This window comes from Larus michahellis, chromosome 6 (assembly GCF_964199755.1).
Source record: "Larus michahellis chromosome 6, bLarMic1.1, whole genome shotgun sequence".
Taxonomy (NCBI): domain Eukaryota; kingdom Metazoa; phylum Chordata; class Aves; order Charadriiformes; family Laridae; genus Larus; species Larus michahellis.
The window spans coordinates 7,994,767-8,065,943 of NC_133901.1; the positions used below are offsets into that span (position 1 = coordinate 7,994,767).

General features: G+C 43.2%; 3 protein-coding genes across 6 annotated transcripts in view; 2 read left to right on the top strand and 1 right to left on the bottom strand.

Annotated features, from left to right (window-relative positions):
- Positions 1-7,682: 7,682 nt before the first annotated feature.
- Positions 7,683-12,703, bottom strand: OTOL1 (otolin 1). The gene is made up of 4 exons (XM_074591509.1): positions 12,352-12,703; positions 10,610-10,699; positions 9,611-9,682; positions 7,683-9,492 (listed from the first exon to the last, which is right to left on the bottom strand). Exons 1-4 carry the CDS (start codon positions 12,701-12,703, stop codon positions 8,597-8,599), a joined length of 1,410 nt encoding a protein of 469 aa, XP_074447610.1. The 3' UTR covers positions 7,683-8,596.
- A 19,183-nt stretch (positions 12,704-31,886) lies between these two features.
- SPTSSB (serine palmitoyltransferase small subunit B) lies at positions 31,887-42,803 on the top strand. 4 transcript variants are annotated; one of them, XM_074592572.1, is made up of 3 exons: positions 31,934-32,025; positions 37,099-37,173; positions 41,290-42,803. In XM_074592572.1, the coding sequence occupies exon 3, from the start codon at positions 41,321-41,323 to the stop codon at positions 41,561-41,563; it is 243 nt and encodes an 80-aa protein (XP_074448673.1). In that variant the 5' UTR covers positions 31,934-32,025; positions 37,099-37,173; positions 41,290-41,320; the 3' UTR covers positions 41,564-42,803. The 4 variants fall into 4 exon arrangements, with proteins under 4 accessions (XP_074448672.1, XP_074448673.1, XP_074448675.1 ...); XM_074592573.1 differs by lacking the exon at positions 31,934-32,025 and adding an exon at positions 32,069-32,109; XM_074592571.1 differs by lacking the exon at positions 37,099-37,173 and having other exon boundaries at positions 31,887-32,025.
- A 17,150-nt stretch (positions 42,804-59,953) lies between these two features.
- NMD3 (NMD3 ribosome export adaptor) overlaps positions 59,954-71,177 on the top strand; it is a 14,736-nt gene continuing 3,512 nt past the window's right edge. Inside the window, exons 1-11 of the mRNA XM_074592182.1 lie at positions 59,954-60,051; positions 60,337-60,471; positions 61,519-61,615; positions 62,654-62,734; positions 63,122-63,250; positions 63,778-63,868; positions 68,545-68,623; positions 68,931-69,027; positions 69,308-69,425; positions 70,043-70,188; positions 70,865-70,977. Of these exons, the coding sequence (XP_074448283.1) occupies positions 60,008-60,051; positions 60,337-60,471; positions 61,519-61,615; positions 62,654-62,734; positions 63,122-63,250; positions 63,778-63,868; positions 68,545-68,623; positions 68,931-69,027; positions 69,308-69,425; positions 70,043-70,188; positions 70,865-70,977 (1,130 nt within the window). The 5' untranslated portion in view covers positions 59,954-60,007. The remainder of the gene's footprint in view (positions 60,052-60,336; positions 60,472-61,518; positions 61,616-62,653; positions 62,735-63,121; positions 63,251-63,777; positions 63,869-68,544; positions 68,624-68,930; positions 69,028-69,307; positions 69,426-70,042; positions 70,189-70,864; positions 70,978-71,177) is intronic.

A 71,177-nucleotide genomic window follows, 5' to 3' on the forward strand; every position in this document is an offset into this window, starting at 1 on the left:
ACTTCACTTGCTAAAGAGAAAAATATTCCGACCAGGCTGATAGCAGTTTTATCCAGCAAGAGAGATGTGCTCTAGGGTCATAACTGCTTTGAATCCAAATTATTACAGTTTGTGTTTATAAAGCTATCCTCCATAACCCCAATCTTACACCTTTAAAGCCAATTTACTGCCCTGTGTTATGCAGCTGAATACCAAAAGAAAAAGGGCAAGAGTCAAAGTGAAAAAAATAACAATTTAGCTCACATAAAGTGATTGTATAATCCTAACACTTTATCGACTCTTTAAAATGAAAGAAACACCAAGATAGATATCTTTATTGACTAGGTTGGTGCCCTTTCAATAGCAAACTGATGAACAATCGTATTAAGCTAGCCACATATTTATGAATACCCTACAGCTTAATAAATTGTTATGGAGCAATGAAAGTTTACGTAGATAACTAGAAATGTCAGAATAATACTACACAGACACCATGAAATGGAGTATTACTCATTTGAATCACAATCCAACTTAAATAAAACCTAGCACTTGTTTTATGACTTTGCCCTCATAACAAACTTCAGTTTTCCAGCCTTTTCTCACTACTTGGTGACTCAGCACAGCAAGACGCTCCACAGGTGTAATTTTTACTTAATGATAATTGATTTTTCATTAGAGAGCAATAGGCTTAAGTTTAAGATACAGAACGAAAAAGTGCAGAGATAAAGGTGGACCAGATGCAACTATAGAGACAGTTTAACAATAAAGCGAGAACAGATGTTTCCTCTGCCAGGGAGGAAAGGTGCGCCAGTGATTTTCCCACTGCCTCATGGCTCCTTCTAAGAGAGAAGCAATTAGGTGTTATGCTGTCTAGAACAGACACATTTACATTGATCTCTTACCAGAAGAGCATAAGAGAAAGAAAAAGCAGCTCTATTTGGTTATCTCCTCTCCCAGACATCTACCTGGCTTCCAAAGAGAGGCAGAGCTGGGCTAAAACAGACCACACACACCAGCCACTTTGCAAAAAAAAAAAAAAAAAAGAAAAAATCTCATTTCAGATTATCCATCTCCCATCAAAACACCTAAACTGAAAGCTCCTTGGAGCAGGAATGGGAGTCTTCAACATTTATATTCTGTTGGAGGGGCTGCCAGAAAAATCAATCATCTGTTTCACACAGCATCCACCAGAAACACAATAAGGGAAACTGAAAATCAGTTTTTGAAAATCAGCTTTCAAGCTACACCCTACCCGTTCTGTGCCCGGCTGCATTACTGCAATCTTGAGTAAGGAGCACTGATCTTTAGGGAAAAGAACTCTTAATTTCCATCCAAAGGAACCCAGGCTTTTCAGCAGCACTAGTGGGGGAAGAAAAAGTTGGTTTCCCCCTAGAAGCAGCTGCTGGCTTGCTGGGCTCCTCTCACACACAGCACGTAAAGAAATGGGCCCAAAACCCTGTACTAAAATATGCAGAGCAAGTATTAGAGCTCGTCTCTGAAACCGTGCCTTGACAAGTAAAACATTTCACTGAGAAACACACCTTTGGAAGCGGATCTGTTACAGAACGTGGCACTTTTGGACTAAAACCTTCTCCAAAAAGCCTACCTGGAAAAAAGAGACAGGGAGAGGTAGGGAAACAGAATTACAGCAGATCACCAAAATATTTTGGTCACACTGTAACACTGAGTTAGATGTACTCGGTTGTTACATACACAGCTCCAGCTGGGGAGGACATAGCAAATGGCCAAGGACAAGCAAGGAGCCAGGAGTAAATGCATTTTGTAGTCACTGCTATAAGTGAACATGTCTACACCAGAGTTGCTCAAAATCTAATCTGTAATCTCTTCAGACACTACGACACTCTTCCCTGTAAATACTCTTAACCCAGCTTTCTTCCTATAGATTATTTCTAGCAACACCAAGGACATCAAAACAACTCAGCCCTTGCCACGATTGCCCTGGATGTGCAGCAGGGATTTGGTGCTCAGCCCTGAACTTCCGTTTGCTGAGCAGAGCTCCCCGGAGCATCCCTTAATGCTGTGCTTTCCTCCAGCTCTCTTTTCCTAACAAACTTCCCCGCATTGCTTTACTGGGACACAACTGCAACCTAAAGGCGTTCAGAAAAAAAGCCCAGCTCAGTTAGCCACGCTCCCTTAAACGCAGCGTGCTGTGGCTCGTAACCAAATTCATTAGCATCAGCCCATTGCCTTCAAGCAGAACCAAACTATAGGTTCCCCAAAAGCTCACCTCTCCTGTCTCCCAGAACACACAGGTCCAGACTCTACAGGGATATAAATCTCAGTAACCTCATTGAATCCAATCAGAAACACCCGTGGGGAACACAGACCACCACCTTGTTTACATCCAGAAAACACAAAGCAATTAGGAAAGAGCTGGCATGTTTAAAAAAATACTACATATATTTTTTAAAATAAGATGTTCCAACCTCTTTTCCTATTCCCTTCCTCTTCTTCTACCTTTACACCTTTCTATCAGACTTGTTATTTTTTTCATGTTTATATAAGAAATATATTTATTATTAATAACTGTGTCGGTCACTATGAAGAACTGAACAGGCAGTGCCGGTAGCCTGGGCAAGCCAGGACACAGAGCAGGCCCAGCACCCAGAGACACCCACTAGCAGGCTTTGTCCTCACATACAGCACAAATTTGGGTGCTGGCATCCACAGCATCATGGACACACAGGAAGGTAAAGAGGGAAACAGGAGCACAACAACAATACTCTCCGAAGTAGGATTCACACAGTGATCTCTGCCAGCCGCAGCCACCACCACTCATGACAACACAGCAAGAGGGTTTCCAGAGGTCGGATGTGTCTACAGGTGTTTGTCACCATTTAGAGTCCCTGGAAACAAGTAGTAAAAGCAATGCCCTCCTCCCACGCATGGTCCCATAGTAAATACAGTCACACCAAAACCTCCACCTGCATTGGCACACGCAAGCACAAGCTGCATACAGGTGCACGCTCAGATGCAAGCATTTAAAGCTTAAGTGAACCAAAACTTTTTTTTTTTAATAAGAAAAAAATACTCTTAAACATAGTTCCATAATTAATTTCGAATCCCTGGACCATAAAAAGGATTTATAGCAGAACGAGATTTAAGTGCTGCGGAGCCAGATGCATAGGGCTTTTTGACCAAATACCAGAAAAATTTTCAATCAAAATGATTTATTAGTTTAATCTCTCAAACAGTGTGCACGTTTTTTGCTTGATTTGATGGCCCTAATGTCACAATTTGATACCACGCCTTTAGCTTGATATCTCACTCCCTCACCCCCCCCATCTCCAACACAAATACCTGTTTCATGAAAAAAATTCAGAGATATCTTAGTTCTAGGATGACTTATTCCCTCTTTTTTTTAAAAAGAAGTTTGAGTCAAAGTCTGGAGAGTCTCAAAACAGATTGGTTTGGAAGTTGCAAAGCTTAAACTGAGAAAGATTAGCTAAAATAAAGCCAGCGCATTTTCTGTCCATCCTCAATTTTATCTTATTGCAATAAGATATTTCCTATAAGGGGAAGAAAGTATTAAAGTTCCGGCTGCAGCGAGTGGAACTTCACCCAGAACGCTTTTTCATCAAGATGGAAAATTCCTGCTTGAAAAAGGATTCATTTACAAAAAAAACCAGAAGCAACTCGAAGCAGTCATTAAAACACACAAAGTTACCCAAATTTACCCCAAAAATTGACTTTGCAACTTTTAATATAGGCATCCAAGTTTAGGCGCCTCTATAGAAGACTCTTGTTAAACCAGACCTTATAACCCCACGCAAGAGCAAGCCCCTTTCTTTTGGAAATTAAATCATGGCATGGTGCAGTGCTCTGCCAGTCTGAAACAGTTTCAAGTCGTATTTCTGAAGCCCCAGCCTCAGAGGTACAGCTTCGCAGGCAGGGCACATAAAACCGTGACAGAGAGCTTACCGTGAATAAATAATGGTGGCTATATCTGGAAAACAATACCAGCCTACACGCCGCTTGATAAATACCCGCTATTAAGAAGCTCCAGCGTTTTACAAGCATACCAGATAACTAGCAGTGATCACGCTGTAATCCATTGTAATTCACATTGAAAAAAAAGTGTCTTTTTTCTCCTTTCAAGGGAGAAAGTCTTTCTGCAGCCAAGTAGTTGTAAGCAAAGTTACAGGTCTCTGAAAAAACAAGGCATATTTCAGCTGAAATACCTGAATCAGGATTAATAAATTGTGTTTTCAAGCCTATTACAAGTTCCTACCTTAAAGTCAGTGTGCCTTCACCAAAACACATCCATTTTCATCCAAACCGGCGTATAACAGTATAACGTTTAGCTTACCTGGCTGCTGCCTGGGACTCAGCGTACTGATCTAGGAGCAAGCCCCCGCTGAGGAGAGCTGCCTTCCACCAGCCAAGGTCACCAAGACACGATCTCTGCTCCCAAAGAGCAGCTAGGGGGATATTACCCCCTTTAATAACCGACACAGCAGCCCTCAGGCTTTGCAGGTGGGCTTCGTTCTGGGGCAAATTCAGCTCAGCTGGTGAGCAAGGGGAGGTGCCTGAAAGCAAGCGGTGGCTCTCAGGAGTGCAGGGCACCTGGAAAGCCCCAAAACAAGAGGACGAAGCACAGAAGAAGGGAGATCCAAGCTACGTCCTGTGTAGGACAGAGCCTCCGATGCTCCTCTGGGCAAAAACCACAGCCCTGCCAGCAAAATTATGAAAATAAGTGCTAATATTATGGCATCTGTGTAACACCTGAGACAGGGATGAAAAGACATGAAAAATACCAAGAGAGGTGTGTTTTCCTCTGGAAATCAGAACGGCTTTGTAATCTTGTTAGAACTGATTGCGGCATGATTTGTGCCAGTTCAGCGCTGCCCTGACACCACTCCAGGTACTTTATTTACTTTGAAATGAAAGCGACGGCATAAAGCAAAGCTGTATTAGATAGGGGCTTTGTCAAAGTATGAAGAAGGATTTTTCTTCCCACCAGCCTACTCTGTTTTCTGAGGTTAGGAAGTGTCCTTGCAGGAAGGAGTCGTGACTCCTCAGGATCCATCCATCTGATATCCCTCATTCCCCACTGATTTTATACAAAGGACTTAGTTGCCTAACTCTGGGCTCCAGTACATTTTTTGCCAGCAAGGCACCCAAATCCTCCTGTAGATTCAGCCCTCACCATCCTAATTAAAGAAGCAGCTGCTTTTTATGGCCTTATGTCAACTTGGAATAATTTTTCTTAGCTATTGAAAACAGCTGCTCTTCTGATTAGTACACTGAGCATTTATTTTCTCTTACACCGGTGTCAAACTGCTTCGTTGCAGCACAGAGAGGAGACACTTCGTTTTACAAAATAAATCTGTGCTAAGTAGAAGTAGAAACGAAATGGAACAAATATTTTGGCAGCTTTTTAATCGGTGCTACGTAATGAGACAAAGCACATCCTCAATCAATTAATTCACTGTTATTCTGACACGACGTGAAAAATGAGGAAAGCCATATAAAAATGAGGGCTTTTTTAATGCTTCAAAACTTCCCACGGAACAGTTTGCTTTAGTTAAAAGTTGTTGGGGCAGCTTGCTTCACCAAAGCACCCCACAGCAGTGAGACTGCAGATGCTGTCGTGAAAAAAAAAAAAAAAATGACCTTTTAAAATGGAAAATGGCTTGGATTAAAGTTTTCTAGCCAGTTTTCTAGTCTTGGGGAGGCTACCTGGGAGGAAAGGGTAAAGCAGGCGAAAGCAGAGCTGGCCAGACCTGCGACCCACAGCACGTCCTACCCAGCTGGGCGGCAGCCCTGCCCCAATCCTTCACATCAGCCCCCCTGCAGACCGGCTGTGTTTAAAGCTCCAAAAGCCTTTGAGCAGGGAGGCTTCATACGGCCTTTAAAAGACAGAAAACCCCACCGAGGCATCGTCGGTCTCTGCTTGTAAAAGAGGAGCTGTATGCATTTGTTTGTGTTGAAAATTTCAACTAATTTGGGACAATTTTTGAGCCCAGCTGTGGACTGACCTGATTAAAGGTATTTTGTTAACAAACAACACACGGTTTGGCAGTAGAAAAAAAAATAATGTAGAGAAACAATATTTTCCAGGCATTATTGTTAATTCAATATGATATTAGATAAAGATAACTCCCTCTCTGCAAAGACCCGTATTTATCCAAACCGCCCCTCACTGTGCTTAACATGCTCAACTTTGTGAAATGCTTGTTTAATGTGTTTTAATTCAATTTAAAAAAAAAAAAAGCTTTCAAAATAAACATCGATACTTAAAATTAAACTAAAGGTATCACTGGCAAGTCTGTAGACTCTAAGAAACTTAAGAATATGAAGGAGCTGTGTGTTATATCAGTAACTTGCATGCATGCTTCTTGCCCTCCCAGTCAGGGTTCCAGGCAGAAATCCCTTCCACTGGTGTTAAGTTAATGATAAAATATGTCCTTAGCACAGGAGCCAGCACAGACTGCTGTCACAGCCCCCCTGTATCCTTTATGGGGGTTCAGAAATCAGTGGGATTGTGCCATGTGCATCCTGTGTCCTTCCCCAGGCTCTGCGAGTCCAGACCTTTGCACAGCCTGAGTTGTCTCCAGCTGCTCCCATTAACCTGCTCTCGGAGCACCTTTGCAGGATTTAAGCAGCGCGAAGTCTCCTAATCCTAAAATATATTTTACGCAGATATTTTTGTAAGGAAGCAGGAGCTCTTCCAGTTTGCATGGTGTTGACAGATCTTTTTTCTCTAGAGGACCAGGCAATTAATTTATGGAGAGGATTAGATCTGAGCAGATTCTTGAGAGACCCTGAATTTTTGCATTGCTTTCTCAAGAGTGTTCGTAGAGGTTATTTTTACAAAAAGTGTAAAAAACTTCAGTGGGAGAAGAGAAGATTGCTAGTCAGATGTCCACATACCACCATCTGTTACAGGAGCCGTATGGGAAGCAGCATGAAGGCACAACAAAAGAATTGAGGGTGTTGTGGCAGCAGGAATCCAAAATTATTATTATTATAACTTCTTCGTTTTCTTCAATAGTTAACAGCTGCCAGAGAATCTAAAATCTGCATCATTTATACACTTAGTACTCTGGACTTGAACTACATAGGAACTAACTCAGATTATGCACCAAATTAAGCACTAACTTTTTGTCAAAGCCAGTACACCTCACATTGGAATTGCTGATATTGAAAGACGGCTGTAAAGCTGATGAGTTGAAGGACCCTCTACATTTACCGGAGAGATAGGATCAGCCTTTTAAAATTGCCTTGTTTTTATCTTAAAATTTAACAGCAGTTCTCTGGTGTTAATTTTCTCACTGAGTAAAAAAATCTCTCAGGAGCTCTTCATCTTGGTGCCATGTAAAAAGAAGACGTTAGGGACAGGGACGTGATTTATGATGGTATTTAAATACGGCGTGGAAAGCACGACGGAATTTAAGCAAGGAAACGGAGAGCAATGGGAATAGTAGCCTAATTCACCTCGTCTGCATTGGAGTCAGACCCAGCATTTATCAAATCACTGGGAAAATGTCCCAGAGTTGTGACTGCCTGAGAAGACAACTAAATCCCAGCACCACTGAAGGCTAATTACGAGACGTAAGTTTTATTTCTAAAAAAAAAGAGCGATTGGAACAATTTTGTGTGCCATAGTTAATATGCCAAAGGTGGCGTAAAGTTACTGCGATGAGAGAAGGTGCATTAGTAAGGAAATATACCCAATCTGACATCCAGAGATTATTTAATGTCATACTTTTATTTCACAAGATTCAGTTCCATTTTGGTAAACGAGCTTTTTAGAAACGTGCTCACACGTCCACTGGGCCGTCACGATGCCTTAGGATTCGTGCGAGTGCCAAAGCCTGCTCCCGACTGCCTCCTCCTCCTCCCCGCAGCCCAGGGCTGACCCTGCAGCATCAGCTGAATTGGTGGCAGCTCAGAAACCGGGGGCTTCTGAGTAGCCTAATAAAGTGGATTATGCATCTTTTACTTACTTTTGAAAGTTTCAGATATATTTTTGCCTAAGGATAATATTTAGGGTGGTTTTTTTTACACTGATCAAATAGTTGTAATACTCTTTTAGACAAACCTTCATATAATTAATTCATGACCAAGTCTGAAGTACTAGATAATACTGATTCAAGGATAAAATAACTTCAAATCTTTTCATTTGATTTCAAGAAACCTACTGCTTATGTTCACATCTGATTAAGCTCTACAAATCAAACTGCAATCTTTACCAAAATTAATGGCTATCAGTACTGATTTCCAGAGGAGTTTTGACCATGCAGGGATCGCAGGAGCTGGCCTGATTAAAATTGCAGTCAGACGATGAGTTTCATTACATAATTTGAATAAGCTAATTATAAACCTGAAGTCTGTGATATGAAATCCCCTCCCCATGCCGGTCCTGCTGGCGTTTGGACAATGGTTTCTCTTAGCCATCACCCACCTGCGTAAAGGACATGCCACTTCTTGGGGCTCTTAGTTAAAACTAATCCGTATTTTGCAAATATACATATTTTAGTTAAAAAATCACAAAACTTAGCAACTAAACCAATATGCTAAACTGATGCTCACTTCTCCTCACAGGCTGAAAGAAAGGCATGTTTCTCGGTAACATCTTTGCCCTCTAAATCTATAGCAGGATCTCAAAAACATCCGGATACAGAAGAAACCCCGTAAAGACGCTGTCATCCTCAGCGCTGACGTACACCCCGTTCCAGTCCCGTGCAACCTCCAGCCACACTTGGTCACCCGCACTCAGCTTCAGGACGGTCAGGAAGGATGCCTGGTCGATCTCCTGGCCATAGAGTGTCTCACGGGCTTTGGCCACCTTCCTGCTGCGGGCAACGAGGCTGACACGGGCCGGACGCCCTCTCACCGTTAGGTGGTAGGCGAAGACGTACGCCCCAGGCACGCTGCAGTTGAATTTCCCGGTGGAAGGGTTGTAATCTTCTTGGTCGTTGTACAAGATCTTGTCAAATCTAATGGGGACGTTGGGCGGAGGGAAGGGCTTGGACAAGCCGGCGCTGAATGCCGATCGCAGGACCTTTGTGGTGTCCCCTCGGGCGCCTTTCGCCCCGCGGGAACCTTTCTTTCCCGGGGCCCCTCGGCCCCCCTTGCTGCCAGCAACCCCCTTGGGCCCAGTAGGTCCCATCACACCAGCAGGTCCCAGGTCCCCTTTTTCACCCTTACTTCCTTGCTCACCCTTTTCTCCCTGTTTTCCATCCATTCCCTGAATACCTTCAGCCCCCATCTCCCCTTTGCTCCCTTTTTCTCCCTTTGTCCCCCCTTCCCCTCTCTCCCCCTTTGCACCTCTCCCCCCTGGCTCCCCGCAGTACCCCTTCTCCCCTGTGTCTCCCTTTTCCCCTTTGTCACCCTGTTCTCCATCCACTCCTGGGTCTCCAGCATCCCCCCTGTCTCCCTTGTCTCCTTTGGTCCCGTTCTCACAAGTGTCCCCTTTGGACCCCTTTTGTCCCTTCAGTCCAGGGAAGCCGTAGTTGCCCTTATTGCCTTTTACTCCAGCTTCACCTGGGGGAAAAAAGATTTAAAACAGTATTGGATTGCTTTGGAGATGGAGGGGCCTCATCAACAGCAAAGGGAAAGGGCAGCGCAATATTCCTGGGTTTCCCAGCCTGTGTTAACATACCTTGCAGCCCAGGTTTGCCTGGATAACCGGGGTTTCCACTGACTCCTCGCTCGCCTTGCTCCCCTTTGCCTCCTAGAACATTTCACCATTAATATACTGTTGGTGATGATGTCTGCGGCGCAGCAATCATTACACAGAAGACGACTGGTACCATTTTGCATGTGTCCCTCACTTCATTAATAAAACAGGTATGAGCAATGCGTGTTTTCAAGAAATGCCTTCGGAAACCTCAGCTGAATCTCACAGCACCAAGCACCATCATGCAGGCAACTGCATCTGACGTGAATGTTGGATTTCTGACTCTAATCAGTGCCTCATTGGGAGGCAGTTGCCGCTGTTTAATGGCAAGATGGAGAAGATGAGAGTTCTGCATTTCTTGCTCCAAGATTTCCAAAAGTCTTGTTCAAAAAGGGAATCAAAGCCTAAAAGACTGCACTGACTGAACTGTGCAGCACAGTGCTGCCGGTATACCTCCGTTATCAGCTTCGCTGTGTATTTGTCCACGACTAAAGGCAGCTGCAAGGTCCTACCAGTGGTGTGTGGCAGCAAAACAGAGCTGCTCCAAGCCAGAAATGAAGGGCAGGATCTCCTTTCAGTTACTACTGATGGATAATAATTGCTCTTCATCTTAGCTGAAATCATTTTGCCTGAGATACTTAAACTGAAATCCAGCTTCGACTCCTACACGTAGCTTCCGTGGTGTGTTTTTTTCCTACTTATGTCCTTAATCCAAAGCAAATTGAACTCAGTTTTTAAACTCCCATTCAGAACAAGGAGTTTCAAGTGAGAACTTTATGAGCAGCTGTTCCTATACCTCCTGCACATACCCTACCACCATCTGAGTTATTGTCCCTGCCCTAATGCCAGCTAAAACTTGCAAGGTGTCAATCCATATGAGCATACTCCCTTTCCTTTGAAAAATATTTTTTCCTATAACTTCATGGTATTCAATGAGGACAACAGCATCTGTTTTTGAAATGAGCAGTTAGTCTACTTTACCTCTTTCTCCTTTAGAACCTTTTGGGCCTTGAGGACCTGGAGTTCCTGGCAGACCTTGCAAACCGGCATCTCCCTTCTCCCCCTTGGGACCTGTAATGTAATCACATGAACAAAATTATCTTATTAACTCAAAGGTTTAACTTTATAAAGAAATTTCACAATAATAGCTAAGCAACAGGGCATGGAGGAATATCAGGTAGGGGAAACTCTGTTTCCATCACCCTGGGAAGAGTTGGATATTTTATTTGGCATCATACAACCAATGCAAAGAAGAGGTGAGACAGACGAGTGTGGCCTGGGCCCTTGCTCCCCTACTTCTTGCAGACATCACAGCTGAAACCGTATGTCAGAGCAAAAGGTGAGAGATGGCAGGGGCAATGCCGCACTGATCATGCTGAGATTAGTGGGGTGCATGCTCGCAGGTCCCCTGGTCAGGCACACAGCTCCCCAGCCTTTGCCTTTCAGCTACTGCGGTCCCCAAATCTTATAGTTTTGCAGTTCGCTCTTGGCTGTAGTTAAAGACTTATTAAAACTAACTTCCAGCTGCCTCAGAGCCACAAGAGCTCAGACATTCATAAAACATCAGAAGTAATCTGCCTGTAATATTTGAGCGCACCTAAGGAGCTCCCATAGCTTCGTAATTGCCCCTCTCCTTAAAAAGAATTAAGTCTGCAAATACAGAAGTGGAACCTGGCAAACAGCTCCATGCTGCATAAGGGACGGGTTGAAAGGCATGCAAGCTGCCTTCAATCTTTTTTTTTCCTTTTTCATCCACTTGGGAATCTAGAGACTCCCAGTGCATGTCTGGGAGCAGACTATGGCAGTTTCAATCACCACAACACAACCTGTTTGACATAAGGACTTTTCCATCAACGCTCAAGAGACACAGGAGTGCAAACTCCCTCTGCAGCCACTGTAATTTCCATTAGCTGATCCCTCCCGAGCCACGGGAAGTGAAAATCCCTCGAGTACATTGTATTAAAAGAAAATTATTTCATTATTTTACCACCTTTTCTCAGATGAATAGTTTCTATCTCCAATATTACTGCTAATAAAGTGAACATTTGCAGACTAATGCACTATTCATTATAGCGGTATTAGAATTAGGTGCTCTATAGATATGTATTTTAGCAGTAGAAAAAAGAGACAAAGTGTGTCTTATAAAATATTTAGGTGCTCTATACAGAGCTGCCTCTTGTGAGATCAAATAATTATTTTAAAATTTCAACCCAAAACTATTTTTGTATTTAACGCCCTCTTTTCCAAGGGGAAAAAAAAAATCAAAGAAAAGAGGCTTTTATTATAAGCCTTCAGCAAAGACACAAAACTGCTTGCAGGTAGTTTTGAGGGTAATAGTTGAAATAAATGTGAAAGTAAATCTGTGACTCCCAGGGGATCAGACCTAGGGACAGAGAATTGAAGAGTGTGGCCATGTGGGACATCCACCAGCTGCAATGTGGTATGGGGCCACCTCTGCAAGCGCTCCCATGCCAGCGTGGTCCCCAAAGTGAGTGCCATGGGAAGGAAGCTCCTTTTGGGGGCTTTCCCACTCATATTGGTGTTTCATAACTTCTTGCATGTAGCTAGCATGCACTTTTTTGCTCTGGCTTTACACGAGGTATAATCACACCGAGCATTTGCTGCACAAGTCCTGACAACCCATCTCTTGAAGAAAAAGCAGGAGACTCCTTAATATGGTTTAGACACTTTAGCCAAGAGTGGCGAGAGAGACATCAGCGTACCTGGGGGTCCCTGCTCCCCTGGCTGTCCCCGGGGCCCCACAGAGGGTGGACAGCAGTCACAGCAGTTGTAGAAGAAATCTGCTGTGTCAAGTGTGTAGTTCTCAAAGGGGAAAAGTGTGGTGGCCCCTTGGGGCGCAGGTCTCAGGGTGGCTAACTCAGCTCTGCCTGGGGCTGCTGAGAACGGGCTTTTTCCCACGAGGGCAGCGAGGGGGGTGTGAGAGGCACCATCGCCCACCAGCTGTAAGGGCTTCATCTTCGTGTACTTCACAGCTGGGGTCACCTTCACTCCCGCGTGCACAGCAGTTACAACCAGCACCACGAACACCAAGGCAGACCCCGGTGAGCTCCACATGTTGGCAGCTGTAGGAAAAGATGAATGCAATTACAAACAGTTGCACAACACCCTTTGCATTTGCATGTTCCCCGCCAAGACCATTTACTCTGCATCCACCATCTCTTTCCTTGCACTTTTCTCTGCATCCCTTTTCCTATACTTGTGTCTTTTAATCCAGATAATCACTTGGTTTAGCATGAGAAACATCTGGCCATGCTCATCACAGCTGACCCATACACAGAGACCCTTCAGCCCGGGCACAAGCCAGAAGACCTGCAGGAGTAGTGTCAGGCACATTTGGGCATCTGCCTGGAGGACTACATTACAAAGCCTCACTTTTTATGTGAAAAATAAAGCAAAATTAGCAAAACCTCCTGCCTGCTCACTCCTATTGACCGTCATCCTACAGAGCACTTGCTGTTCGGCTGCTCCTGTTAGCTGTGGTTGGAAGTGCTCCCACAGGTTCCCACAGAAGTTCAAGGCACTGACTGAGAGCTTCACGATCACCAAGACACATGATGTCACCCTTCTGAGTATAGGATTAGGAATAATTCAATAATGATTTCAGAATCCAACACAACTGCACATTATAAAAAGCTCTGCTCTAAAAGAATAAATGCAAACAAAATGAAACATCAAGTATTCATAAATTATGTCGATTTTCTCTTTGTTACCAAATGATTTTCTGGACTTGCATATTCTTTTAGCGTGAACTTCCACGTCCATTCTTTTTATTTTTAAATCGTTGATTCAGCTCAATCAGGAAGAAAGAACAAAGTAAGAAGCACACATTTTTTCCTATAGGACAAATGACGCCTCTCAGATGACTTGTCATATAAAGCATCTTTGTTTCCTTTCTAAACCAGTGTACCAACCTGTAAATACAAGTGGAACAGACTCCCTTTCTTGCTGAACCTGTAATCTAACCTTCCTTAGAAGCTAAGGCACTTAATTACATGAAAAAGTCAACAAGATAAACGCTGGCTATCCTTGCCATCCAGAGGGCAAAAGGAGGTCCAACCCAAAGTCACCTGTTTGGGGGCTGGATTATAATCTTTCCATCTTTAAGAATTCAGTTTTAGAGGACAGGGTCATGATTTTTTCCGCTTTCACATAAAACCAAATCATTTAGGGGAAAATTGATTATCCACACAAAATCCCCAGTGATCACTGTTGCTCATTGCTGCTGTTCAACCCATTCTTCACCCCATCAGCTCCAGTAAGGGATAAATTATCCCTTCTCCATGTGTGTGTCACATCAGGACCGGATACTGGGCACTGATTTTTGTCATAGACTCATGTTTGCTCCTGACCAGCCCCTGCCAACCTGACCATGAAGAGTTTAACTCCGGGGCGGTTGGTGGGTGAGGGCAGGTCTCAGCACTGGCAGGCAGAGAGGAGCCGGACCTTACAGCCAGCAGCAGGGAAGCAGCCGCAGTTGTGGAGAAGGAGGGTCATCTGCTGTCTCGGAAAAGAAAAAAAAAGCATCAAATTCTCCTTTTGAAGAATGTACTCATGCAGGAGTGTTTTGCCACTGCTGGAAATAACTAAACAGACTCATGACTTCTGCACACTGAAAGCCAGCAGAAGAAAGAAATTGCAGCTTTAGAGACCTTGTAACTTTATGAGGAAATGGTAAATCAGTTTTCAAATCAAAACTGTTACCATGTTGTACTGTAACAAACAATTCCTGCAACAAGCTCTAAATCCAGACACTTTCTAATTCCATAGCTGGATTCATGGATTGCCGTCAAATACTGGAAAAACATAATTAATAAAAAAATTATACCTTGCCAGTCTGCTTAGAAAATAAATTTCTCATAGCTAAGTATCATTAATCAGATTTTCATTATAATGGGCGAGACTGTTCCTAAAATAAGCATTCCTAAATATACAAATGCATTTTAATAAAACTGAAATTTTTGACTTTTTCATTACATTAGCTCACCACCACTGATTCTAAAGTCATTCGTTTGAATGCCCCCACTAGGAAAGATTATGATTCACAGTGGACACAAAATATGAAGAATTAAACTTTGCCGCAGTGACATCTTGTTCAGCACATCTATTTAATTGGATTAAATATCCACTAATTGTTAGTACGTGTCCCCATAATAACATTGTAATAAAACAGTTGTTCTTTGGTTTAGTCCCTAAAATAATAGAATTTCGGTATTGCAGTTCACAACAGGTATTTAATCCCAATCTCCCAGGTTTAAATATCAGGGAGATGATTGCACTTTGTCATTTAGTTGTTTCAAATTCTTATACAGGGGAGGAAAAACACTAGTCCTCCTGCAGCTGTACATTCATGACAGACTAACTTTTTGAGATAAATCATATTGTCACTATGTCTTAAATTCTACAACTTCATTGCAAATATCCCGCCTGAAGACTAAACGATCAGTGCGTGCTATCTCCTACCTTATAAACGGTCCTGCTCCCAGGACGACCCCCCCTCAATGGCACTTTGAAAAAGACAATCTTATTTTCGGAGAGAATCAGTTTTATTTGTGTATCGGCTGCTCCTGTGGCCAATGAGAGCCTGCACGGTGCGGGGAGAAGCGGGGATTGGCAAAGTCCCCTGAAAGGAGCAAGGTGACATTGAAATTTGAGGAAATTCAAACGCTTTCCCTGACTGGGATGCTGCTCTTCACATGGGACTTTTACGGCTCTTCCCGCAATATCAGTTTGGGGGGCTTTGGGGATGCTCCTTTTTCAACTCACAGCATCATATGTTGGTACCATCAGACTCAGCATGAATTTGCCCATTTGCTTCAGCAGGGTCCAGGTTTCTCTGTGGGTATTTAATGTGCAGAGTTTGGCATCGCACTCCCCTCCCTGCAGTGGGAGTTTAGAAAGGGTAAGAGAGAAATTACAGAAATAGCTGTATGGGATCACGGGTGCATGTGTGCATGTGTCTGCATGGAAATGCACCCAAAGGGGAATTCAGTCTCAAATCCGGGCTGTCCCAGGTAAATGCGGAGATGGAGTAAGCAAATGCTGCCTCGTTGTCCCTCCACCTGCGGTGCAGGGCAGGGTACCTGCAGGAGGCTGTGCAGCACGTCGGGGCAGCAGAACAAAACTCCGCTGGGAAAAGGGACAAATCCACCCCAGGAGGGTTGCTGCAAAGTTGTTCTTATTGGAACTGATAACCCCTCTGGATTTCACAGGCTAATTGATTTTCCTCAGTCTTTCCCAGCAATCACAGCACTCGTTTCCTTCCCCAGTGACCTTAAAATGGGCCAGCGTTTATTCTTAGATTTCCCAACCCGGTTCAGAGTCCGGTACGAAACGCAGGAATGTGAGGCTGCCTTTCATTGCCTTGTCTTGGTGAAATATGAGCAAGGAAACCATCTCATTCAATCAGTCTGAATTTACTACACACCAGTACACTCCAAGCTCAGCTGACGGCCAAGAAAGGCTGCTTGTTTCAGGCAGGCTACAGAAAACAATCAATTCTCCCTTAATGTAAGGGGAGAGAATTGTAATCCTCCATGATTTATTTGCGACCACCTTCTCCTGCACAACAGTCTAGAGCTTTCAGCAATAACAAGTTGATTAAGGAAAGTCTATTACTAAACATACCAGGCTAGATCGATTCCCCAGCTTTTCAGGCTATTCCAAAGAAATCAATTAGGAGTTTTGCAGCGAGATGCTCTAGCCCCATGTAGGACACGGGCTTGTCACTGCTCCTGCAATGGAACCTCCACCAGCACTCACTGCTCCTCGTTCTCACTGCTGGAAACAGCGCTGGATCCTGAATTCAACCAGTTCTTTTTAAAAAATTAGTAACCCTTTTCAGGACTGTAATTGGACACAGTGTTTCCAAGTGAAGTTAAAAATACTTGCATCTTCAGCAGTTATATTTCTGACAAGACCACAGACACATAAATTGAAGACAAAAGGCAATCAAACCAATTATAATAAAATCCTTATTTTGATCTTAACTCGGGACTTTTCTTCAGCAACAGAAGTTATTCCACAGGGGAATATTAACCATTTTTAAGCAAGATTACTGCATTTTATAGTGTTGCCTCCATATTCACCAAAGCTACTCTTTCACAGACTTCAATTTAATGCCATATTTGCTGCACACTAAAGCTAAAGCCAGCTTTAATCCTGGGTTAGTGTATTTTCCTGAATAGCTTGAATAGTAGCAGTCTGCAATAGTATTATTAGATTATGGGACAACTGCAGGTTTTTTAATTATACAGTGCTTATTGAGTTACCGAAGCAGTTTGGAAAACTCATGGGTTGAGAGTGTAACTTAAGATTTAGCACTAGATTAACCACTCTGTTTATTTGGGGGATCTGCATCTACGTTTTACTGGTATAAATGATGCATGTGGGACATTAAAATTCCTTCAAAGTACATTTCAAACACACTCCTAGCCTTGCGTATTTGCAGATAACTGGTTTTGAATGAGATTTGCAAAGTTAAGTGAAAAAAAAAAGCTGTGTCCATGCTACCGATTTCCACCAGTACATCCACCAGCCATGGGTAGGAAGGGCTGCGATCTTCTCATAAGTGCTGGGTCACTAAAAGCTCCTGCCGGAGCTTGGCAAAAGCAAACACATGAAAGCCAGCGCATCCCGGAAAGCCAGAGGAAGCTTTAACCAGCATAAAGCAATTCCCCGAGGAAGAAGCATCCTTGCAACCAATAATCCTTGCAACCCTAATGCCAGTTCCCCATCATTATCAGAGATGGGGAGGAAAGGAAGGATTTCGTCAGAGACCCTCACCTCTCCCCTCCTCTGCAGCCTGAGGCTCCTCCTGGGGCACAGGGCAATCCTGAACCTGGATGATGTGGCCAGAGCAACCTTGTACTTGCGGGATCCTCTCCTTGGCTACCTTTCTGAAACACAGGCGGACACAGCAAGCTGTGTAAATATATTTTGCATTAAATTAATGGAGTATTTCATAATGAGATCAGCAAAGGAGATTCAAAAAGCACCTCCTGGAGGGTTCCACTTCAAAATGTTTGCAAATGAAAATAGAAAATTTAGACCTGCAGATAAAAAAAAAAAAAAAATCTGTTTTGGAAATACAATTAAGGAGGAAACAGTGAAAACTGAAGCAGCATAGAAAATAAGGCAGGTTTGTAATAACAGGTAATTTAAAATCTTAATGCTCAAGTATCAAGAAGGCAAACTGGAAAAAAGAATATTCACATAGAATAGGAAGTAGGCAAAAATGGAATTAAATTACACTCGAGCTGGGTAAAAAGCATTAAAAGGGAATTAATATTTCTGTGTGAAAAAACAATTAACACTTCTCACAAGATTTCCCACAACACTTTAGCAGACCTCCTGGAAGAGGCCCTCCTCTCCCCACCCAAATAATTTTATTTCCTGAAAAACTGAAATGTGTTCTGGTCTCCTTTATTCATTATCACAAAACAATTGAGCTAAACAGAAAACAGACAGAAATGAAAATTTTCTGCCATGTTGTTAATTAGGGGAGGGAATATTTCCATACGAGATGGTACAACAGATAAATTAATCAAGTCAAGATACAACCTTTTTTCTCCTCTCTTATGTACTCAGTATGCCGCAGCCTCCTAAATGTCCCTTAGAGGCAGCACTACATGGAGAGCAGGAATTCACCCTTGCTGGGTGAAAAAAAAGCAGAAGGCTGCTTTTTTTATTTTTAAGATGCACTGAAAAGCTACAGTTTCATTTTCTCCCCCGTTTTCCTTCTGTCCTTTCTGTCTTTTTCGACGTGGAAATTCAGCCAGCCCATGTTTTCCAGGCTGACCCCTTTTTCCAGGGACTTCAGGGTCTCCTTTGGGCCCCAACAATCCTCAGACATCAAGTGACCCCATGTGTCCCTTCCAGCCCTTCCCACCCATTTTTCCTCTGTCCCCCTTGGACCACTTTTCTCCCCAGTTACCTCTTGGTCCTGTGTCACCTCTGGGATCCAGTTGCTCCTTGTAGGCTGCAATTCCTGGAGGTCTTCCAGGACCAGTTTGTCCCCTCCAAGAAGGAAGTCCTGCTTCACCACTGAGCACCTCATTACTCTTCTCCCTTTGGTCCTCACTGTCCATGTCCTCCTGGAGATCCTTGTATTCCCCTCTTCCCAATGTATCCTAGTTTATCCGCAAAAGGGAAAAAATTGTTAAATTCCCTTTACTAAGAACAACATCTCAGAATAGACAGAACACAGCTCTGTGGGAGAACCTTCACTGGTTATCAAATTACATGTTGACCTACATAATGTCAACTTTGTTCACCTAAAGCAGGCAACATACGACTACTGAGAACTAAGCTGTAAGTGGTGTAAAAACAACAAACCAAGCAAGATACAAAAGATCAAAATCTTCTTCCATCTGGAGATGCTGCTCTTCAGATGCCATGGAGAACAGCCCACTCTGGGGACACCGCAGCCATCCTGGAGCCCATGTGCGGTGTGCCCATCTGCGCAGCATTTGGGATGCTAGTTTGCAGTTTTTTGGTTTGGTTTTTTTTGCAAAAGAAAGAATTATGAAATAAATGCTTGAGCCAAACAAAACCTAAGATGCAAAAAAAAAAAAAAAATCTTTGTAATTTATCTCTACAGTTGTTCTAATTTCAGATTAAAATTTTGGGGGTCTTTCATTTGTGATGAGAATTTTAAATACTGTGTGGGGTAAATATTAAACAAGTCATTTATGTAGAAAAAGGAGCTGCTACACATGTAGGCTTTTAAAATGCTTGACTTGAAAAAAATACTGCCATAGGGATTTTCATTGGATGCAAAAGAATAAAATAATCTCCCTGATAAATCAGTAGAATTGTATTTAGTGTTATTAAGATTCAGATATCAAGGGGAAAATAAGATCAGAAAAAAAAACCCTGCATCAGTCTGTGCCCGTATATCTCACAAACCCTATACTATATGTTGTTTTAAATTTCCTAAGCGTGCAGGATGGCAGTGCAGTCACACCTAAATAGAGATTTATGGCACTTCAAAGTATAATGGCTAGAAGGATCCAAAAGCTACCGTTGCACATAAATAAGCATTTAGGGAGTTATTTAAGGACTATAAGAACTTCATGGTACCTATTACGTTCTATCGAGTCAATCACTCTAAGAGTCCCTAAATGCATATTTAAAATACCAGTAACACGTCCTTATTTATATGAGAGACCAGAATTAGAGCGCACGAGCTGTTGTAGCTCGTTGGGCTGAACTCCTACACCGGTGCTGATTTTTTAAGCCCTTTTAGGAGTGTAAATTGGCCCTGCAAACACCGCTGCAGTGGGGAGCAGAGCGCGGCCCCGCTCCAAGCCCTGCTCCGGGGCACGGATCTCCTTTGTCAGGACCTACAGATGCCTCTGGTCTTGACTAAGAAACACGTCCATTGTGCTCGCCTGGAAACTGTAGACGGCCAAAGGTAAAAAGTGATAAAATTACCTGGCTCCCCTTTTTCACCCTGGTCTCCCTTTGTGTGTCAGGCTCGGGGATGTCACAGAAACCTTGCTTCTCTGGTGTACTGCTGTTTTCCTTCAGTGTGTTTAAGAAACAAAATAGTCCTCAATAGCCATGCCTTTGCTAATAGCAAGCGGTGGGATTGTTTTTCTCCTTGTCTCCAGTACCAACTTTCAGGGAAGATGATATTTGCTGGAGAGGGGTCTGAAATGCCAGCCTGGCTGGTGATAGTGGCTTGTCCCTTTGGGGTGAGGGCTGTCAGCCCCTCCGCCAGCCGCATGCTGCAGCTGAGGATGGCAAAGCAGCCCGGGAGCCCCCCGAAGTGCCACCCTCTGGGACCACTTCGGTGGCAAGTGTGCAAGCCTGGGTCAGTGGGGACAGTGGGTGCCCATGGCAGGTCCCCTATTCCTGGTCTCTGTCCCCTGCCGCCCCTGGTATCAAGGGGAATCAGCTGAATGCACCTCAAGAAAGGGCTTTCCCAGCAAAACGATTACTACTAAAAGAAGCAGAGAAGTGACACGCAGTCGTAATGCAGTGCAAGTACCACACCTGAAGAATATCTACCAATGCAGAAACTTCTTTCCCATCCGCAAAGACGGAGACTGTTGTATTCACAGGATTAGATGCTAAAATAAAGAAGAAAAACTGCATATGTTGTACAGTCCTTAAAGAAGCACAGAAAGATCTCCACTCTGACTATTCACAGGACACACAGAGCACCAGCTGCTTTATTGCAGCTTCCTGGAATATATTTTTTCTGGTTGAAATCTCCTTTTTCATGTTTAATATATGAAACCCATGAGATAGATCCAATACCTAATACCTATGAGGTAATGTGCTGCCTTTGCATTCCTTCATGAGCTAATTCTGCAGCTTAAAGTGGCCACTCGACACTTCATGATGTATATCCCAGCATTTAATTATTCTGAGATCAAAATAATCCCAGAGAAAGTACATCATGCCTATAGCATATTGCAAACTAGCAGTTTTATGTATCCAAATTTATAATTGATTATGTTTAAATAGACACCTAACATTCAAAATATTTACTTCCCTCAGGCTAAATATTTGCCTGTGAATAACTGGTAGAAATCACAGTGACCTCTATAAACAGTCCTGAGCTGTAATTTACCTTTTAAAACTACTCACACTGGGGACTATAAAATTGTATTTTGGATAGTATCATGGCGAGGAGATGAACTGTCAGAGTGATTTTATACGAACATCCAACTTTAATTGGATTTTCTGAAAAATTTAACGAGGAGAGGGTCCTTTCTGGCTTCTGGTGGGTGCAATTCAGAAACCAAAGTGCCTTTATGGAGCCAAAGTAAGAAGGAGAGAGGATCGGTGAGTTGGCAAAAGCCCACCCGGAGAAAGATGCACTGGAGGAGTCAACAGGCTGCTTGGACCACTCTGAGCTCAGGAGTTTCTACATCTAAACGCTGTAGTGGAGGGCGTGAGTTATATACATATATACATATTCCTTCCATTTCTAGGAAATTTACCTATTGCCTATTGTTGAACTCGAGGAATAAAAAGCACACCATAAAGTTTTATATTGTCTCTAATTTTTTGTACCCGTGGTTGTACTGCCCCATCTCACTCATCCCACATACCTGCCTTCCCCAAAGTTTTTAGGGGTACATCCCATCATGTCAACGCCACCTTCTTCCAGCGCTCACCCGTGTATCACCCTCACTCCAACGCCAGACTTGGCAGCTCTACTGATGCGGGACAGGCATTAGTCTTTGAGGGTCACTCAAAGGAAATAGGCCGTTTCTCCCTTTTTCTTTGCAAAGACGCTACAAGCCCATAGAGGCCAAATACCTAAAGTTCAAAACTTGGTCAAAAATTGTGAACCACCATTGTTCAAAAATTCATACTCTAATTTTCAAAATTTTAATATTTTTTTTTTTATAAAAATTGGGAAAGATTTGGCCACACAGCTGCTGTTGTACTTGGATCAGGTGCAATTATTCTCATACATGTAAAGTTCCCATAAAGTTCCACAAACAAAGAAAATTGGCTTGGCTGGCTGCTGAGTTTCAGGAAGTTTTTTTACTATTAGAACAGGCGACATTTACCAAAGGTGTATGCCGGGATCACTAATACAGCAGCAGCCTATTAATCAGCAAAGGGCAGGTGTTGTTTTCTAAGAACCTTTATGCCAGCACTGTGGATTAAGCCAAATATTATCAGTTTTCATCTAATTATTTCACAGAGGGTCTCTCTAGCTCCATACACCTGCCACTTTCCCTTCTGAAAGACAAAATTTAATTAAAATCAGGAGATTATGCCTACGCACCTTCTTTTTAAAAAGGGAGATATAGTATCAGGAAGCAAGTCAGGCACCAATACTGCAAACCTCATAGTTTTGCTGCGAGACTTGGGATATTTAGGACTCTTAACGCTTAAGCTCTTAAAACCCTGCGATTGCAGAAAATTGCAGATTTCATTTTAAAAAGTCAGTTCTGAGCCCTGTGTTAAAAAGGCTCAGACTCTAGGAAGTAAATGACAATAATCCCAAATGTAATTATATTTAAACATTTCCAGGCTCATAATTTGAGAGGAAATAAGTCACAGCTTGGAATACTTAAGGGATATCAACCTGGTAACTACAACCAGCTTTACAGAGAGATAACAAGCTGTGTTTCTGATTTCTGATTGTGCCCTTGCCAGTACTAAGGTGTATACGTACAAACAGCATCAACTAAAATACAAGGAAACAGGACTCAGTGACAGACTCAGCCCTTTCCTAGTCCTCAGCTACGCTACCAGGCTTTTAATTATTGTAGCTCTTAAACAAAGTCTACGTTCTAGCCGCACCTGCCCAAGAGATGGCAATGTCTCCCTGTCAGACACAGCTTGTCCACGGCAAAGCACTTTGCATTAGCAAAAGCTTTTGTCCTAAGCTTATTATTCCATAATAAACACTGCAATCATTATCTATTTTAATACTGTGAAATCCAGTCAGCCCGAAACTACCCAAGTTAATAAGCATCTTATGAGACAAAGGGCTTATAGACCTCCACAATGGCAAATTTTATTCAGCAGAGAATCTTGTCCTGCTCCTCTGTGGCACTGTGTCGACACACAGTGACGCAGACTCCTTTGCAGGTAATTTTACATCGGGAGGTATTGCAACACCCGTTGGTAATAAGGAAATGGAAATGACTATTTTCCTTTAACCCAAATTCTTCTTTGCTTTGGCAAATACATGACTTGTAATTAAGCAGTGCTACAGAACAAAGTTGCAGTGTTTTAAAGAGTCACATGCTGCAACCTTAAAATCCCGATAGGAAGCAAAAAATCTGGGAACAAAACTGCCTGTGTGTTTGCTAGACTCAAAACTTGTTGGGAGTGTATAGTATTTACAAAATTAAACAGCACAGAGAGAGAGAGAATTATTTTTTCTGACACACAAACTAGATGCAAGGGACTTTGGATCAACACTAAAGTCAGAGGAAAGATTCCCACTGATTTCTTTGGAACAGACACCTAATACTCACACAAGGTGCAAATTAACTCTCCTAGAAACACAACTCCCCATTTAAGAAGAGGCGAGAGGCTGTGTGAGAAGAACATGGTGGTTTGGGGCTCATTTCACACCTCAGCATGCTCAGAGATGAGCTGCAGAGGCAGTGAGATGCACATCAGGTTTGCATCTCCCAAAAAACGTAGCCATCCAGGGTCTCCTGTGGGGTGGCTGCAGTTGCCAACATTGGGCTGTAAAAGCATCTTCTGTCTCCGCCACAGGTGTGTTACGGGACTTTCATAAGTGAGAGTTTATCATGCTCTGCAGGGTTACTTTCCCACCCACCAAACCACCATCCGTCTTTCTCCCGCACTCATTTATCCTGATTTCCTCTGAAGGTCCCCTGAGAGGAGCCACTGCACAAACCTCTCCACCTCCTCTGCACCTCATCCAGCAGCGGGAACGATACAAGGGAATGTAGAATAACACTAAATTATAATTATAAATAAACACACGGTATTTTTTAGATCTTCTGATAGAGCAGGAGCAGAGCAACTTCCTTTCCATCTCTCATAGCAGGCCTTGAAAAGGAAGAAAGAACCAAACACGCCTCAGTGGGAAGAATTTCTACGGCAGTAGCTGCTGTTTGCAAGGAGGTGACAGAGTCTGGTTTGGACTCCAAATGTAGTGACAAGCTTTGCCATATGCCAGACATCGTGGTGAAATGTAGCATATTTTTACAAGAACTGAGAGACAAAGAAGAGGGTTTCCACGTTGGCAGGTGCAGCTGTGAAGAAACAGGGATGATGGGGCAGAAGGTGGGATGGAGAAGGATAAAGAGGTTTCAGAAAATGTGGAGAACTGCTGCTTCAGCCAGAGGCTCATCACAAGAGGGCACTCCAAGTGCTCCCAACAGCCCTGCCAAGGATGCTCTCACAGCCCGCACCATTCAAAGAAGTACAAACATCCCGGCCCTAAGCCTTAATCACCCCCACAGACCCCTGTGCATCCTGAGCATCCTGCTCCAGCCAGGACAAGCACAACAGGAAACAACAAACGTCTTCCTGGAATAATTTACCAACAGCCTCCACATAAAAAGGGAATTACTGAACACTGAGTACATGTGATTAATAGATAAAACATGAAAAATCAGGTATCTGAGAGACCTACACTTTTCAAACTTGTTTCCATTGGGAGCAATAATAAAGGCTGAATCTGTACGGTCAATGTATATAGGGGAAAACAAACAAATAAAAAAGAAAGGAACAAAAAAAACCCACCTACTGGTAAAAATTGCTCATTTTAAGAAAATTTCCCATGGCAAACTGGTATCAGAATGAGTAAGATTAATCACAAGGCTGGGTATACTCATGCAGCATTGTGAAAGAGCATAAAGAGATGAAACAGATAGTGGATGAAATTGCATGTTTTTAAAATGAAGGTTAAAGCCTTCTCCAACAACTGGGTGCAACCCAGAGCTGCCGCAAAACTGGCTGGCAGTGCCGTTCAGTGGGCGATTCCTTCCAGACCACCACAGCCGCCTTCTCTAGAGGGAAACTTTAAACTCCCAGAGCAACTTCATTGTTCTCTAAAACACCCAGGAAGCGGTTATAGGAGCAAACCACGCATCCACTACCACAGCCGTAGGTCACTGTCTACCCACTGGATGAAGTTAGGTAATAGTACAATCATCCAGCAGATGTGGGAAGAGAAATGGATTGTGTCTTGGACGTATGAACATCCCTGGCTGAAGCTTACAGCAGCTTTGCCTATCAGAAATCAAGATCTCATAGATGAGCCACTCTGCTAAGAAGAAATAAATAATTTTGCAATAACTAGACCTACTTGGGAATATTCATCCAAAAATGATACTGATTTGATTCACATTCACTCCTCCTTCTGTTTTGTCCTTATCATTATTCAAATGAATAAGCTCTGTAGCAAGTAGGTATGTCAATGAAACAAATTTTCCAGTAACACCGAAAAAGGCATTTTTAATCCATAAGCACAAATATTCACACCTGATATCTGAATGAGGATGTGAGTATGTTCAGGTCTTCCACAGGCCAAAAACAATATTACAATTATAACAAGAAATCACACACTTGCTTATACAGACCATTAAACTGGCTGTAGCAATTTAATATCGTCAAAGGGACACATCAGGAGCAGAGAGCAACGTGAAGATCTGACTCACGCAGGATAATAGATCCCGCCCAGCCCTTGTACTCAAAGTTGATTAATCCTTCACCTTCTAATTACTTGTTGTACCTGATCTCAGAATGCCACCCACCTCCTGCTCTAGCTGGGGTACAGGCAGATTTACCCCAACTGGAATTTACCCAGAACACCAGTTGATAGGCTGCATATAAATAATCACGAATTTGCTTTACGCAATGTATAAGCAGTTTCTCACTGAATACCATTTCCGACATCAGATCACAGGTCCAACCTTGCACAAAATCGAAAAGGAACTGCACCATGAGGCAGGATCAGACCTGACCACTGCTGCCACCACTGCCCCACCAGCCAGCGTCTGCCCAGCCTTTCCTGCCTTACAGGCACCTTTGCGCTAACACTAATTCCCAAAACAGAAGCTATAGACCCTACCTGCTGTTCAGCTAAGGCAAGTGGAGAGTTAATCACTGCCAAATAGTTGCCACACAACACCCCTGAAGAGGTGATTACTTTATCCAGTCTGCCCTATAATTAGATAAAACGTTGTTCTCTAATTTGACAGGTTGACTTTAAAGGCAGTTTTGTCAGGAGATCAGTCTGTGACTTCCAACAGGACCACAGAAGAGTTACACCAGATTAGGATAATAATCAAAGGTTTAGCCAGAGCGTCAGCCCAGCCCAGCATCCCAGCTTAAGGATGTTTTACAGGAATATTCTGCAAACTCAGACAAACCAAGCCTTACGCTTACTCTGGAAGTTTTTCTTCCATCAGTCAAGACAGCCTGACTAGCTAGACAAGATCTGAAAAAAAATGTCCAGATATCTTACTATTGCAAAAAGAAAAGAGTTTGGGCCTGTTGTTTTTTTCGTTTTAGAAGAACATCCTTAGGTTTGCTCAGGTAACCAGGCCTTCAGAGGACCCCGCAGTTATTTTCCTCCTGCACTTAAAGTTAAAATATACTTATCCAAAGTAAGACTACCTGACAGAAAGTGAAATTTCAGACCTTGCTCGAGAGACGGAAGATCTACCATCTGCAGAAGACAGGTGCAGACTACGTAGTGGAGTTAATAAAAGCAGCACAGTGGGACTTTGACATGACTTAGTAAATATTTGACATTCAAAGCTTGCAAATACCCAACGCACACACTGACTATGACACAAACACAGACAGCTAACAAATTAAGGTCTTTATTTTTAGAACATTCATCCTTTTCTGCCCTCAAAGAGTCGCCTTAATCTCTAATGAGCAGCCTCACAGCCCGCTGGTTTACCTTCCAGGATGGATGAAGCCTTCACATGTGAGTGAAATAATCAGCAGAAGACAAGGGGCACGGGCACTGCAGAAAGCTCTGTGCCCGCAGGCAGCAGCAATGCAGCAGGAATGCAGCGGGAATGCGCAGCCATGGGGTCAGGTCACAGAACGGTGCTCCCTGGGGAGAACGCAACTGCTACGGAAGACACCAAAGCACCTGCACAAATTCAACATCCACGTGTTGAATCCAAGTCACGTGGGCAAAGGCAAGCTGCAGGAGCTAGCAGAAGGACACGGGATGGAAACGCACCTGGACAGCAAAGCCTGCTCTGGTGTGCAATCTAGCCACCCGCTGACCCCAGCTGGAAAGAAAACTTGCCTGTTGGCAAGTGTTTCCGCAGCAGGGTGTGACAGAGCCTAAAGACTCATGAAATATTCAAAGACTATAGTTTTGACTTTACAAATGTTATGTTAGCCTTTATGGCAGGTAAGTGATTTTATTCCTGTCTCAAGGGGGTAATCTGGATGTTTCCTGCAGGAGTGAAAGCCAGCACTGAAATCCTCAGTAATAATTAACACAAATCCCCAGCGGTGAAAGAAGGAAGGGAACAGATCTTCCAGAGCACCAACCCCTGGGGAGACAAGGAAACAAACTGCCATATTTTTAAACACTTTATAGAAGTAACAACTTTGGTATGACTTTTACCATGACAAGCACAAGACTCTTGGAGAAGCCTGAGGTTCGAGCAGGTCTGGAGCAAGGGGATGGCAACCCCAAGGAACGTGATGGCTGAGCCTCGCTTATCACTGTTACACATCTATTCTATAGGCCTGTTTTTAAGGCATTGGGAGAGTTTTCGGCTCCTTGGCTCAGGAACAGAAGGGCCTCCATGGCCCTAATGCCATCCTGCAGCAGCGGCTGTGCTGGTAACTGCGAGGGATGAGGGCGGGGGGACGCACATCGCAGCCAGGCCAAGCAAACCCACCCACGTCCCAACACGGCTCTGCAGCCATTGCACTGACACCGGCATCTCCTGCAGAGAGGGGCAAACACGGAAGAGGGAGCACCCGAACCTGGTGCATCAGCACCTCACACTGCTGGCAAGGGGTTTAGCTTCTTTTTAAAATGTATTTATTTGACCACATGAGCTCTCTCCCTTTCAAACCCTGGCTGTTCCAGCTAGTCTAGTAGAAAAGTTAACTTTTCGTTTCCTTTTTTTTCCCCTCACTTTCTTTTTGTTCCTGTTTCATTGCTTTGCTTTTCATTTCTTCCAAGGTGCAAGCCAGCAGGCTTCTCCTGGGTCAGTGAGGGGAGGAGACGGACAGGAGCGGGCAGCTCAGGGAGAAACAGCGGGTGAAGGGAAAAAGCCTTTCCTCTTTCAGCAGCAACGCTTGATAAATCAAACCACTGCCTCCTTTAGATTAAATCCTGTCCTACTTCTCACGCAAGAGTTATTAATCCTGAATTCAATCAGGAGGCAGTTCTAACCATCCTCCTTGGTGAGGTTTCTCCCTCTGGAAACACCAGCCCTTGAAACACCCTGCAGCCCTGTCTTGTCTTAAGGAAAACAACACTTGATTATCAGCAAATCTGTAATCCATTGTAAGGCAAATCCTTCTCCATCCGATTAGATAGTGTGTTCAAAAGACAAGTGTGAACCATTCATATACGCCTTCATCTTCTATAAATTGGCAAGTCCACCTAATTCCAACCGGAGTGAAGCAAGAGAGTAACAGATCATCGGGGTGATAATGAGGCTGTGGGAAAGTTATTTGTAAACTCCTTTTGGAGAAATACTCTATCAATAGCTAAAGCTAAAGCTGTTGTGTGGAGCAAGCGCTCTGATAACCAGAATGCTTTTGCAAGTGTTTTTACAGGATTGGTGTGATACCCACCCACTGCCAGATCACTGGCAAAAGCACTCTTACCATTTCACGCACCTGACGCTCGGGCACCAAGTATTTTACCAAGCTAAGCTGCACACACAGACCCAATGCAGGCTCATGCAGTACTCCAGGACCGATGAGAGATCTGCTTCAAGCTAGAAAGGGGTGCAACTACTTGTAAATTTAAAACAAAGCCTCTGCATAAGTATATTTTAACATCAAAGACCAAGCAAGCATCAGTTCTGCAGTCAACATCTATAAAAACAGCAGCAGAAGAAAGAGGCACTGTTCTCGCTGTGTGAGCTGGGGACGAAAGTGTCACATCCTGATTGCCTCTGTGCCGCCGGTGTAGCTTTGCTTGTGTAACTGCCTTTTAAAGACATTAATTGAGGAAAGAGCATTTTTAAAGCAGCATTAAAATGTGTTCAAATATTAAAAGAACAACCTTAATTCCAGCAGTTACATCTGGCCCTTGAAACACTTCGCATTCCTTTATGGCCTTCTGTGGTTCCGAAGACACCAGCCGGTGCCAGAACAGTGACACAGTGGCCCCAGGTCCCGCTGCTGCGTGCTGAGGACGAGCCACCCCTCTGTGCAGGGAGGTCCCCATTGACCCAGCAGCTTCAGGCAGACACAGCCATGACCAGCTTTGCAGGCAGAGCTGTGGTGACAGTCACCTCTGGCAGAGTGAAGCAATGAGCTGAAAAAACCACTGCACAGCTGCAGAGAATGTGCAAACTTCAGTTCCCCCACAAAGGCACATCTTTAAGAGGCAGCTTGTTGTACAGAAAAGTCGGCAATTTACCAACACAAGCTCTTTGTCTCACAGCTCACACCTACTTCTAAAAATCAGCTCTACTCATAAATGTGAGAACACCACCACGTGGCTGGCTCCAGCCTCCAGGTTCGCTGTGGTACCCACTGCCTTTGGGGTGTGTGTGCTTCTGGCTTCTTCTGCCATGTGAGCACAGCCACGAGCCAAACAGACCTCGGTGCCTACAGCCAAACAGGCTGTGGTCAAACCCTCATAGCGCTGCTTCATCAGCCACATTCCCGTACCACCCCTTGTCATTTGCTCTCGCCTCTGTGGTACGGAGAGTCACTGGCAAAATAAACTTATTTTTTATCTGATGACTCCCTCAGCCCAGCTTATCCCTCTGCCACGAAAGGGGACGTGGACCCAAGAGGGGCAGGCAGGGAGAGGGACAGGTCCCCAGGTGGCTCAGTGCCATGGCTGAGGACAGGCACACCATGCTACACCCATGGGCTCCCAAGCTCTTTGGGGATGGTCCCTCCTAATGGTACTTGGGCAACTTCAGCCAACCTTCGGCTGTGGGAGGTGCCCGTTGCCACACAGGGCAAGGACGTGGCACCAGCGACAGCCCTGCTCCCACCTGCACCTGGACAACATTTGCAACACCCTAATTTTCAAACCCAGGAGGCTGAAGTTAAGGATTTTTGCCCCCAAAGGCAATGGGAGTTTCTCTGTATCTCCTGCTGCACATAAAAGTTGCAGCATGTCCCAATGGCCTGGTGGGCCTGACTTAGGCCGTTCTTACAGCAGGGTTTTGTGCAACAGCTGCTTCCATGCTCCTTCAACAGCTCAGGGCAGAGCACAACAACCAGCCATGCCCAGCTCTGCAGAAATTCGGATCTAGGCTGGCAGCACATCCAAACGATACGCAGGAGGCCCACATGGCAGTGCCTGGAGCCACCCAGCTCCACTGAAAAGCACAGATGTTTCACGGAGTCTGTCACACTGCGCTCAGAGCCAGCACACCCTATAAGCTTCATTTGATGTGTCCATGCAAACGGGATGCTGGCTCATGCCGAGGTACCCGGCAAGGAACTTGCTCATTCTTCACGAGCTGTTCATTTTGCTGCTGTCCCAGTGCGAGGTTTTGGGTCCAGACGCTACACTGACACAACTCATTTTGGAGAGGTCACCAGGAGGGATCCAGGGATGCCTCATCTCAAGAAGTGCTACCCTGCTGGCCCCAAAGCAAAAGCCGCCACCTTTTGGCCATGTCCCAGAGCAAAACCCATAACCTTTAATGAAAGAACACAAGACAAAACCCACCCTTTCTTAATGCCACTTGTTTACCACTTAATTAGTGGCGCATAGTAACTGTTTTGAATGCTGAGAAATAGGATCAGCCTGTCAAGACCAGGTCTCTGCGATTGCTTTGCTTAGTGAATGAGATTGCACCTGGCATCGTGTGGCCTGAGGGTAAAACAGTGAACAAGGCATTTCTGTTACTTTTAGTTCTCACACTGCAAAGTTAACTTCTTAAGTAGCTCTTTAGTTGCGAGCAGGACACTAAATCATGTTTTTTTTATATCGGGGCAGAATAAACTAAGGAAACCTAAGCCTCGTGGTTAGCAGTGTGACGTAGTATTTCATGGGATTTCAGATAAAGTCTTGTAAGTACTTGTCCATCCATATCTTTCTTTTCTGGAAACACCTCATCTGATACGTTATCACCATTTCCCTCTCTACACACCCATAACACTGGTTTCTCACCGCCGTGCTGCAGCACATCGCAGTGTGTAGGTCTTTCCCACTCAGCCCCTTCGACCTGGGGAGCTCCCAGGCACCTGCCAGCGCCCCCGGGCACCCCTTCGTGCACCCAGCCTCCCCCAGCTACGTTATAAACTCTATTACAAGCTTATATATTACAAAGTATGGGTAGAACATAAAGCATTAACTAAGTAAAAGCCGGTTCAGTGCCAGATGTCCAGGGGAGGGTTGGCAGAGGTTCACCGGAGCGCCGCTGCTCCCTGCAGAGAGGAGACGAAGTGCATTACGCAAGTGCGTTAAACCGATGCCGCCTATAGACGCAGGATCGCAGGGAAACCTTAAACGTCGCGGTGATGTTTAGCGGGATGTCACCGTCCCGGCGGTGACACCCCGCTAAATCCCACGGGTTTCCCCGAGCCTGGCGCCGCTCTCCCCTTCCTCCCCCCGCCAGCTCCCCGCCGCGGGACCGCGCTGCAAACCCGAGCAGAGCAGCCGGAGGCGCGCAGCGGCTGCGGCAACGGGGCGGGGCGGGGCGGGACGGCGCGGAGGGGCGCGGAGCGGCGCGGACCGGCCCCCGGCGCGGCCGCGGCCGGTGGGGCGCGGAGCAGGGCGGGTAGGTATTTAAGCTCGGCGGCGGCGGGCTGGGAGAACGGCGGTGCGCGGCGCGGTGCGGTGCGCGGCATCCCGCGGAGCGGAGGTGAGGGAGGCGCCGTGCCGGGGAGCGCGGGGTCCGGTTTTGCTGTGGCGGCGGGGCCACCCCCCCACCCCCTGCACGGCCCGGTACCGGGGGTCAGCCCCTGCTCCGCTCGGCCAAGGGCATCGCGGCGGAAGCGCCGTCCCGCGGCTCCCCCGAACCAACGGACCGGTGACCTTGGCCGAGCGGAGCCGCGTACTCTGCGCTGCCATCGGCGGGTCGGGAAGGAGCCGCGGAGCGAAGGCCTTGGAGCAGGGACGGCAGCGGTAAAGCCTCCAGGATTTGCTCTGCGTGTCTTCCTCAGGGTGGCTGGTGGTGTTGCAGAAGGACCTACAGCCTTCAGCAAGGTCTCTCTGGACTTGTTGCTGCTGTAGACCCGCAGTCAGGGATTTCCAGGTGGTGTTGCTGGTGCAGCTGTTGGGAAGATAGCCTGCCTAAGGGCTTCAGACTGGAAGAGGGGAGACCTAGATTAGATATCATGAAGAAATTCTTGACTGTGAGGGTGGTGAGCCCCTGGTCCATGTTGCCCAGAGAAGCTGTGGCTGCCCCATCCCTGGAGGGGTTCAAGGCCAGGCTGGATGGGGCTTGGAGCAACCTGGTCTGGTGGGAGGTGGCCCTGCCCAGGGCAGGGGCTTGGAACTAGATGGTCTTTAAGGCCTCTTCCAACCCAGACCATTCTATGATTCCATAAGTAAAAAAGTTGAAGTAGATGGGTAGGGGTGGAGGAGAGAAGGTGAAGGTGCTACTCATACCATTGTGGTGGCAATGTTCATTGTTTGCAGGTTTTGGCTCTTTGGCTTTCTTAGAGTTGCTGGTTGCTTCCAGTAGTCCTTCAGCATGGAGTACCTCCCTGCTGTATAAGTGGAGATGGGATAGTGTACAGGAGAATCCCTGTAACAAATGCTACTACCCCACTTAATCAGCACACGTGGTACTTCTTGGACTGTGTATTTTAAAATGCTGTAGGATTTGGGGTCCTTGTTTATCTTTTGCTTATGAACATCGTGAGTATGGCAAAAATAACTATGTCTTGAGCGTGATTCTGCATGTCCTTGGAGTGACTTCTAGGTGGTATGGTTTTGACAGAGAAATGTCGGGAAGCTCTGCACAGAGTGTGTATGTTGTTCATCCAGGAGCAATGGGAGATATGGTGAAAGGATGCCTGGAGAGCAGCTCAGGGCTGTGGGAATACTTACTCCATCACCCCTGTGCCCAAAAAGTGTCCAGGACATGTGATGTAGTGAATGGCACCAAGACTCAGGTGTTCCACCTGGCTGATGGAGGGGGGAAGAAGCCAACACAACATAACCCAGCCCCTACCACTTTTCAGGGGAAACTGGCACAGTGGCTTGTTGCAACTTTGAAGAGCCTTGTCTTGCCCAGCTGAACAGGAGTATTTCTTGTGTTCTCCCCACCAAAAATCGAGTGTGGCTTTGCTCTCCCCACATTTGAGGGATATCCTCCTATATCAATAGTTTTCTGTGTTCAAAACTGATCATAGGGATGAAGTGGTCTGCGAAGGAAGTTGTTCCTTACTGCATCTGTGGGGTTAAATCTGTTTCTGTGAAAAATGTGAATTTCCCTTTCTATTTCTTATCTGTTGCAAATGTCTCACTTAATTTTTCTTTTCCCCTTTTAGACCGATAACCCGTCATGGTGCAACACTGCTTCCTTTCATTAGATCTCAAAGGAGATGCACTTGCACAAGAGTTTGGTACCTGTTTTCCACTAATACCTGTCATGACTATGACAGTATTCACCTTCTCATATTACATATAATCCAAGACTAGCTATTATTTCCAGCTGCTTCAGAAATGACTCAGAGCAAAACAAAGAAGTCTGAATAAAATAACAACTACATTTGAAAGTAAATCTTTTCATAGAGCCCAAACATCTTAGCTATTTTGTTTATAGCATGATGTGTTTACACAACCTTCTGAACTTTAAAGTCCCCTTGAAGGACCTAGCTGATGTCCCAAATCTGAAAAGTCTTAGAGAACTAAGGCTTGTAACCAAGAGCAAAGACAAAACCCCTCGAAGATACCTCCTGGAACAGTTCAAGACCTCTCAATTTTTAAGTACTTGCAATATAAACCTGGTGCTGGTCTCTAGTGATGGGTTTGATGTCTTGCTTGGGAATCAGCTCTGTTCAAAACCACGTGCATAAACTATGCTTACACTGAAAATACAGGGAAAGCTTGCCCTGAGATTTCAACTTGCCAATTTACCAGTCTTCTCTGGCAGAGCTTATCACCAAAGGCCAGTTCTGCTCCAATGTGCAAGTCCCATCACAGGGGCAGGACTTAGAGCTCAGAACATGCTCAGCCCAGAGAAAGCTGGAAAGGAAGGGGTTTGTACATAAACTATAAGAAGAATCTAGTTATATAAGAACACGACTGAGGAAGCTTCAGAGGAGGGAAGAACAGAAAATTCTTTGAAAAATTAATTTGGCCTTGGAAGAAAATGGGACAGAGCTGCTCTAAGAATGTTTTTGTTATAGGGAAGCTGCATCATCTTCTTCCTCTGTGCTTGAGTGCAGAGAAAGGAGAGTGTGCCAATAAATCAGCCAGGCTTCAAAGCCAGGAGGAGCTGATTTATTTTTAAGTGTGTTTTGCTAGGAGCAGCCTATAGTTTTCAGGGAGTAGTTAAGGCATGAAATCAGTCCAAACATTAACTGCTGCACTGTCACTTGAATGGTTGGGACCCTCTCTCCAAATGAGATCCCTATGGGATCTGCAGATCATCCTCCCCTCTCTTGAGGGTCAGCAGCTTATATATCGCATTTAAAATTACTTCCCGCAGTGTTGCAGGCCATGATGCACTCCATCTGTGTACTGAACTTGACTGAAGGAGCAAATAGTATTTCAGAAATCATCTGGGTATACTGCAGTCCAGGTGGAAAGATAGCCTGACAAGAATCCATTTGCTCCAGTTACAGATGTGTCCATGCAGCTAAACTGTAGCACCAAACCAATGCTTGGGAGCAAGGTATTATTGAAGAGCTGGTGAAGGAGTACATGAGGACTAGGTTTGTATTCAGAGCTAGAGATGAGGAAGTCTGGGTTGGATTTCATGTAGCCGTGGCACTGCCACTCAGTGAGCATTTTGCTGTCGCCTTTGAATCTACTGTAGGTAGAAGTAAGTCTTTTTGTCAACTGCGAAAGGTGTTTGTTAGATTCCTAGGTCTCGTATGCATTATGGAACTTTTTCCATTTAAAAGAAAGAAAACAGCACCTATGTGCTACCACTAAGGTCGGCAGGAAAGGAGGGTTAGTGTGGACAGATTTAGAAGATGCTGGAATTCCTTCTTCTGAGCATGGTAAAGCATAAACCTGGCTGAAAATGCCATTGCCTTTTCTGCCTTACTGTTCCCATGCCTGAAGTATTTTTCCACTCCTGGAAGATTTATTTTTTTTTCCAAACAAACCTATAGGTGCAGTGGGAGCATCTTCACCTGCATGCAAAACATCCGAGTCATTTACAGCAATAAAATTTTACCATCTCTGAACTTCGTTCTGGTGTTGCATGGATGTTGGCGGGAACATGTATATAAGAAGAGTTTACAATTCCTGTAGCACAGTAGCTGGCAGTAATGTATGGCCAAGCATGCAATGAGATGCTGATTCAGGAAGACGAATGCTGAGGAAGAGAAAACAGAGATGGCCTCGCTGCTGCTGTGCATTTTTACTCCAGAATTAGAGGAGGGGGGTTCTTGATTGAAATCTATATGTAAAGACATTTTTAATGGTGCATAATTGTCCGTAGTGGGAGCTATGCTGGGATTATTGCTGCTGTACTCATTCACGTTCTTTGTCTGGCATTATCTCCCTGTGAAAACAAGCTTTAGGGTACGTTTAAACATCCATGTGTAAGTACTACAGTAACCTGAGGGTTCTGCTTGTCGGTAGGTAATAGGCAGCTTTCTAGGCTGAGCCGATGCTATATCGCCACGGGTCACGCTGCGTATGGGGAACTGAGCAGAACAAATGCAATAGAGGAACAGACTGAGATGGTGTCCCCGGGAAATGCTGGCATTCAGATTCCCTGCACAATTTTAACTGCTGCGTCATCTAAATTTCTTCCTGATTTCTTCCTAACTACTGGTCCACTGGACCTGTATCTCATACCTTATACACTGTGCTTGGTGCTCACTGAATAAAACATATTAAAGCAAACGCATGATGGACTGGGAACGTGACTCCCTTTGTTCTAGTTTGCATTTTCAGAAATGTCAGTCTACATAAAATCAGTGGTTTCATCCCAGAGTTATGTTACATTAACAGGGACAAGACTGGTGCCTTGGATAAGTCAGGATATTCTGAGTAACAGCAGAACAAACCCATCTAACACAGTAAAACTACAAATAAGTAAGAACAATTACAGATAAGTAACTTGTGGAAAGGACTTCTATTGCAATACCCAAGGGGAATGACTACCCATTCCTCTTCTAATAGCTAAAATTATTTGCATATCAGACAACTTTAAAATAATTATTGCACTTTGCCTTGTGACACCTGCCATTTGGAGCCTACATGTTGCATGTGAGACCAAATAGGGGTCAGGGGCCCGTGGCAGGATTTTACTTAAGCTTCAGCATGACTGCAATCCCTTAGGATTCTGCAAAACCAACTCACTCTTGCTTCTGTGCTATCACAGCCATTATTTAGCAAATGGCCAATTTTTAGCCAATTAAATATTTGCATTTTGGGGATGGTTTGATTGCTTGCTTGCTTTTCCTCCCTACCTTGTTTGTAACACATGGCCCTACTTTACATTCAAAGCCTGAGATACCACCTGTTCAATGACTATGGGGCTATCTACAGCCAGGGTTTGTTTTTCCCCACTCTAGATAAATTTATGGTGGAAACCCTTTTTCTCTGTATGTGTAACTCAGCCAAACTCTCCTGCTGAGGGTGTAAGGTGTTCTTCAAGCATTCTTTGGAAACCAGTCTATCCGAGTTCCCCTACAAGAATGTTTGTTTCTTTCCACAGGAATTTCGCAGCAGGTGCATTTTGCCAGGTGCTGTCCAGCCACCCTGTTGCTCAAAGCAGAAACTATATAGTAATGTACGTAACACTCACATCTTCAGATTACAACTCCAAACACTAGCTCCGACACTGGGAACTAAGTTGTTTGGGTTTGTGTTGGGGTTTGGGTTTTTTTTTTATATTAGGCATGCTCTTAAATGAAACCTGGGATTATTTTTTATTTGATGATGATTTATCTTTTCAGCTGCCCTAATCAGAGACATCTGTTAACAAGCAAGAAAATCAGGTTGCCACTTAAAACAATAAAAGCTGCTTTACAGGTTTCTCTTCTTGCTATTTTTGCTTGGAGGTGAAATTGCTGAAAATAATTTGAATATTGCTTAATGGCTTTAGAAACTGAATTCTATTCATTTTATTCATAGCTGGTTGTAACAGTCTTATGGCCTCCAAACAGGAAGGCATTTCCACAACACAATCAAATACTTAAATTGAAATTTGTAGATAAATGAGCTCCAAGTTAAAATTGCATAATAGCAAATTATGTCCTACTATAATATTGGGAACTGATGAGCTAATAATGTAGGGCCCTGTCAACTCAGAGTGCCAGCTGATTGGTTTTTATTACATTAATGCCACAGTAATGCTTAAAATACAAGTGGAAGCCTCTCTAGGACAAGTCCTGTCTAAAATACAGAATTTTTAGCCTCAAGAGTTCCTGTTTGTTTAGTGATCAGCTGTTCCCTTTGATTATTGCTACAAGGTAATTGGCCTGGTGGTAAGGAGGCCGCCTGAGACCTCCAGAGGTGTGGAACTTTGGGCAATTTCTAATGCTTAAAACTAGCCCTGAATTAATGTAAATGGGGTACATTCAGAAAAGGTATCCATGTCACAGTAACACAGTGGATTCTTGTATCTCATTGACTGAGCAGATGGTTTAAGATGGCTTTTTTTTCCTTCCCGCCTATGTTTTCCTTTTATAAATTATGCATCTAGAATTGCATTATCCCAAGATGCCCTTCATGTTGGCTGCATTTCCAAGACAATCCTGCTAGCGGAGAAAGTCTCTGGGTAGATTAAATGCAGTGGAAGTGTGTTAGCGGTGAGGACAGAGACTGTAATTTGACTGTTTGTCTTTTACTTATCTCAACCTCTATCATTCATTTGGAGACCGCGCAGCTTGTGCATTAAGATAGCTTGCATTCTTGCTGGTAGCCCAGGGAGTCCCACTGCAGGTGTGTCTCAGTGCCTGGGGATGGGGTTATTCCCCTCTGCTGTGAACTGGAAGACCTGAAGAAGCACAGGCTGGCTGCTAGGACTTGGTGACCAAGCTGAATGAAAACACAGTCCCCAGGCTGGAGAAAGTGCAACAGGGTCTTTGGTATAAATCACAGGTCTGCTCCTTATTTTAATTACTTCATACTTTATTTATGTATCCCTCCAAGACAGCAATGTCTAGTAAGTGACAGTGGTGAGTCTGCAGCCTGGTAGACTGGTCTAATATCACTAAAATCAGCCTGGGGATTTTTTTTTCCCTGTTTCTGGCTTTTCCTTATAGCAGCTCTGTATTGAGATATGCGAGTGTATGTGCTGCTGTGGGCAGAAAGCTCCAGTAGCCTGGGATTTCTCCCCTCAAAACCACTGCAGCACCACTCTCATAACCTCATGAACACCCACAGCAAGCACTCCAGCCTCGCAGTTTCTCCGTGCAGCAGTCAGACTTAACAGATATTTACCCAAGAAAGGTATGAGTTTAACTAGCACGGGCATAACCCCAGTGTAAATACCATAATCCTAGATACTATGAGAGGGCCCTTATCATTTTCTTTTCAAATGTATAGGAAAGGGCTTAACCTCTTCATTCAAAAATGCTGCCCTTCTTGCAGAAGGTATAAATAGAGACACTTTTGGCTCCCACTGAGTCACAGTTTGCCAGCTGTGCCATTTTTATGACAGGCTTTGCAATATTTACAAGGCTTTAAGGCCTCTCTTGAGTTCTGCCTTAAAATAATTTATCTGAAAGGAATCATCTTCCATTCATACCAGGACAGAAACCAGGGGTGGCCTTTCTCTCCAGCCTGCACCCATGCAAGTAAAGCTGTTAACAGCAAAGACAATCACTGCTAGACTTAAAATGGAAGTGATCTGCCCCCCCAAAGCATCGTAGGCGGCCTCAGTCTAGGAAATGTAGTCTAGGCGATACAGGGAAGATGGAACTGAAGGAAAAAGACTGCTTTGGGAGGAGGAGGGAAAAATATGTTGTGGAAAGTACTGATGGTTGGAGGATGCAGAAGAAGAGGGGCTGGTGGAAAGTAAAGGCTGGGTGGGTGATGGGTCAAGTACAGAAATTTTTCTGCATAAAAATCTGTTAACGCAAAGAAGCCTCCCTCCCTTTTTTAATGTACAGTGTCTACAGTTTCACTGCACTTGTTGCCACCAAAGAGGTTGCATTCATGGGGGTGTTGAGAGTTGAGGGGCAACTGGGGAACAGATGCAAGGAGGTCTGGACAGGAAGCTGAGGGATGGGAGGAGAAACACCAGGAGAGAAACCAGCACATGGATGAAGGAGGGGGAGCAAAGACAGTCAGGTTCCTTATCAACAGCATTGGACAGGCATCTGGAGTGACAGTTCAACCAAACAGTCTGTCATGCTTGAGGTAAGCCTACAGTTGTTGCCTTCCCAAAGAAGAAGGGATAAAAATCTACCTTAGAGCATCTCCAGATGGCAAGGTGTAAGCTGGTCTGGCAGGATGCTCCATTTTCAACTTAATACAGGAATGTTGAACCTTAACAACAGGCAGTACCGGTGACCTCAGGGAAGAAAGATGGAGAAATACGATCCGTCAAGGTGTGTGCATTTTAACAGTGCATCCACCAGACAAAAATTTTACACATCAGTAACCAAAGTAAAGCTGTTACAAAACAAACCAGGAATCCTTTTCCTTGGTAATTTGTCTTCCCTTCAGTAAATACCCACATACCACCAGAATTTACTGTACAGCCTCCAGAGGCAGTAAACCACTGAATATTGTAATATATTTGGCCTATACCAGTGGCCCATCATTATTTTAATCACAGGCTATAAATTTTCCAGTCCTACCTTAGTATTTGTTGCCTTGAGGGACAGAAAATTTCTGTTGCCCCAAACACAACACTGGAGGGATGTGACATGTCCAAGCATCTCCATTCCAGGCATTTTAGGCGACAGCAGTATAGAATAAAATGATACATTGGAAGGTTTTCCTGCAGGACTAAAATCTGCTATATTCCCTTTTACTGTGAGCTGAGCTGGTCCTTAAACTCAACACCCAAAACAAAGGAGTCCCTCCGTGAAGCCTCGTACAGTTGCTTATCATTCTGTCTCTGTGTTTTCTCTAAGTAGATGTTTTTAGCCTGAATTTAAAGATTATTTAAAATACTGAAAAGCAATTTTAACAAAAAACAGGGGAAGGCAAAACCCATTTCTTAGTCAATACTTGCTCAGCCATTCTCCTTTCTGTGTGGAGACGGGAACAATGAATGCATAAAGGTATTACCTGCGAGGAAAATCTTTCCCAGACTTGTAACTTCTATTAAATATCCTTTTAATCTGTAATGTATCTTATTTCTTTGGAACGAGCTGAAAAAACTTCTTATGCTATTTGAGATTACTTTTTTCCCTCCCTTTCATAGCTTGTCTTTTCTTTATTCCCAACAATTGCAGGCTAATAAAAATTATTATCAGAAGTAAGCAGAGGAGTTTGTACAGAGCAGTTCTTTTAATCTCATCTTTATTCCAGAGCATACGAGTCTGCCATCCACATTCATGGAAGCTGGCCCAAAGCCTTCCCTTTTAAATGCATATCTCCCTGACTTCCACGTGAACCCTGTGCGTTTGTAAGCTAATGTGGTTTTAATTCCTAATGCAGAATGAACAGCAAAACAGATTCACAATCAGAACGTAGGAATTGAGAGTGCCCAACCGATACAGCCTCAATAACTGCAAGCAGCAGTTGATAGAGCTAAAGATTGTTTTCCGCTGCTCCAGGGCAGCAGAGGCTGGTGATGGCACTGGCGCTTTAATTTCTGATTGAACTTTATTTTATAAAATACAATTATATGTGGTATCAAACTTGAAATGATGGCCACCGCATCATGTTTTAGTTCCAGGTCTTTCTTTCCACTGCAGCTGTAATCCAGGCTTCTCTATCATTACAGGTCATCTTCTCGAAATCACTGAAAGCTGAAGATGGATATTAAGCGCGTGAAGGACTATATCTATTGGCTGTACTACCAGTACCTACTGATCACTTGCAGCTATGTGCTGGAGCCCTGGGAGCAGTCCATGTTCCACACCATCACTGTGACTGTTTTCGCTATGGTGGTGTACACGGCTTACGTCTTCGTCCCCATCCATGTCCGCCTGGCTTTTGAGTTTTTCTCCCAGATATTTGGAGGCCACCCTGAAAGCACAGTTTCCATTGTGAACTGAACTTGCCCGGGTAGTGATTAGAAGCTCTTGCAACTCATGACATGCAATGTCTTCTTCAATTTTGTGTATTTATTCTGAAGTAGTTTTGCGGTTATGAAAATACCATTTTCTCTTACAAAACACGGCTTGCTCGATTACCATAGCTGAAAACCAGAATAATGCACTGACTCCTGGCTGCACAGTCCCCGTTATATAAAACACAGGCCAGCTTTTGCTGTGTGATAATGAAACACATCACCTGGAATGCCACGTTTCCCTAATATTCAACAGGCTCCCACTTTTCAGCACCTTAATTTCATCACACGGGCATGTATGAAACAGCAAGGACTGTTTATGATGGCTGTGAAGAGGGGTACTACGCTCATTATACACAAAGAAGGTCTGCCAACAGCGTGCAGTGGCAAAACATACCATGCCTGCTTTGAGCCAGGTTAGAGAATATCCGGAGATGAGTGTAACACAGCGTGATTTGAGTACTGACTAGTATCCATCTGGTTACTGACTTTTTAATGGCCAGAAAAGTAAATTACCAGAGAAAGTAGCAGGAGTATGAACTTGAATCCAGCCTTTTGCATCTAAGTTGCTGCCTCTGAGTTTAGATGGTCTAAGATAGTAAAAAAAAACATACTATGGGTAATCTTGTAGTTTACTGAAAATGACAGAAAGAGAGAGAACTAGCTCTGTTTCAGTGCTGTTTCCTGCCGCCTTTGATAAAAACTGAGACATCGTTTCTTTCTGCTCCCATTCACCAAAGCAAGGAAAGTGCACGTCTGCACCAGAGGAAGATGATCCAGAAAATAGAGTGGAAGTAATATTTTAATAACTGCAGGGAAGTCTGAGTGCTTAAAGAGATCTCCTTTATAATGAATAAATGAGATTTATTGTAATTGCCTGTGAGGAGTTTCTTGAACAATGGAAGGTTTGTTTGGTTTTCACTCTATACCTAAATCAAATGTCAATGCCAAACCGTAAGTTATAGCTATACAGTGCATGTATCTAAGAGCTGATGCTACTGTTATTAGAAGTGAGAGATGCAAAATGTAAATAGCTTTCAAATGATGTTTGCACAGTTATAGGATTAAAACTCTCTCTTCTTTATCAAGCTGCAGTGGGGTCCTGCATGCTTAAAAGAACACTGTTTGTTTGGAAACTAAGACATGTTTTGAAGGTTGAACAGATCTGAACATGTGTATGTAGTTTTTTTCAGAAAAAAATAAAATTTTATTCTTCATAATCAACATTTCAGTGCATGACTCGGCTCTTCAGGTGTTTTCTATTTGTTCGTAAATATCCTGGATGTGTGTGGGCCAGGCTGACACCATGTCAGACAGACTATTTTGTTGCGAATGTTTTGGGGCAAGGTTTCAGAGCCATGTAGATGGATCCATGTGCGGACTGCCGTGTCCATCATCATTAGTGCCCCGGCCCAAAATCCCTCCTCTCTCTGGTTACAGGGGAGGGAAAAAAAAAAAAAAAAAAAGAAGAAAAAAACCCGGAAACTTCATTGAAGATCCTGCTCTGCCTAGCAAGTTGGTGCTTGAACCAAAAATACTTCCCAATATCCTATACTCAAAAGATTCTACTTTTTAACTGATAGTGTGATGATGTAAATGCCGTGGCATCTCCTCATCAATGCTGTTTCCAATAACATCTTATTTTTTAATTTCTCAGAAAGGTTATTCATTCCCAATGGCATCACACACAAATGACTTGCTTCTAGGAGTACGAGGAAAGACACTCTTGTAGGTATGCAAAGGCTGGGTCTCGTATCTCAAGGAACACACACCCAGATGTAATGTTGCTATTTAAACATTTAACTTAAAGCAAACAGAACAAGCAAACAGCTTTGTTCAGGAAGAGGGAATTTCCACTGGCTTCTCATGGTGGGATTCTTGTAAAGCATTTCTCTTCCTTATTATTCCTGTTATCTTTGTTTAGCTCTGCGGGAGGTGCTCAGAAGATGGAGGAAAACAGCAGTTTCTCTTTGGGAGGGTCCCTGCAGCCTCACTTAAGTGAAAACACTTTTTTTGTGTGTGTTCTTCAGCTTCGTTAATAAATTTAAAGTTTTTGAGCAAGAGGTATTCACCAGAAAGGAGGCAGCTGAAAGTAACCTCTCTGTGCTAAAACCACTTTTGAGATTTTTCCAATCCTTTTCACTTCTCCTTTCTACTAGAAAAGCTGAAATAACTCTAGCTACTTAATATTCAAAATTAGTGGGTTCCAGCAGGAGATTTCAAAGCATTTTTGGCACATAGCAGTGAAGAGAATTTTTTTTCCCCAGCTGAAAGAAAAAAGAGGTGGGACACCACTTTCCACAGCTTGAGACCATACCACACAGCTCAGGAAACCCCGCTCCAGTTTTGAAATCCTCTTGCCTGTAGATGAAGCCATTCATACACAATGGAAAGAGGTTTTAATTGGATTACATCTGCATATTAACATGGAAGCACCATTTGCTGCAACAGCTACAAGCCACAGGAGGAGGGTCACATTTCAGAGAGCTGCCAGTAACACCAGCATACGGCTCGGTACGTACAGCATATGGGCAACAACTCCGTTGTGAAGAGTATAGTGTTGGGCTCTTTATAAAACACCTTGGCAGGGCACTCATTCCTCCTGCTTCATTATTACTCCATGTTAATTGTAGTTAATTGCTCCATTATTACCCTACGCTAATTGTAGTTCAGGCTGAGCACAGCAGCTGGAAGGTTTTACACCAAAAAAATCAAATGAAAGGACTATGTTAAGAGTAAACAGAACCAACAATGCAACAGTGATAAATGAAACAAAAGCAGAAAAGGAGATGAACCAGTTCCAGTTGCATTCACCCTGAAAGTTCAAATACATCATTAAATTAAGCGCTGAAAAATTTTTGGACGCAGCTGGCCAGCACCATACTTCCCTTGTTTAAAATTCATTTTCTTAATTTCATTTAATCAAAGCTAGCATTTATCCTGCTGTAAAGATTTCCTGGCCAATTTCATGGATCACCTCCCAAATCCATTACCAAGGGCGACTACACATGCACATGTCCAGACCATGAACCCCCAGAAGCTTCTTCCTGAAGCCCCTCCAGGCAGCCTTCACCCAAGACTATTAAAAAAAGCTTTGCAGGGACCTTTTCCTTAGTGGTGGTCTTGCACAGGGAACACAGGGATCAGCATCGCGACCAGTGACTGTGCCCAACTAGCAGTCTTATTTCTAAGTTATTTTGGTGCACTCCTTTTATCACATGAATTAAAATGCAGAGCTTGAAATAGGGGAGCAGCAGTTTATGGCTCGGCGGGCCATCAGTGGGATACAGACGTCTCTGATGATCGGCTGCCAGCTAAACTCACACGAGCAGTGACTAAACGTAGCGCTAATTTATTTGAAGTGTGATATTCCCAGTCTTTTTCATATCCCCACAGTCTTACAGTGGCTCCTGCCTGACTGCTTACTCAATAGAAGAAAGAGAAACCTCTATTTCCATCACTTCTTTTGATCTTTCCAGAAAAGACCAGCAAAACAGTCCAAGGTGGTTGGTGGGGAAGCGCTGACATTGCCTATCCTACACATCTTTAGGGCACGTGGGTTCACACCAGTCACTTGTAGAGACGGGTCATCATCTGAGTGCCCGACTTCATCTACATGGAATTCCCTGAAAGCTGAGACCCCATGTTTATGAATTTTTGAAATCTGAAGGATGTTCAAGTATAAATTTTTTTCTGAAGTTTTATTATTGCTGTTATTTGGCCATAATTTAAGATTCTTGCTTTGCATGCAAATTCTGTGAAAAAAATTAAGTTATTGTTTTCACTTACAATGATTCATACAGTTATGGTTAAAGGGGAAAAGGCCCTAAAGTTTTTATCAAGTGAAAGATAGTCTTTAACATATTTTAAATAATCTTTTTTTATAAAAGCCCTCTTTTAGATAAACCTTCCAAAACAGCAAACTGATATCATCCATCAATAACATGCAAAAACCACAATGCATGAGAAATGTGCCTCCACAGAGACACCTCTTTGAAACTAGCCTACAAATAAAAATGGTGTGTAAAGGCAAATCATTCTAATCCCTGTGGTAGGAAGTTTCTGCTGCACTACTGCAACGGCCAGGTGTTGTCCTGGTCTTCTTGCACATGCAGAATTAGCCCTGCCCAGCATGCACATACCAAGGAGCACTGTGAATACAATACGCTGTGTCCGTCTCCCTTCACCTCTTACCAAGACAATGCTCCGTTTCTAGAGTTTAATTTCCCTAATTACTTAGTAGCTAGGGAAAACAAAAACCCAAAACTATTTAAGACATCATAAAAGAAGTACAGCAGGGTGTAGTAACAGCCAGCAGAACCATACAAACTGCAAATCACACTTGCGTAGCACCAGAATGCGTCTGCCAAAATTGGGCCGACTCTCGCAGATGGATTACTGCACCCTGGGGCAGAGACGTGGACAAGCGGCGGCGTGCCAAGCTGAGCATTTGAAAATTAAAGCAGAAAAGGCTAATTTTCAAATCAGATATTACTGAACTTATAAGAACTTTCTCATAATCACACAAAATGACCAACATCCAACGTTGCGCCAAAAGCGGTGCTGCCTTCACGCAGTGCACGAGTCAGGCCCTACCCAAGTAATTTCAATTATTTACTCCTAAAATACCAAACCGCAGCTATATCAGCATGTTACTGATATCCTACCACAAACTGCTTTTTGCATGGAGCCCATTTCTCTCTATTTGGTAACTCCAGATAGCTTCCTAGCCAAGATAAGATAACAATTCATTTATCTGGACTCCCTGTGTGCCTCTAGGTATTGCCAACAGCAGAATTTAGTGATAAACCCTGACAAAGATAGCCACTTTTCTCCCTTCTGGAGTATTGGTTACCTTCTTCAGGGAAAAGAGAGCATGAGACACCAGCTTCTTGCTTCTCCCTGCCCCACAGCCCCACCAGCAGCAATGGCCATTGCCCATGGAGCTGCGGCTGTACCTGATTCACCCTCTTTGGAAAGTGACTTTCACTGCTGTTGCCTCAGGTGGGATCAAGGGTTGGATGAGCAGTGAGTGACCGTTGTTTCACACCCCTCCTGCTTTGAAGAAGTTTCTGCTGCAGACATTGATCCTCAGAGGTGGAGGAAAGCAAAGCCCCAAGATGCAGCACACTGCATGAAAAAGGATGCACCACTTTGTCCTGCCGGCCCAGTGAGATTCCCACACCCTCTCCTACTAAACTTCCAAAACCAGGTGGGTTCCTCATAATTTCCAGAAAGATACTGGGATGGTCTGTCAGACAAAGAGGATACAAAATCATGATGAAAAAAAACCAAATCACTCTTTTGCCAGCTAAATTATGTGGTGTTTCTCAGCTTGCATGAAGTTCTCCAGCTACCTGGAGAATTTTCCAGTACAAGCCCTGAAGTGCCTCAATTGGATCACATCAGCACTTCCCTCCAAGCCAAGCCTGATCAGAAACTGAAAAACTGGGGAGTCAGCAGAAAAGCTAGACTCCTACAGATCATCAGCAAACTTCGCTCAACGTGCAGTCCCACTACCAACTTGTTGCAGTCAAGGAAATCAAGGGACTTGAAACTACCAAAATGTTCCTTAAACCTCAGGAAACTGAAAATTCAGTGTAGTATCAGTGTTTGTCTGCTGACAAAGGAGGTCAGATGCCTGTGACATTCCTGAGGTTCTCTGAAGGCTGGATCCGAGCGCACAGCAACAGCACAGAGCTCGTCCCACGACTCCAGCAGCGACTGCCGGGATGAAATGGGCTCCTCTTTACTCTCTTTCTTTAAACACAGGAAGGAAAACTCAGCCTGAACTAAATGAAGACACCTTCATTCAATTTTGAATTCAGTGATCAATTTTGTCCTTAAGATATTTATTCCTTACCGTAAGCAATATTTTGCCTGAATTTGAGGAGCCGAGGTTATGAAAATATCTCCAGGCAACTTACATGGAAACTCCCTAGCTGTAAGGCTATGATTCACAGGTGAGGTAAGAATTAACTCCGAGAGTTCCCACTTGTCATCACTGGTGTCTGCTCCACCCTTGTTTCAGAGGCTGCTTTCAGTAGTTGCTACATCAGGACAGCTAAGAGCTGATAAACTGCTGATTCTTGTGTTTCAGTACAGTCAGCCCCAAAGTGGGGCTGTCCTAGAGTTGTCACCAGGATAACTGATCCCTCCTCTACACCCGGATAATAAGGTCCGAGATAGAAATAGGCTGTAGAATTTACTTCATGTGGCCTAATATAAGCTATAGCCCCCCCAATTACCAAAAGCTAGGTTTAGTCTAGGTTTTAAAGTGAAATTTAAAAGATGCATGTGTACCCTTTGCATCAAAATATGTATCCTACTGCTGAGACATGCTCAGGCAAGAGAAAAAAAGCCAAGAACCAGGACAGAGAGAAGAGTAGGAATATCTACATGATGGAGAATAGGGTAAATCTGGCAAATCTGTATGAAAAAAAAAATCAGATTCTACTTCGCTTACAATGACTGAGCAGAGAGGGAGGAGGGAAGGAAACGAAGGTAAATTATGGCAGCGTCAGGAACAGACGTATTGTCAGCTAGGGTGCTGTTTCAGTTATTTTTTCTGACAGCTCCTATCTTTGCTTCATAATCATGGAGCAGATCAGAAATATCTCCTTATTTCAAGGTCATATTCAAGGATGAGTTACATGCCATGAATCTTTATGAGCCTTAGATATTTTTTAAAAAAATGAACAGGAAGAGAAAATGCAGGTAAAATGTACCTCAAGGAGTATTTCACACAAAACAACTGAGGCCAAGCTTGGAATAAAGCACCCTAACATCAGAGAGGGCTGGAATTGCAGCAATGCTGGATTGCAGCAATGTAATTAAAAGACAGGGTGACAAGGCACAGCAAACAGCCTCACCCATCAGGCTGGCAGAGGGAAGGGCTGGTACCAGTTCTTTGCATTCTCCACAGCCTCAAATTGCACAACGGGAGAAGCCTGGTAGCTCATATACGCTAATTATCGCCAAATGCAAATGCACAGAGACTGAGTGATTTATGAAGTAACAGCTGGAAAAAAGATGGCGCAAACTGAGTAGACGCATCCAAGTCCATACATCCTGGTGCCTTGCCCAGAGGAAGTACAGGACATGGCAGATGTTTCACTCAAGGTAAATAATACTCAGATTCCAAGTCCTCTCCACATCACAGATGAATACTTTTTACTTCCCCTTCCAATATTTCTCCTCACATGAGAATAAAAAGCACAACTTGATGAAATTAGACCACTATCGAGGTGCTCATACCTACATCGAGCGTTGCGTTCAGCTCTCTGTGCTGTCTCACACTTGTTGTGGAAAAACACCAAGAAATGCTAAGTGCTTCCTGTATTAAAGCCTTTCACATCTGGCTAGACGTTACTCATTTGCTATCCGATAATTTTGAGTATTTTGGTATTCAAAAGCTCTTCCTTATCACAGATATATTTTGGTGGCACCAAAATACCTCAGAGCCCCGTACCTAGATCAATATCAGCCTTCTATTCAGAATTACTGTGCCCTCTAAAATCTTGCCCATCCAAATGTTGTTACAAGAACACAAGGCTTTGGTACTGAAATAAGCTTTTCATTGCAGCAGCCTGCAGAGGCCTCTTTTTCCCAGGAAATCTTCAACAACAACACTGGCATCACTGAGGTTGTCTTTTATAGAAATGCATATGCTCCTAAATAAATCATGAGCTGCAACCGTTCATATCAGCTTTGGAAGTTTCCACTGACAAAGAGCAGTCCACAGTCAGTGCCTTTACATTAAAAGTCTATCATATAATAAGTTCCGGTTTTGTGATTTTATAGCTGAGCAATACCTGCACAGACATCTTTTAATAGCGATGTGTCAGATCCCGATGTCGTGCATGTGCCAGCAAGATGGGAGCGGTGGAAAGAAAAAAATCAACCCATGAAAATTGCAACACTTCTTCCTGAGAATTTATCTTGATGAATAATTATAAAATGCCTATACTATCATAGAGGACTGTCGCAAGACAAAAAAAATCTAAAAAGAAGAAAAAGAAAGAGCTAACTGCCAGTACATTTATCAAACCTGCTATTTCAGCAATGTCCTAGGTTACCACTGGTAAGATGCTTAATGCTAAAATGTTCGAGTGATCTGGCAGAGCCCTGGGTGGGCAGGATGTCCCTGTCCTCCTCCTTCTGTGTTTTCCTTTCCTGACTGTTTATGCAATTTTCATTTATCGGTCCAGACTCTCTGGCACAAATTACCTACAATCACGCAGATTAGTTCTCAGGTTCTTTCTGCCCTGGGCCCCTTTGAATTGGACTATTTTGCAGTCCAGCCCTGCCTCAGAGGATTATTCCAGCGATAAAGGGTTGGCATAGTGACTGCTGGAACATTACCATTGCTTACTGAAGAAAGCATCAAGTCTGGACAAAAGCAAAGCCACTGAACACCTCTGCTATGCTGGGCTCCGGAGCAGGCATGCCTTACGGCAGACCTCAGGCTGCTCCAGTCCGGTGCAAGGCAACTCATCCAGTGCTGTAGTTTTTTATCACCTTCCTTCCTACCCTTTCCAGTTGGCTCCACATGGCCCCCTTTCAAAGCTGGATCATTGTTTCCATTTGGTTTACCTCCCATTTTGACCGACAAAGTCTCCTTTCCATACTCCTCCTTCTTCCCTATAAGCTATTGATCTTTGGCTCTTTGATCCATGTCAAAACATGTAACTTCTGCCTCCAGCATACTCCTGTCCTGTTTCTACCCTCAAAAGCAGGGGAGGGAGGAGGAGCAGTACGCATCCCAACCAAAGGACAAGGGATACAGGTTTGTTCACAGAGCAGGTTCATTGAACCGTTTTTTAGCTTTTTCTCTGCTTGGTTTTGTCTCCAGCCAGCTAGTGAGGCAAGTCGAGGAAATGTCAACACCATCCATAATTTTTATGTACGGGTTTTTAACAGACACAATATGCAAAATATTGTTACCTGCATACCGCTATTCTCATATTCTCTCATAAGAGAACTCAAAGTGCCAATATCTGAAAACATAAATTCTACAAAAATATACTCCTTGTACTGATGCCCATGTCCAGACTTCACACTGGGGTGGACCCCCTCCTGGCAGCTCCACACCTCCCAGCGCAACCCACCCTCTCACCTGGTTTCCTTTAGCAGGCTCATGGGATGAGATGTTTTCAGCTGAGACACGGAAGATTACAAAAGGCAAGTGGAAAGCAAACAGCTACTGTACAATAGTCTCCAAGATTCCTATCGTGTTCTGATGAGCAAATATTTACCTTTTTAAAACAATTACTTCTTAGTCTGAGGTTCAAGTCTAGTGCATCCTGGTACAGGTAACAAACATACCAGTACTAAAGCAACACTTCCTGGCTCCTGCCCATGCTTTTGCTTAAAATTAAATCTTTGCCATGGCTGTTCCAGGTAAAGAAGGCTGAACTGAGTAACAAGACCCGTCACAATCTTTTACGCTAAAAAAGAAAAATTGTAATAAAAGGAATTGCTACTTTGAACGTATCTGTGGGAATGGGCTGTACTTTCTGCACAGGTTCTCATGGATAGAGAGGCAGGTACCAGTGCCACACTAAAACTGCCACCCCTCTTTAAAAGGGGAACACTTGGCAATCTCGGGAGAATAGCTAAGTATTAGAAAGCAATGGAGAATTAATTACTGAAGAGAGTTTCTCAGACTATATAGCATGTTGATAAGACAGTGTAAAGTCTGAGTTGCTGAAATTGTCCTGATGACAAACTAAAAGCTTTGGGTTTTGTGATTATTAAGAAACAATAAGCTGTGATGTTTGATAAACACAAAATGGATGACAGGAGCTGCGGAAGAACGGACGTTAGCACGAGAAGGATTTTCCCTTGTAATAACCAGAAGAAGATCCTATTTCACGAATCTAGGATGTCTCCTTGTTCAAGTAGGTCAATTCAAGTAACTTTATGGTTTGTGTTATTCTGGTTTTTACAGGCTGCTAAGAAAAATTCATCTGTTGGTAACCCCATGATAGGCCTAGCACTGATCCTAAAAAGGAATTTAGCAAGCAGAGGATGCCTTTCAGTGCAAAATTGCTGCTTGCATCCACTGTGCCTCTGACTGCAGGAGCAGGACAGGGTTTGCACAAAGCCAACGCCTGTGCCTCTGGCACGCTGAGCATCCAGCTGCTGCAACACACAGCAAGGCTGAGAATTAGCCCCCTCTGCTGACAAACGGCAGCATTTACCCGTTACTCTGTGGTACCCCTTGCACAGCCTGCGTGGAAACTGCTGCTCTTTCAAACATTAAGTTAGAGGTATGCCCTGCACTGCATCAAGTATGCCTTATATGCAAGTTTCATGCCACACATCATCTAGTTAAAAGAAAACTAAACCACATATCTGTGCTGCGATGAAGCTCATTAAAGCTTGATGATGCAACACACAGGTTTTATCTACTGATCAGCTGAAAGTGGAGTGTCACAATATGCTGATCTCTGTTGCAAAGCTATTTTAGAGAAGTTTATTTTCAGCTCACTTTGTTCCTGCCTCTTACGTTCAGCAGTAATAATGTTTGTGGCTCATACTATAAATTGGATTGCTAATTGGATTCCTCACAAGGAATTGAAGAAACAGGCAAGAACTGGAAAATAATTGGAGCATTATCCCAGTAAATTTAGTGCAGATTATCTCACAGAAAGCAGTCCCTGGAAGTGTCATGTCCCAATAGAATTAGCTAATGTTATTCCTCCCATTCGTATTGCTCCTTGAGACCACAGAAGACAAGTTGAAACAACAGTACCTCTGCCAAAGCACAGCTCTGCATGCACTTTGTTGTTGAAATTATCAGTTTGCAACTTACAGCTGCAATCAATAAAAGGCAACAAGAACCTTTCTTTCCTAAAGGAACAGGCCACTTGGCAATGCCTGATTAAAACCTTAACTGGGGTGGGGGAGTTAGATGAACCTCTGGCTGCAAATGTAAAGCTGCAGGAGAAACAGCAGAGAAAAGCAGCCATGCATGGAGGTGATGTGAGGCCATTCCCTCCTGGGGCTCATGGCCCAGGAGTAGCGGTGCTCACAGAGGCAAGGAGATGCCTCAGCTGCACGCGGAGGGTAAGATACCCGGTCCCTGCTGGGAGCTAGATCCTGGCTCATACTAAATTTGGAGGCTGGGAGTTACCACGCCACACACAGGCAAGGCACAATCCATTCCTGCGCCAGAATACCTTCTACAGCTTCCAGAACCACTGGCGCAGTGAGCTGCTGCCTCCACCTTGCATCCTGAAACACCTCACTTGGCCACAGCCATACCTTTATTTCCCCACTGTGAGTACTGTCTACACTTCTGTTATTTGTCTGCTCTCTGAATGGAAACTGCTTCATGCCTCCAAATTATTACTTGATGCAATAGGAAGAAGTGTAAAATTGAGAGGAACGTACGCATGTTCAGGACCTTGATAACTAACGTACAGACTAGGTGTCATTACAATCCTCTTAAAAATTAAATTTGACACTGCTAAAGATCATAGAGTTGTTTCATTGTTATTGCACAATCCTTCCCATATATCCATCTTAATGTTGTTAGAACACTTCTACAGTTAAATTAAGGTGATTTTATTAATTTGTAACTCAGTGGTACTAAATGTCCTAGAAGCTGTGCACACTGCTCTGAATCTCAAATTTATTTTACAGTGAATATTTAAAAAAAAAAAAGCGTAAAAGACTACGTTTGCTTTTGTTCTTAAATTCTTGAGAGTTTTACTTTTAAATTAACACAGCTAATGAAACAGTATCCCAGACGAGAACAAAACCTCTTTGTTGGAAGGTCAGAGCAGCTCTAACTAGACAAGAGATCCCAGGAGCTCCTCTGGTAGCTTTGCCACCTCCTTTCCTGGATCAGGTTTACGTGAGGGAATAGTGACATCAGGTGTCTGTTAAACTAATCACAGGAATATCTTTCCCACGGATTTATCATTTCTATGCTGCTTCTATTTACTGAAGTTTCTACTGAAAATTAAGCTGCTGTGAGCCAGCTGTTCTGGCTGGCACACCTCCACAAATGCCGTCCTGGCTTTCCTTGGCACTTGAGCTTTCATGCAAACTACGTACAGCTATTTACTCAAGGGCCCAGTCATCCACATATGAGAGCAAAACTGTATGAAAACTGTTTTTAAATGGTGTGCTTGCTTTCCCTGCGTATCACACAGATGCATTTAATGCTGCGACTTCGGTATTGTTTGGTAGCTCAGAGTCTGAGCAGTACTTCTAAGGATCAGATACAAAATCTATTGAAAAACTTAGGATAAACTCATCTTGACTTGCATGCGAGTTCAGTGTTGTTCATATAATTCAAATGTCAATGTGCACATCAATTAAATATTTGGATATCTTAATGAATAGAAATGAAACATAATACAGCATAAGATGGTGCGCATAAGATAGTGTGCTTATGATAACAGAACATATAGACCCTAAAAAATATAACAGTAAGAGCAGAAAACTAGTATATAGTATAAATATATTATTTAATACTCATTGAAAAACAGAAGAGGGAAAGATAAGAAATCAGTGCAAAGAGATAGGCTTTTTCACTAGAGGTAAGATTCAAGCAGATGTCTAAATTCACCAAACAGCTCATTGCTAGCAAAAAATATTGGCTTTTTTCTCCTTAGATTTCTACTGGCTTAGTGATGTGAATCCAGTGGCAAAGACCATTCCTGGTGCAAAGGACAGGATCAGGAACTTCCCCAAGGGACAGCAATACATAAAAAGCTGGGTTTTTTATTACTAGCCAATCACACATTTAGCAACTGTACCCATCCAGAAAAGCTCTTCCTCTATACTGTCTCCATTTCTACAAATCATTCTGATGACTTGTTACTGGATTAATGGGATTAAAAGTAATTTTTATGGAAAAATATATGCCTCTTGGAAGAGATGAATCAGGGTAAAATGACACTTTAAAAAAAACTTGTTCTCATTATTAGACAGGTCTATAAATCAAATATGTGTACTGTACACACTGTCAGTTACTAAATTCTGTATTTCTATATGATGCTTTCTATACATGTTCTAACTCACGTTTTCTGATTCTGTAACTGGAATTGGAAGAAACTGAGTTATTTAAAACCTCACTGTATAATCTTTGTGGCCTCAGCCTTTGAAGGAACTTTATGGAGCTCAACATGCTTCCAAACAGACCTGCACAGTACAGAGAAGGGTGTAGGACCCGGGCGACTGAGGAGCAGGGCCTTTTGCTTATCCTTTCGCGACTAATGCAGCATTCAGACTGATGCCACGACAATGTGATGGCTTCCCCCTTTGAACAAGCGAGCTTTGCACAGACCCAGATGCAAAGGATTATCAAGTATACACTTTTCATACTGAGTATTTATTTCCCAGACACTCTCATCCCAGCTATTAAATCCAAATTGAAACAAGTCACAAAACATTTAAATCACTCTACATCCCCAAATTCTGGAAACTAAAAACGTAAAATAAAAAATTACACACACTGCTTGCCATGCTCCTGACCTCAGGGAATCCTAAGGAGTAACTAACAACTCCATGCAACCAGTCATACACTGAAGTGCCAATACAGTTTTAGACAGCTCCAGTCACAGAAGGGGGAACATTTTTCACCCTCACACTTTCCACTCTCCATCATTAGCACCAGAGTAGCTGGTGGCAGAGACCTGACAGCTTTATCACCCAAGCTGCCAGAATTTACAAAGCCACCTTTAAATTCACAGCAGTGCCTGTACACAGTCTTGTAACTCCTGCAGCTCCTGGGTGAAAAGGGAAATTAAATGGAGCTGTGAAAACTGAAATGTCCTGATGAGTTACCATCTCACACTTTAGATAACAGCTCCAGACACATTTGCAGGGAAAGAAAAAAACACTCAAAACCTCAGCCCACATTAGAAGTATAATTTCTGTAGGTTTTTTTCCAGGAAGGTAAGCAGTTACTGCCACTTTCTTACTTCTGTCTCACATGCCATTAAGCAGTGCACGGCAGTTCCAATGAGAATGAAGCCAAGAAGCATGCACACATGCAGCAGCACATCCAGACTGGCTTGAAATCCATCCCCGACATCTTTCTCTGGCCTGTTTAAAACAGCAACTGGGCGCATGCATAGTTATTTTCCTACCTCGTGTTTCCTCCAGTCATTTATACCAGGCCACAGATGAAAAATACCAAACCCAAACTTTTTCTTTACACGCTATAGTTTTATAATGACTGCCACAAGCTTGACTGCCCAACACACATACAGAACAGTGAAGAATTACACATATGTACTTATGCACTGTTTTCTTCCAACCCAGGATCTCCTTCAGTGCCCCTCATACAGTCCCTTTGCAGCTGGTAGGGCAGTGAGGAGACAGTATGTCTGGTTTTGAAGGCACATCAGGCCTGCCAGATATCCTGCATGGCTCCTGGGAGTCTGGCTGCAATATCAGTAAAACAGCAACCAGCATACGGTGGCAAAAATACACATTGATCTTCCCAAATGTAGTGTATTAATTTAAAAGACTGATCTGGACCACCACAAATCAAGCTGATGCGGCTTGACAGGGCTGAAAAATAAACCCATGTCCATCATTTTTTCTACAGGCATTACCACAGGCATGTGGTGATAGCATGCTCAGAAGAAATCGACAGCCTACGGGATTAATACTCACATCTATGCAAATCAGACCCTCTCGTAAATGATTTGCAGTATAAATGATTTCCTAAGATGTCAGATCTCTGGAGAGTGACGGCCTATAGCAAGTAAATCCATGCCTAAAAATGCCACCAATGTAGAGAAAATATCATCCATCTCGACAATGACAATAATACTGGCTTTCCTTTGAATACTGGATCCTCACTAGGAAGAGATGGTGAAACCTTTCAATCCACATCACATGGCCAAAGTCCACATCATAAGTTCTGAAATACAGACCTACCATTGCTAAAGTTCTCAGGGAATTTGGTGGCCTGCTTTTTGTCTTGTTTATTATGTACAAAGATGTAAAATCTTTCAGAAGTGGTGCTAAGACTATAACAATAATTTGACAGTTTAAAACATACAAATTAGACTTGGATGAGTGGAAGCCATAGGGCAATGAGAGCTTGCAGAGGCAATACAAAGTACCTTGGTGACTACAAAGAATAGTTCTTATACTAACTGGCAGTAAATGGTGTCTGTGCCTTCAGCTGTGGTAGGAGTTAGTAATCCTACCGAAATAAGGTGGGGAAAACTGCAGTCGAAAATAAATCTGCAATGGAAACATTTAAAGTATTATTAGGATCAAATGCTCCTCCCAGTGACTTTACACAAGATCTGGCTCCCCTAAATGACAGCCTTTGTCCTACCCTTCCTGCAACATGCGACTCGCCAAGTGACAGCCTGGAATTTGCAGGAAGTGTATTATTTCAAAAATCAAAGAAATCAAAGATCGAGTGATTCATCAGGGCTTGAAAGTAAAAACTATATAATACCCACTGTGCAGCAAGGGCTCTGAAGAGTATAGAAATGAAACTTCAGCGCAGCGAAGCACTTCTTTTTTATCTTTTTTTGCTTTTTCCATATTTTTTTTTAATAATATGGTCCACAGTAAGTCTCCAGAGAGGTCTGCAAAGAAACTTAATTTCAAAGGAGCAGGAGTAACAGCCTGTGAACACAAGCAGCCCATCAAAGAGAAATGTGCCAAAGAAGAAAAAACAAGTCAGACAGCTCGACAGCCTGTGATTTTCAGTCCCCAAAGCAACTCTAAAGCAAGGAAAACAACTCTTCCTTTCCATCAGGATATTACTGTATTAAATGAACCACACACAATGTGTTGATGCAATTCAGCTCTACTCTTCCCCATCGTAACTAAACCTGCAGAAAACAAATGCTGACCCGCAAACGTACCTTACTATCACGACAGTTCCTCTTTTCCAGAGGGAATGGTTGGTTATTGTACACCGCGAATGGCATCTAACCCAAACAGATTGTACCATCTCCTTCTTCTAAGCTAAGGTATTATGTAACTCTTAATTAATGAATTACGACAGTGTAGTTGACAACAACCTCACTGTAAAGTTTTTTTCAGCTTTGTGGGTAAGCTGTATTAGCAATGGACCCAGGAAGAAAGGTATTCGTTGTTCTGCTGTTCTCCCCTGAGGAAGCTCAAAACCTCTTTCTGAAGGGGAAGGAACAATTCTTCAGAGAAGGTGATGGGCACAGCAGCGAGGAGAAACTTGGTGCTGTAATAACTTGGTGCCAGGCTTGGATATTTGGTATTTAAGCTTTAGGTTATACTTCAAAAAGATAAATATTAATTGATTTGAATCATGCAGGCTGGGAGGGATCTCGGGAGGTTCTCTAGTCCAACCTCCTGCTGAAATCAGGGTCAAACATGAAGCCAGAGCAGGTTGCTCAGCATTTTAACCAGCTTAGGCCTGACACCCTCCAAGGACAGACACTGCACAAGTCCATAGGCAACGCTGCTCCTGTTCCTGACTGGCCTCATGGTGGAAAAGTTTTTCCTTAAAACTACTCTGAATCTTTCTTGTTTCAGCTTATGCCTGTTGCCTCTCACCCACCCACCACCACACACCACTGGGACGAGACAGGCTCCTTCTCCTCCATGACCTCCTCATCGGTCTGGGTGGCTGCTCTTAGGTTCCCTCAAAGCCACCTCTTCTCCAGGCTGAGCCAGCCCCAGTCCCTCCAGCCCTTCACGGGGAAAGGGCTCCAGCCCCAGCTGTCTTGGTGGCAGCTGCTGAACTCACTCCAGTTGATCAAGTCTTTCTTGTACCGGGGGACAAGGACCAGTCTGGAAGGTGAACTCTTAAAAATTTTAAAATATTTTATTTCTGTAAAACATAACTTTATAAATAAATTTTCTCAAAATCCAGCAAGGCTTTGCTAGGAACTGGAACACCAGGAAGAGGAAGATAATAGATGACTGACATCACTTAAAATAATTTGCTCTTATTCTACTATTGGAACTGTACCCTCCCTTCAGAAACTGGCAACTACCTGTCAGTTCTGGGGGTAGTTTTGCATTAAGTCCTAGCAGTAAATTAAAGGCATCTGATATTTAACATAGTTTAATCCTTTATAATTAGTGATGAGAATCCTACTCATTCCTGCTTGATAACAATTTAAAATCAAAACTGAAGCCTCAGCCAGAATAGTTGTTTGTTTCTTCATTCACAAGCATCTGCACCATCACATCATCTGTTGTATATAATCCATAAACTATGTTCCCAGAAAAAAATGTGACCTCATTGCTCAGATACAGGAACACTAAACAAAGGGAGAAGTTCAGGCACTTTGGTTTTACCTGTTTCTACAAAGTGGTAAAATGTTGCTGGCAGATGTGAAAAGTAGCTAGTTAATTCTGAAACTAAAAGATAAGAGTCTTTTCAAAATCAATACTGAAAGTAATATAAATTTAATGCCAAACATCCCTTTTCTTACTATTTCCACCAAAGTTGGAAATTCTTTTTAAAATGCACTTAAAGAAGTATTTGGAGATGTTCACCCATAGTTGACAGACAGGTTCAAACAATAAAACTGTTTCCAAGCAGTATTTCTTGAAGATAAATTAGCAGCAACCGTTAAGAATCAATTACTGTTGAAAGCAATCACCTCCTCATGCATTGCTGACAGCACCAGTCCACACTGATTTCAGCAGGATTTGCAGATGTGCCATACCTCTCAGATCAGCCCCCGTGCTAATAAATAAATGCAGCGCATTTCCATGAAAAAAGAAAAAATAATTAGGACATAAATCTAACAGACAAAGGAAGAATACAAGAAGCCGATGAGATTTATAGAATCACGGAAAGGTTTAGGTTGGAAGGGACCTTAAAGACCATCCAGTTCCACCCCCCTGCCCTGGGCAGGGACACCTCCCACCAGACCAGGTTGCTCCAAGCCCCATCCAGCCTGGCCTTGAACCCCTCCAGGGATGGGGCAGCCACAGCTTCTCTGGGCAACCTGGGCCAGGGGCTCACCACCCTCACAGTCAAGAATTTCTTCCCAATATCTAAATCTCCGCTCTTTCAGTTTGAAACCGTTCCCCCTCGTCCTATCGCTCCACTCCCCGATCAAGAGTTCCTCCCCAGGGACTTTCCCGTAGGTCCCTTCAGGCACTGGAAGTGGCTATAAGGTCTCTCCGGGTTGTACCCTACTGCCGCCACTTCCTGCAACAACAACACGGGGGGAGGGGGGGGAGATGGATGGATCAAATGCCGTGATTTTCACACACACACACAAAAAAAAAGAATTCATGTTTCACAGCGTCATGAATTACAATGTTATTCGCAAGCGGCATTCACACGCCGGCAGCTTCCCGCAGCCGCAAGATGGCGACGGCCACCGCCCTCAGCCCCTCCCTCCGCTCCTCCCAGCCGGCCTCTCGCCGTTCCGCCGCCCTCCTCCCCTTCCTCTCACGCCCGGAAAGCCGGGCCGCGTGTGTCGCCGCCGCCATGGAGTACATGACGGGGCCGGCAGCCCCCACACAGGGCAACATGTAAGTGGCGGGCGGGCCCCGGGGTGGTGGGCCTTTGCCGGCCGGGTCCCGGCCTCAGGGTGACCCGCTGCCGCGTTGTGGGGGGGAGGTACCCTGGCGGCCGTGAGCCGGGGCGGGGGGGCGAGTGACGGCTCTCCTGGGCCACCACCTTTCTTTAGAAAAACCTCAAAATAAAACTTAAATGAAAGATACGCGTACCTTCGGCTCTCAGTGAGGCTCCCGTGGCTGTCGCCCCTGAGGGCAGCGTTGCTGTTCGTGACTGACTTTTCCCTCTCTGTGTTCCAGCCTCTGCTGCCAGTGCGGCGTGGCCATCCCGCCCAACCCGGCCAACATGTGCGTGGGCTGCCTGCGGGCCCAGGTGGACATCACCGAGGGCATCCCCAAGCAGGGCACCCTCCACTTCTGCAAGCAGTGCGAAAGGTGGGCAGCCGCGTCCTCCCCGCCGTCTCACGGGCCGCGGGTCTCTGCGGTGCGGGTTTGCGTGTTTTCCAGCATATGCCCGTATTTCTCTTCTTGTGGAAGTAGAAAGGTGTTGGTACGTGTGACCGAGAAGGTTGAAATGAGTGAGTTTATGGTCCTGTCGGAGTAAGTGCTTCCTGAGGAGGCCGCAAAGATGCTCCAATGGCAGGAGCCCCTCTGCTGTGAGGACAGGCTGAGAGAGTTGGGGGTGTTCAGCCTGGAGAAGAGGAGGCTCCAGGGAGACCTTAGAGCCCCTTCCAGTCCCTAAAGGGGCTACAGGAGAGCTGGGAAGGGACTCTTTATCAGGCAGTGTAGCAATAGGACAAGGGAGAATTGTTTTAAACTGAAAGAGGGGAGATTTGGATTAGATATTGGGAAGAAATTCTTTGCTGTGAGAGTGGTGAGCCCCTGGCCCAGGTTGCCCAGAGAAGCTGTGGCTGCCCCATCCCTGGAGGTGTCCAAGGCCAGGCTGGATGGGGCTTGGAGCAACCTGGTCTGGTGGGAGGTGTCCCTGCCCAGGGCAGGGGGGTGGAACTAGGTGGTCTTTAAGTTCACTTCCAACTCTAACGATTCTATGATTCTGAAAGAAAAAAGTGAGCAAATTGGTACGGATTGCAGTAAAAGTGTGAATGCACTTGGGATCCATGAGTCTTAGAATCATAGAATAGAATGGTGGCCTCTCTGGTAACCTGTTGCCTCTGGTAATCTATTGCCTCTCTGGTAACCTGTGCCAGTGTGTTACCACCCTCAGTCATCATAAAAAATTTCTTCCTTATAGCTAGTCTAAACCTGCGTTATTAATTTTAAAACCATTACCTCTTGTCCTATCACGACAGGCCCACTCTGCTAAAAAGTTTTTTCCCTAAAATCATAAAGCTTCAGGAGGCAAAAGGTGTAGCTGCATAGTTGATAATAAAACTGAAAACTTGTTAAATAACTGCTCAACTTTTGAGTGGTTTAATTTGCTGAGCCAGCTTTATGTGCTGTAAAATGCTTCCTGTGTCATAGGTATCTTCAGCCTCCAGGAACCTGGATTCAGTGTACCTTAGAATCAAGAGAGCTTCTGGCTTTGTGTCTTAAAAAAATCAAAGCTTCGCTAAGCAAGGTGAGTAGCTAGTTCTGCTGGTATTTCATAGTGTGTCTGCTGGTACTGCATGAAGTGAAGTCCAGCTAACATACAGGGTTCAATCCTTCCAGAGCAGGAGTTTGTACTTGCCTAGAGCTTATCAACTGATTTATATTAAACATAGAGAATGACAATCTCATCTCAAATTACTCTATTCTAGAATTTTGGAAGATCTGGTAAGGACAGCCTCTAACAAAAAATTTCTAGGCATACTGAGGAGACTCGCAGTGCAATTCTGTGACTTCAAAGCATAGTGTGTACTGCACAGTTGTTACTGTATAGATGGGAGTTGAGCATAATTAACTGAAAGAAACTAACATGTTTTTAATGCGCCTTAATGTTAGTTTTCTTTTTACATATTTTAAAAATTGTTTATACTGTATTTGTTCTTACTGGTTTATGACGGTATGAAATAGGGTTGCAGAGGTCTATGTATAGATTAAACTGAAAGTCACGTGTTTAAGTTGAATAAAGTATCTCTTAGTTCAGAATCTTACCAGAGGAAAAAAATCTGAGATAGTGTTTTAGGCAAAAAAATTCTTGCCATGGTCATCAAGGTTTGAATTAGGTTGCCTTAGTGAGCTTATTTCTGTTCGGTTAGTACTTAATTATACAAAATATCTTTTGCTGCAGTAAATTTGCATGTTCTTAGTTTTAGAGATTAAATTGGCTTTTAAGTTCTGAGAAAACCATTAAATTATCCAAATTCATCATTACATGGCATCCAGAGATCCTGTTGAATAGTGTATTCAGTTACTCTGGTGTGACAGGCTGAGGTTGCATCACCATTATTTTAGGTAGATCAGACTCTGTGTTCTAAATAAGCATTATTAATTGGGTTTGGTATACTGATACGTATGTTTGTAATTAAGGTTATTCACTTCCTCACTTGGTTGAGGAATTACAAGCTATACCATTAAACTTGTGCTTTCTGGTAGTTAGAGCTGCATGTTTTTAACATGTAGTAGTAGAACTGCTGGCGGTAGTAGCTGAGTTCTTGTTCTTTCCCACTGGCAGGTCCGGCTGATTGACGCAGGCTTTATTTGGACCGAACCACATTCTAAGAGGCTGAAGCTGAAACTGACTGTTCAGAAAGAGGTAACTGGAGTACAGTATTCTGCGTGTGGCTTTTTAAAAGCTTTTATGGCAAACAATACTATTTTATTAATTTTTTATTATTATTGCAGTTTTAGATAAGTGTTTCTCTCTGGTAAAATCCAGCATGTGTTTACTGGCTTATCTAGAAACAATATTGTTTTCATCCTGCCTAAATTTTGTCATTAAAGTGCCATTCATCACAGTTTGAAAAGGGTTATCGGCTCTTCCAGTAAAGTCAGGAAAATACTACTAACATTTGTGACCCAAATATAGATGTCTGTCACATAGTTTTAGTACAGCATGGAAGTTATTTCAGAGTGCTGTAGTAAACTAGCTTTCTGTCTTGACAGGACTAACAAGGAAACCTTTTAAACTTCTGTTTTGCAGGTGATAAATGGAGCGGTTCTTCAGCAAGTATTTGTGGTGGAATATATAGTTCAGTCTCAAATGTGTGAAGACTGTCATAGGATTGAAGCTAAGGATTTCTGGAAAGCTGTAGTGCAAGTCAGGCAAAAGGTAGAGGCAAACTGAGTTTTCATTTGTTCGTGGCAGAACAATCAGGTGGACAAATATTTAGATTATTTTCTCAGAAAAAGATGCGGTTACACTTGCTGGCTGCCACAGTGATACTTTTTATGTTTAAGGTTGGGGCTTTTTTCATACTGATCTTAGTTTAGAAAAACTTCCTCTCTGCTGGCTGGTATTATCAGCATACTCTTTTTAAATGATGGCTGGCAGGAGGGTCTTGTGTGAATTACAAAGTATTCTTCTGTATTTTAAGGTAATGTTAGAAACAGTGTGACAGATTGTTTATAAATATTTAATTTTCCTTTAAAGGAAATAGTATGTCTAGCAATCAGTTACGCAAAAAATGAGAAACATAAGCTGAAGTTGAAATCATTTTGGTTACTTGGAATAGACTTTGCGCTGTTCCATTTCTAGATGATCTCTTCACATAAACGTTTATTCTTCAGGGATACTGCATTTGCACTAGACGGTTCTTAAATAACCTTGATAATTTTATCTTTTTTTTTTTTTTTTAGACTCTGCACAAGAAGACTTTCTACTATTTGGAGCAGCTGATTTTAAAACACAGGCTTCATCAAAATACACTTCGCATCAAAGAAATCCATGGTAAGTGAGGTGGCTTGTTAGCCTTGAGGTAGAATAGACTAACCTGTTTTATATTGGAAGAGTGCTTGTGATAGTAGTGTTGCGTGAAAAGGGGCAAAGCGGTTTTAGCAGAAGATAAACCCCCTTGCGTTCTAACACTCCTCACCGAGGTGGGAGGCTAGGTGCGGCTAGGTTTAAATTCTGAGTGATGCCCAATTCAGCACTATCAGTCCAATCGCGTTTAATATGTATTAAACTATTACGATTTGGATACACTAATCATGGACTGCACCTTCAGCCTAGTCGTGCTCATGAACTAGCACGGCCACTCTCGAGTCTTTGGTCGCGTTCAGTGAGAAACCAAAACGACTAACTACTTAAAAAAGTGCAGTTTATTTAAACAACAGATATATAGGTTCTTAGGATTGCCGGTGATAAATACACTGTCTGCAAAGCACGTGCAAATGAAAGTATTGTTACATATACAAAACGCGCGACAAAGTTATAAACGATATAGCCTGGCTTTAAATGTAGGAAAAGAGAGTCTCTAGAGAAATTTCTAAGTTTCCCGAGGAAGCACTCGGTATAATCTAAGTCTTACCCAAAGGCGTCCCTATGGGGGGGAAGAGAGGCTCAGCCCGTCGACTGATCCCAGAAGTCAGTGATGTAATTCTTTGTGATGGTGTCTTCCCTGGGTATCCCCCCTCTCTTGGGCTATTTTTATACTATTTGTTATCTTCAAGGTGGAGTTTGAGTGACTTTAGTCATACATACTTTTATCATGATTGGTGTAAATTTCTCTCGCTTCACAATTAAAGGTATAGTTTACGAGAAATTCAGGGCGCAGACTCAAGAAGGAGTGGTCGCACCTTGGAGGCGGGTAGCCTTCGGGATGGAGGTGTGTTTTGGTATTATAATGACATTATAATGAGCAAAGTTCGCACAAAGGACAGCATTTCATCAAAATTTGACAAAATGTTGGCTCTGAGCATCTAGCGGGCAGCTAATTGGCAGCTTATCTGTTTCATGGTGTCATCCCATTCCTGTATCCGCTATACATCATAAGGTAAAGCCACGGAATAATTGCATCCCGTCCCGTACCTCATGTAGCTTATCAGGGAACCACAGATGTTGTGTCCTTCATGCCAGCTGCGGCTATTTTCTACCTCAGAAGCCTCTTGATTTTATACTTTTCCTTAATGTGTGAACAATGCTGTACTTTTGTATTTTTTAGCCAATTTAGTATTTATTCCACATAATCCACCCTGTGACTACAGTCACTCAAGCTCCACGATACTCAATACTGATAGGAAAGATCACATGTGTTCTTGTGGTGAGGGATATCAAGTGCAAATACATCTCGTGGAGTGATCAAATGAGTTAAACTTTTCATCATAATCCAAAGTCTAACATACAAAACAATTGTCAAAGCGAAGCACAAAATAATGAGTATTAGTAAAACAACAACAGGATGGTGCATCTTGTTATAAAGTCCTGTAACTGTCGGTGACCATCCAAAAAGAGTATCTCCCCATCCATGTCCTCCGTCTCTCTTGACTCTTTCCAGCACTCGGTGTATTTCTTCAACATCATGATGGACGGTAATCAAAGTTCTCTGTCCATTTTCTTGGGCCTCTTTCAACAGTCGCTTCAATTCATCGTGTTGTAGTAACTTCTTCACCAGTGAGAGATTCATTCCGATGGGGGTAGGCAACAAATCTCGAATCAATGTATAATTAGATTGTAGCAATTGAAAAGATGTAACAGGAGCTGAATAATTGAAGTCACATCCGATAATGTTAGTAAAGTTACAAACACAAAGGTTTGAGTGATTACTTATATCAACTACTATGTCATCTATGAATACAAGACTACAGGGAGACCTCATGCAAACACACCCTTTCCCAATATATACAAGCACAGTTTCTGGGGTTTCATCGGGATGTATCTCAAAGTGACAAACATTCTGGTTGGTGTCAAGACAAATGTCTTGTGCTTTCAGGGTATTACTCTCACAAATGAATCCTTGTTGGTCTCGTGAAACGCATGCGTCAACATCAACAGTTTGCCACTTATTCTCATTTTGTTGTGCCCACACTCTGTGCTCTATTGGATAGAGTATGGCTCCTTGGTGATTCAACCCCAGCGCAATGATTGGGTATATGGTGTATACCAAAGCATTGCGTATTGTTAAGACAAAAGCTGTGGCCTTGCTCTCAATGGGATCATAGGTGAAGTTAACCAGATACCACCAGGACTGAAATTTTTTCTCAAATTCAATTGCGTTATCCCATATTACTTTTCGAATTTCGGTGGGCAAGGTGCCTTCTTCACCTTCCCTTATGATTGCGGCTGTCATAGATTGCATCCACAATTGGGCTTGGATACAACTAAGAGCCAAGGAAACATTGTTTTGGGTTGTACCAAGTGCATCTGTGATCAGCTGATGGTCTTTTTCACCCGTTTCTTCCCACTGAGGCAATATATTCGATAAAAGCCATTGGTGGTTTCCCAATGCTAATAGAGAGGACTGTAGGGGACATCTTAATTTGTCCAGATCAGTAGTGGTTGTGACTAGTTTGTTGGCAAGTATCTCAGCATCTATACTATTTAAGACTCCCAGGCCTGTTCCTAAGATACCAGTCACATCCCTCTTCAGTCGTTGTGAAGTGGCAAAAGTTCGTCTGCGTAACCATGCTGACCATCCTGCATAAGATGTACTTAGGAATGGTAAACAAGTGGGTTTGATCGCAGAGATTTTAATCTGCATTGACAATTCTACTCGTTTGAGGGAATACGTGGGATTAAACAGTATCTGTTGTTGACCTGTGTGTTTAATAACATAAGGGCCAATGTTGAAAATGTAAGGAGTTAGACTAATCGAGGGCTTAGAAGGTACGCCTTTGAGAGTTTGTGGGGGTGTAGGTTCTGGATTTATTTCAGCAAGTTCAGGTGTATTTGAGTCAATCATAAATTCAAATAACAATTCTGTGCCCCTGTAGCCCCAAATACAATACACTATTGTAGGTTTGATAAAAGTGAAATTGTGCCAGCAATCTGAATTTGGCTCCATAATTTTGTAACAGTCAGTGTTGTATTTGTCTGGTTTGGTAGAGTCTACATAGATGGTTTTAATTAAAGTTGGCCTGTGGTGAGTAGACCCATTGATAAATCGGCAACCAATGTGTATTCTCTTTCCAAGGGTGGCCTCGATTTTAGCCATTTGAAGTGAATCATTCCATCTCCATTTATCTCTGGAATATACTTCACTTCCTTGTATAACCAGAGTGGAGAGATTTAAACCCCTTTTGTTTCCTGGTGTTCCGGTGCTTGCAGTGTACCGTGACAATGCATTATCCCAAAGGTCAGGTGCTACGTCTATCTTGAATTCAAATAGCAGTGCTATTTCATCCTGCCGACTACGCCAAAATTCTGTTGCGTGAAAAGGGGCAAAGCGGTTTTAGCAGAAGATAAACCCCCTTGCGTTCTAACACTCCTCACCGAGGTGGGAGGCTAGGTGCGGCTAGGTTTAAATTCTGAGTGATGCCCAATTCAGCACTATCAGTCCAATCGCGTTTAATATGTATTAAACTATTACGATTTGGATACACTAATAGTGGGCTGCACCTTCAGTCTAGTCGTGCTCATGAACTAGCACGGCCACTCTCGAGTCTTTGGTCGCGTTCAGTGAGAAACCAAAACGACTAACTACTTAAAAAAGTGCAGTTTATTTAAACAACAGATATATAGGTTCTTAGGATTGCCGGTGATAAATACACTGTCTGCAAAGCACGTGCAAATGAAAGTATTGTTACATATACAAAACGCGCGACAAAGTTATAAACGATATAGCCTGGCTTTAAATGTAGGAAAAGAGAGTCTCTAGAGAAATTTCTAAGTTTCCCGAGGAAGCACTCGGTATAATCTAAGTCTTACCCAAAGGCGTCCCTATGGGGGGGAAGAGAGGCTCAGCCCGTCGACTGATCCCAGAAGTCAGTGATGTAATTCTTTGTGATGGTGTCTTCCCTGGGTATCCCCCCTCTCTTGGGCTATTTTTATACTATTTGTTATCTTCAAGGTGGAGTTTGAGTGACTTTAGTCATACATACTTTTATCATGATTGGTGTAAATTTCTCTCGCTTCACAATTAAAGGTATAGTTTACGAGAAATTCAGGGCGCAGACTCAAGAAGGAGTGGTCGCACCTTGGAGGCGGGTAGCCTTCGGGATGGAGGTGTGTTTTGGTATTATAATGACATTATAATGAGCAAAGTTCGCACAAAGGACAGCATTTCATCAAAATTTGACAAAATGTTGGCTCTGAGCATCTAGCGGGCAGCTAATTGGCAGCTTATCTGTTTCATGGTATCATCCCATTCCTGTATCCGCTATACATCATAAGGTAAAGCCACGGAATAATTGCATCCCGTCCCGTACCTCATGTAGCTTATCAGGGAACCACAGATGTTGTGTCCTTCATGCCAGCTGCGGCTATTTTCTACCTCAGAAGCCTCTTGATTTTATACTTTTCCTTAATGTGTGAACAATGCTGTACTTTTGTATTTTTTAGCCAATTTAGTATTTATTCCACAAGTAGCTATGTGCAGATGAGCGGCAGATTACTTAGCTTATGTATTGTATTTGAAAAAAAAATAGTACTTGAGATAGATATGTTCATCAAGCTTTCTTTTCTTTAAGATGGCTTGGATTTTTATTATTCTTCAAAGCAACAGGCCCAGAAGATGGTTGACTTTCTTCAGTGTACGGTTCCATCTAGGTATATAATTTATGTTTATTGCCTTGAATATCCAAAAGCTTTTGGGAAGTGTAATTTGTCCTTCACTTTTAAAGAATTTTATTAGTGAAAGTGTAAGGAAGCTGTATTCTAGTTAAACATACAAAATTCCTTGTACGGAAGTCCCGTGTTTTTCACTTGGCCATTGTAAAACTAACTCTCATGCATTTTTCTATTGCCTTAATTTTTGTATTTGTAGTACATAGTTATATACTTTCATTGCTGATTAGCTCCTGTTTCAAGTAGTGTCCTTCTTGCTGCCTGAAGCCTCTATTTTTATATTTTATAGATCAAAATCATCCCAACGTTTGATCTCACATGATATTCATAGTAATGTCTACAATTACAAAAGCACTTTCTCTGTGGAAATTGTTCCGATATGCAAGGTAGCTTTTCTTTAGTTCATCTTCAGGGTATTGTATGAAGTGGGTAGAGTTTGGTTTTGGTGATGGAGGCCTGATTTATTGGGTATTTGGGGGTGTGGGGAGGGGTCTACTCCCCATGAAACATGGGAAGTGCAGATTGCAGCTATCTTGAGGAAGTTACTGGGCGATATTGGGTGGAGAACTGGAAATATAAAGTTTAAAAATCTATTTCAGATTTCTCTAAAGACTTGGTTAAAAATTAAGGAAATATGAGTGTAAATTATTTTCTGTTTGTATGCAGGACAATGTTGTATGTCTGTCACCAAAACTGGCGCAGAGTCTTGGTAACATGAGCCAGATCTGTGTGTGCATTAGAGTAACAAGTACCATCCACCTCATCGATCCTAGCACTCTCCAGAGTAAGTTATGGGTTCATTTCTGCACTATGGTAGCATCTGATTTTTCTGCTGGCACAATTATTTCTGTTTTTTTTGTTTTCATGAAATCTTGTATTTTTATATCTTAATGTTGTAAATTTATCTGTACAATCATTGACGTAGAAACTTAATTGCCAACTAAGACAAAAGCTTGATTTCCGCAGTATCCTAGGCAAAATGTGCAGGCTCCGTGGTGTTCGTGGATGTTCTAGGTCTCTGCTATACCTTTGTCAGGTATGTTACTCTAAAATTAGATGGCATCTAATTTTTCTCTGGATTATGATTCTAGCCACGTTGGTACCAGAAACACCGTGTTTGCTGGTAAGCTCTACCAGCAAAATACCTCTAGTAAGAAAACATCCAGGAGAATAAAAACGTCTGTGCTTCAGACATGTGAAATGTGATTTAGCTGTCACACATCAACTGCTCTTGTAGCACAAGTTTGCAATACGGGTCATATGCTAAATACTTGTGTTAAATAACAAACTTGAACAAAATGCGTTTGGCAGTTGGCTGAGTTTTGGCCCATGCTTCCTTTTAATTTCTTGGCAAGAAATTCTGTCCCTTATGATTGACCATGCTGGTGGTTTTTTTTCCAGTTGCTGAAATTGATGGAAATACCTACTGGCGCCACCCTTTCAATAGCTTGTTCCACCCCAAGCAGCTAGAAGAATTTATCATTATGGATATCAACAGGGTTCAAGAAAAGAAAAAAGGTGCAGGTGCAGGGGCAAGATCAAACAAGGTAAAAGTTCTCTCTGTTTGATTCAATGTTTTGGGCCTTCCTCTCCCCTTGCTTCCCTGCGCAGCTGAATTTCTGTTTTGAATCATTCTACCTTGCAAAGTCAGATGTGTGCTTTTCTGTGTTTTGGTACTGGGAAAAGCTGTTCTCAGGAAGATGTGGACAGCATTTTGGTTTGGAAATTGCACAAGCGTTATGTGAATTCCACTTTCAGATATTCTTTTCTGTTGAAGAGTTTCAACTCTACTTGTTACTGTCCTTACTGAAATTATTTTATATTAGCTTTGCAAATCTTCAGTTATTAAGTTGTTTTTTGTTCAAGTATATAAGCATTTCTTTTTAATCAGAGTTAATGAATCGGTACCAAACATTTTATTTTCAGTCAAAAGCTGTATATAGTTGAAAGTTAGGAAGTAAAAAAATCCCACCAAAACAGGTGTCTAGTTACAGAAACAGCCTTAGTAGAATTCTTGGGAAAAGTGGGTGGGATGTCCATTTCCTTACTTTACTAAAGATGAGAAATGAGCAGTAGCAAGCAATACATTGGATGCTTGATGTCGAAATACAAGTTTAATTACAAAGTAATTTGAAACAGTAATATACCAGTGCAAATGTTGTAATAGCACAGCAAGTTAAGCTGCGTTTGATTACAAGAGTGTTTTATTTTTCATTCCTAAAGCACACACTGGCTGAAGCCTGGGTACAGAAAACCTCGGAATTGAAAACAGACCATCAGTATTTCTGCTGTACTCACTTGGGGCACATTCTGAATCCCGGCGACCTTGTCTTGGGGTCTGTTTTGTTTCTTGTTTTTTATTAAATAATTATTTAACGACTGAAGTCCCTGGATTCTCTACGAGCTTATGTATTATCAAGAAAGTTTTGAACTGTTCTGATTTCTAAATGAAATCAGCAAAAGGGATAGAATCTTTCATCTTGGCCGCAAAGAGATGGTCCTAATAGAGGACCTCTTTTTTTTCTAGCAGAAGTAA

What these genes read in the sequence shown, in the direction of transcription:
- OTOL1 (XM_074591509.1), bottom strand. Translation starts at nt 12,703, where the DNA reads ATGTGGAGCTCACCGGGGTCTGCCTTGGTGTTCGTGGTGCTGGTTGTA. An exon ending in AGGGGAGCAGGGACCCCCAG is followed by an intron (nt 10,700 to 12,351) that starts GTACGCTGATGT and finishes ATTACATTACAG; the next exon opens with GTCCCAAGGGGGAGAAGGGA. An exon ending in AGGTTCTAAAGGAGAAAGAG is followed by an intron (nt 9,683 to 10,609) that starts GTAAAGTAGACT and finishes GAAATGTTCTAG; the next exon opens with GAGGCAAAGGGGAGCAAGGC.
- SPTSSB (XM_074592571.1), top strand. Translation starts at nt 41,321, where the DNA reads ATGGATATTAAGCGCGTGAAGGACTATATCTATTGGCTGTACTACCAG.